Source organism: Oryctolagus cuniculus, chromosome 15, assembly GCF_051225735.1.
Source record: "Oryctolagus cuniculus isolate XC-2025 breed Fujian yellow rabbit chromosome 15, ASM5122573v1, whole genome shotgun sequence".
NCBI lineage: Eukaryota > Metazoa > Chordata > Mammalia > Lagomorpha > Leporidae > Oryctolagus > Oryctolagus cuniculus.
Window position 1 is genome coordinate 75,965,515 of NC_142881.1, and position 70,506 is coordinate 76,036,020.

Below are 70,506 nucleotides of genomic sequence, written 5' to 3' on the forward strand. Positions count from 1 at the left end.
TGCCCCTTAAGTAAGATGGCTTACTTACTAAGGAGTATGCACAGAGCAGGAAAATGCCCCTGACCTGTCCATATTCCACTCCACAAAGCCATTCGGTGTCACCAGGGAGTCCTAAGAGCGTGGAGACCAGACAAGAAAGTGACAAGATCTGCTTTAGGATTTAGGAGGAATCAAAGGGCTTCTTTGGCCTCAACCTTAGGCCAAAGATTGAACTCTAATTTACTGGTTCCCTACCCTTGGTTCTCGACCTTGTCCCTACTCATATGAAAGCAGTAATTTTCTATTTTTGTATTTTCTATTCTCATTGTCTGGGTCTACAGGATCCTTGGAGCTGGGTGAAACTTCTGCATCTCTAATTCCCTGCACATAGCATCATTTAACAGCTTCAAAACATCACCCCTATATATTTTTTAAAGATTTCTTTACTTACTTGTGAGGCATAATTAGAGACGGAGAGAGGGAGAGGGCAAGGGGGAGGAGGAGGAGGAGGAGGAGGATAGAGAGAGAGAGAGAGAGAGAGAATCTTCCATCTGCTGGTTCACTCCCCAAATGTCCACAACAGCTGGACTTGGGCCAGGCCAAAACCAGGAGCCGGGAACTTCATCTGGGTATCCCATGTGGGTGGCAGGGACCCAAGGACTGGGGCCATCTTCCACTGCTTTCTCAGGCACATTAGCAGGAGCTGGATGAGAAGTGAAGCAGCTGGGACTTGAACCAATGCCCAGATGGAATGCTGGCATCCCAGGTGACAGCTTAACCAGCTACACCACAATGCCAGCCCCCACCCTTATTTTTAATATTAAAAAATGGCAAGGTTTTCATGTTAAAGGAGTTATCTAGTCACATCAAGTCTACTTTCCGGGTTGGACTACAATAAGCTGTGGAGGTGGCAGCTCTTTGTCACCGTGGTGGCTTGGGCTGGGATGGAATGGAAATGACTTCTGATACTGCCACTTCCTGCGCAGATGACTGTGGGTAAACTGGCTGGCCTTGTGGCATCCCTGTTCCTTGTCTATAAACAGGGATGTTGGGATTAACTTCATAGAGTCTTGGCACTCAATGAGCCCAGGGCCAGCACAGGCACATGCCGTGGATTCCCTTCACAGTCTGCATCACCCCTGAGTTACTAAATACAGAGAGTACTTCCCACCTGGGAGCCCCCCGCAGAGGGCACCAACCTTGCTTAGTCAGGGGAGTCAGATGAATGCATGATCAGTCTCGCCCTGCACCTGTAAGAGTGCCTGTGGGAGTGGGTGTTGTGGTGCAGTGGTTAAGCCACTGTCTGGGGTGCCCACATCCCATCTTGGAGTGCTGGTTCTAGCTCCCTGCTAATGCATTCTGGGAGGCAGTGCTGGGGCCAAGTACCTGGGCCCCTCCCACCCCTGCAGAAGACCCTGAGGAAGCTCCTGGCTTCTGGCTTCAGCACCAGCTGTTGTGGGCATTTGGAGAAGTGAACCAGTGGACGGAAGATTGGTTTCTGTCTCTCTCCCCGCCACCACCCCATGTCTCTTTTGCTTTGTCTTTTGAATATATGAAAGTAAATAAATGAACATTTTTAAAAAGTGCCTGGTGGGTCGAGTTCTTCCTCCCCCTTTCCTTGCTTTGAAGCACCTTTCCCCTCTGTTATCTGCCCTGCCTCTTTTAGCTCTCCCTCTGTCTTCTTCTCTCTGCTCTGCTCCCTCCCTCTCCTTCTCCCCTCTGCTTCCTCCTCTCACATTGAACAGGAGGACCATATAATATGTGCTGATATGACTCTGGATATGTTTTCCTTTAAAAATTTATTATTTATTTTGTTCATTTGAGAGAGAAAGTGTGAGGGAGAGAGAGAAAGAGAAAGAGAGAGAGAATATCATAGAAAGATTCCCCCCATCCACTGGTTCACTCCACAAATGGCTGAACCAGGCCAATGCCAGGAGTCTGGAACTCCATCCAGGTCTCCCATCTGAGTGTCAGGATCCTGATTACTTGAGCCATCACACCTGGCATCTCCCAAGGTGTGCAGTAGCAGGAAGCTGGAAGGGACAGTGGAGCAACTGGATCCCAGACCTGGACCTTGCCAGATATGCAATGTGGACATCCCAAGTGGCAATGCAGTTGCACCACCAACCCCCTGCCCCCTCCTTGGTTTGTCTTTAAAGTGATGGTGCTCCAGGCCGGGAGCACCCAGCTCTGGGGTCTCGGTGGAATCTCTAAGATGTAACCTGACAGAGTTCTTCACTGCCATTCATTGTTAGAGACTCAGCAACCAACCGTGGCAGCCCCACAGTGCAGGGTATGCAGGAAGAACAATCAGACACAGAGCTGGGACATGGGTGGGGCTGCAAATGGCACGGTCTCAGAACAAGAAAGCTCCTGGACAGGGTTTCACCATGGGCCTCATGTGCTGCCCAGGGTGGGACAAAGGCAGACCTGGCGTGGTGACAGCTGGCCTTCCACACCGGTCCTTAGGCACACACTTTTCTTCCATCTGTCATCTTCCTCAGTCTGGTTAAGAACTCAGACAATGAAGTGTTGTAGGGGTACAGTGAGCCCCCTGCATATCTGTCTCCTGCATTCAACAACTGTGAATGTTTTGCCAAATTTGCCCATTTTTTTTCCTGCACCATTTCACAGAAATTTCCAGCATCATTAAACCTCAACTCTGGACACTTCTGCACGTATCTCCTAAAAATAAATTCCTTCTCCCACCTGGCCACAATACCCTGTTCACACCTGAGAAGACTGATAATACAACATCATTGAAACACAGTTCACTCAGGCACTCCCAATTGTTATCCAAACATCTTTTGTGGCTTTTATGTTTAGATCAGGATCCAGTTACATTTCATACACTGAAATGCTTAGTTTTTTTTAAGGAGGTGGAAACCAAAGTCTCCCCTCTGCGGGACACAAATAAACTTATGGATATGGCTCCACAACCAGTGGGCAGTGAACTTGGGGCTTTTGGCCGTGCCTGTGGGAATCCAAGTCCACAGTTCCTCATATATGATTTTATGGGCCAAGGTCACAGAACTTTAGATCCCAGCCTAAGGTTACTGGCCTTCTATTTAAAAACAAACAAACAAACAAAAACACAAAAAACCCACTATGATTTGACCATTCAACCTAAAATGTTTCAATGCCAAAACTGCAGGCCTAGCATCAGAACACAGGTCCAGGAATCTCAGGTCTCAGAGGAGGATTCTCTCTGCCACACTGCTGAGCTCATGGGCTGGGAACTGAGGACCCACAGAGCTGAACTGGGGGTGGTGGGGACACCGAAGAGGACCTGAGTCCTTAGGAGCTTTCAGGTGAGCTGCTGTGCCTCTGAGTTCCATCCTCTGCAGGCCCACATGTTCAAACGCACAGCAAGGATGAAATAATTTTACTGTAAGCATTCACAACAGGTTGAGCCCATGCCCAGCACTGGGCGTCTCCGTGTCTACTAGGGCCATGTAGTGTGTGTGGGGGGGGTACAGTGCGCCCCGCTACCCCTGACCTCCATTGTATCACCTCCATCTGAGTGGATGATGTGCTTGCACAATGGCCTCATCCATGTGGAACCTGATCGCAAGTTCCCATTGCATCCACACACTCATCTGGCTGTGAATTCTTTTCTTTTTTCTGACAGGCAGAGTGGACAGTGAGAGAGAGAGAGACAGAGAGAAAGGTCTTCCTTTACTGTTGGTTCACCCTCCAATGGCTGCTGCGGCCTGTGCACTGCGCTGATCCGATGCCAGGAGCCAGGCGCTTCTCCTGGTCTCCCATGGGGTGCAGGGCCCAAGGACTTGGGCCATCCTCCACTGCACTCCCTGGCCACAGCAGAGAGCTGGACTGGAAGAGGAGCAACCGGGACAGAATCCGGCTCCCTGACTGGGACTAGAACCTGGTGTGCTGGCACCGCAGACGGAGGATTAGCCTATTGAGCCGCAGTGCCAGCCCGGGCTGTGAATTCTATTGGGTTCTATTCACTCTTGATCTGTTGAGTGTGCAGGATAAATGCAGCCAGTTCAGCCCCAAGTCAGATCCTCCTTTACAGCCTGTCAATAGCCAGGTTCCCACAGTGGCAAGGGTCCTCGTTCTCAGCTCCATGGAACCAACCCTGGCCCAGGTGGGACACCTTTAGCACTTGGAGGCTTCTACTTGAAATAGTGAGTGATTAAATTTAGCTATCCGGGATGCACAGTATTTGGGAGAGAGAAAGACCAAAAGTGGAGCAGAGGCCTTGATTCTCCACCTGCCGGTCCCTCCCAGGTCATCTGGGACACACAGCAGCCATGGGAAGGCACTGCACCCAGCCCCATGCTCCCTCTTACCTTCTGACAAGCTCACCGGAGCTGTGCTGCCTTGGAGATGAGCCTGGGGTCCATCCACCTTTTTCACCAGGAGGTTGGGAACTCAGGGGCTTTAGGACCATGAGTTCTGCCTCTGTTTGTCTTCCTGTCCTCTTGCGGCTGCTGTCTTGCACAGTGGGTCACAGGTACTCAGAGAGACAAAGCATGGGATCGACAGGCTTGAGAGCCAAGAGCCATGGGCCTGGGGACCCAGCGTGAGGGAAGGTGGACCAGAAACCATAAGTGTCATGCAGGCTTCTTGCCTGGAGCTGGAGACTGAACGTGGGCATCTGTGTCTGAATACTGGGGCGTCCTCCTGCCCCAGCACAGTGGGAATGAAATTGGGCCGTGGGAGACTCCCTATCTGATCCTCAAGGTTTGGGGAGCCTCCCTCTTGGGGGTCTGTGTGGGGACTTGATCCAAGAGAAGACAGAGCTTCTCACGTGTCAGGATCTTCCCCCACATTGCCTGGGCACCACAGGGGCCTGGGCAGGTGCTTCTGTCCCCAGGTGGCCCCAGCTGTCCTCTGAACCCAGCACTCAGCATCCAGCCAGGGTGCATCGCCTGCCAGGAGGAGCAGGGGGAAGCCAGGCAGCCTCCAGGACACCTGCTTTCAGGCAGCTGGTTCCTCAGTGGGAAGATAGGGCCAGACGGCTTCTCTCCAAATGCACCCTCAAGTGTGGTTGGCCTCATTGCTTCCAGAGGCGAGAGCACACAGGGGGCAGGCTGCACACAGCCACACACATCACACAGCACACCCACATCAGACACACAGTACACCCACACCGGACACACAGCACACCCACACCAGACACACAGCATGTACGCACACCACACACACACACACACACATACAAATAAACAGTCAAAGAGGCTGGCGCTGTGGCACAGTGGGTTAAAGTCCTGACCTGAAGCGCCAGTATCCCATATGGGTGCCAATTCTAGTCCTGGCTGCTCCTCTTCTGAAATAACTCTCTTCTATGGTCTGGGAAAGCAGTAGAAGATGGCCCAAGTCCTTGGGCCCCCGCACCCATGTGGGAGACCCAGAAGAAGCTCCTGGCTCCTGGCTTAAGATTGGCACAGCTCTAGCCATTTCAGTCATTTAGGGAGTGAACCAGCAAATGGAAGATCTCTCTCTCTGTGTCTCTCTCCTCTCTGCCTCTCCCTCTCTGTAATTCTGCCTTTCAAATAAATAAATCTTAAGAAAGAAACGCAGCCAACAGGAAACTATTTTGCTGAGGCAGCTGCCAGAGAAAAACAACTTTCAAAGAGCGCCTCAGCCAGATTTTGTCACCGTGTCCCTGTGAGTCATCTTGGTCTTCAGCGAGTGTCACTAATGCTGCTGAGGAAGGCAGGGTGATGGAATGGGCAGACAGCCCCATGGTCACTCCCAGGTTACACGACACCCTGCACGTGGAAGCAATCTCCTCCTTGGACCCGAGACAAACATTCAATTTGTCTGAACAGAGAGTCAGGTTTCCTTTCTTCTGATGCTATGTCTACATGAACAATGTGTTGGCTTTGAGAGGCCCTATGGCAGAAGCCCACACAGAAGTCCATGCTGTCTTGGGGTCCTAGCAAGGCTGGTGACACTGACACTTGTTCAGCACCTCTCAGAAAGTCGGCCACTAATTGCTCAGTGCACCTCCCCCCACCCCACCCCTCCCCTGTCCTGGCTCTCAGTGGCTGACTGTTCCTCTGAGGCTCTGTGGTCCCAGGGTGGCAATCATCCTTGGTCACAGGAGAGGCCCTGGGCCCACCCTTCAGTGCAGTGGGGGTGGGGTGGGGGAGTGCAGGAGCTGGAAGAAGTCTCCTTGGGGTGCCCTGAGCTTCTGCAAGGAGGAGGTCATGGGTGGGACACACCCGAGGCTGGAGAAGAAGCTGGACTCCCAGCAGGGATTTTCTCTGAGCAGAATCTGAGGCCTCGATCTCTTTCCTGTTGCTGCTTTGTGACTGGCCTGGCAAAGCCACCTACCCACTGCAGCTGCTTCAGGACCAAAACGGGGTGCAGCACCGCCTCTCCTGGCTCCCCAGGGGGCACTCTGCAGTGGAGCTGCTTGGAGGGCACAAAACACTCAGTCCTTCTCCACTTCCTGACTGCTTCGGAGCAGCAAAGAAACAACGCAAAAGTCAGAATGACAAGGTTACGGGGCAGGGCACACAGTAAGGGAGGGGGGCAAGGAGACAGAGCAGTTTGACCCGAGGAGACCACAAGGAGCTGCCTGCTCACCCGAGGGCTGCACACACGCCCACAGCAGCCCCTTGAGGCACACTTTCACAGGACAAAGAGGCCACCTTCATGAAGCCACCTCTCCCCCACCTCTGCTGTCTCAGTAGCCCGTGCCTCCCGCCCCGTGCCTTCTCTTCTGCCCTGAGAAAAGTAGCTCAGAACTGCTCTGTAAAAGGCATCAGAGCATCTGTTAGAAAAGAGTGGGTGGAGGCCTGGGAGGTGGAGGGGATTTCTATGCTCTCCAGAGAACTGGTCTCATGGCTAATCCACCTGGAACCAGAGAGGCGAGAGAGCAGGACTTCCTCTTGCTTTAAAAGTGTTTGCTTATTTGAAGCTGAGGCAGGGGGATCTTTCATCCATTGGATCTACCCTCAAATGCTTGCAGTAGCTGGTCTCCCACATGCATAGCAGTGACCTCAACTACCTGGGCCATTACCAGCTGCCTCCTAGGGTCTGCACTAGCAGGATGCTGGAATCAGAAGCCAGAGGTGAGTATTGAACCAAGCGCTCACATAAAGGATTTGGATATCCTAATCCACGTCTGTTATGTTGGGCACCTGCCCCAGACAGCTGGACTTCTGTGGGGGTGTGTGGCAGAGTGCCAGTTCGAGTCCTGGCTTTGCATCTGATCCAGCTCCCCACTAATGTGCCTGGGAAGGCAGCAGGGGTTGAACCAAGTGCTGGGGTCCCTGCTACCCATATGGGAGACCCAGATGGAGATCCAGATGCCTGGCTTCAACATGGTTCAGCACTGGCCATTGTGGCTATTTGGGGAGTGAACCAGCAGATGCAAGATTCTCTCTCAATCTCTCTCTCTCTCTCTCTCTCTCTCTCTCTCTCTCTCATTCTGCCTTTCAAATACATAAATAGATAAATCTTTAGGGAAAGGAAAGCAGGACCTCTGTTAGAATAGGAAGGGGCTTTTCCAGCCCAGGGAAGAAGGACATTTATGTCTGAGGATGTGTTGACTCTCTGGGATGTGTCAAAAGGAGAAGATCTGTAGCAGCCCTGTGGTCTGCTCCATGAGTGGGGGCAGCCTCTTTTCCTGGCTGGCATGGAGTGGGTGGGAGATTGGGGCTGCAGTGAGCTTTTGCAGAGGGGAATGGGCTTCTCTGAGCACCCACCCTCTGGGCTGCATACAAACACCCTGTTCAACCAGCACAGGTGGGATGCAAGTTTGGGTCAGACGTAGCAGAGTTCCATCCTCCTGGGAAAGGCTACACTGCTTGTGCAGTCTGGCACCTGTTTCCAGAAGGTGCTGATGCTGAGCTGTGCCAGGGTCAAGCTTGGAGGAGCACCCTTCCTGTTCTCTTTACAGGGCCAACCAGTATACAGCTGTGCTGAAATCAGAAAATCCAGAACAGATCAAAATTCAGAGCTAAACTTTTTTTTTCAAATGGAAGACTTCAAAAACTGCAGAATGAAGTGACTGAACTTGGCAGACAAAGTGAGAATAAAGAGGTTTCTCATTGGAAGAGGAAATGGCTTCTGAGTGATGTGGGAGGAGCAAAGGGAGGAGCTGCACCTGTTCGGGGGTTTCTGCCATCTTTTTTCCGTCTCTGGCAGGGCTGCTGCTGGTGTTGACTTCAGCTTGCTGCCCACAGAGGTGGTGATGTGTAGGGATCCCCAGGCTTTGGAGGATCCCAGGTGGGGACTCAGCAGTGCCAGTTACCCAACTACCCTCTTGGTTGGGATAGGGGCCAAGGCAGTCCCTCAGTGACCAGAGCTGTCCATCCCCTCCTCATGCAGAAGAGGCCCTGCTGGTGTTTGCTTTCCCCGGCTGCCCCAACATCTGCTTGGGGATGGTGGCATTCCCCTGGTGAAGCTCACAGATACCTTGGGAGGGTATGTGAGGGGGCCTGGCTATGAGTGATGGAGTCTGGCTAATTGGCAGAGCAGCCCGTGTCACCTGTTGATGTTATGATCTAAACAGTCTTCACATACACCCAGCTTTCTGCAGTCTCACTACACTGACTTAGTTCAGGCTGGAAGTTGTGCAAAAACTTTAACATACCTTAGGATTTTTTGAGTGCAAGCAATGGAAACTGAGAGAGAGAGAGAGAGAGAGAGAGAGAGAGAGAATGAATCAATCAATCATGTTCTCCCTCCTCATGGAATGCAAACTTAAGGCTAGGGTTGGGCTTCAGGAGTGGAAGGAGAGCCTGGGGCAGTGCAGAGCCCCAGCCGGTCCTTGCTGGTGACCTCTCTGCTCTCTTTCTTCTGCACTGTTTGCCTCATTTCCTGCAGAATAGCTCCTCCATGCTCTAGTTAGTCTGGCAAATCAGACCTGTAGCTAGCAGGTCACAGTCCAGTGCCCCCAGGATATGGAAGTAACTTTCTCTGGTTCCTAGTGCCTGGTGCCAGGGCATGGGACCCACTGGTGGCTCAGGTCAGGTTCTCTGGAAGGGCTGGATGAGAGTTTCCATTTCTGCACCCAGACGGAATTAATAGATAACTAATGTCTGGGACAATGCCCCAGGGCACTTTCTGCCCTCACTCTCTCTTGCTCCCTACACGACTCTCCAAGGGTTCCTCTGCTTCTGCACCCAACTGGCCTCATTTGCAGAAAAGAGGTTTCCTACCCCCTCAGTACTAGCAGCAGAGGAGGCTAAGCATCTTACCTCCTCTGGCCAGGGACTCCCACTGCTCTCCTTTTGTGTTTGCTCTTTGGCTCAGGCTTTGCACAAAATGCTCTTTTCTCCCACCTACTCTGTGCTCAATTTGCAGACACTCAGCTCAGACACACCTGCTCATGTGCAGCCCACCCCAGGGACAGGAGCTGCCTCCACCCTCTGCCACCTGTTGTCCCACCCCACAAGGTCCAGATGGCTCCAGAGTTCAGCCTGGTGTCCAGGTGTCTCTCTCCTGCAGCGGAACTTGCCAGGCTCCCATGGGAGCTGATGGGCTGTGCCCCTTGGGAAACATCGACTGCCTTTGTAGGAAGACAAATGCAGGAGCTATGGTGTCACTTGTGGTCCTGGGTGACAGCAGGGGACAACAAGGAGAGAAAGGGACAGTACTGCTTTTCCCATGCTCTGGGTGCTCTGGGACCCCTGCAATCAGGCCAATAGGGGCTGTGGGGGGATTTTTGGTGCCTCCAGTGGGCTCCTTTCAGGCTGCCTGGCCATTCGGAGGCTGCACTGCTGAGTGCTGCAGACAGGCTGGGGAGGGGAGGCTCGGACTCAGGCTGCTGCGGTGCTGTGTCCTGGGGAATTCAGGTGAAAGGAGAGGGAAGAACAGCAGGGCAGGGACAGCAGACCCAGCCACCCACGCGGGTCGTTGGGTTTTTCCTGGCGCTCGCTCCTTCTGCTGCCAGGTGCCAGGCAGGCTCTGCAGAACGCGGCCACCCTGCAGCTCCACGCCCTTTGAAGTGCACAGGAAATGGGCAGCGGTGCGGGGTGCAAGCGGAAGCCGGGCTTTTGGTGTTTTTGCCCTTCTTTGCAAAGTGATGCATGGCTATTGTGGAAAATTGTGAGATACAGAAAAGTCAAAAGAAGAACAAAACAGGCAAGCAGGAGCCCATCGTCCAGAAATAACCACGGCTAGCAGTTGGTGACTTTCCTTTCTGGCTTTTTCTCCACTGACTCTTTTTTTTTCTCATTTCTGATAACGTGCTATGCATGCAAAACTCTGTCCTTTATTATTTGTTTTACACACATACATTTAGTTCTATGGCCATAAAATATGATTTTAAGGGCTCCATAATCTTTTATTTCCAAAGGAGCTACTTTTGGCTGAATGTTAACTGATTGGGATTTTTCAGTCAGTGCCGCCACCACGCTCAGGCCTTGAAGAATGGGGAGGTGGCCAGGACCCACTGGGTCAGGCACGGAGTGCAGTGGGGATGTGGAGAGAATGGCTGAGGTCCTACAGCCACAGGCCATGTCCTGGTGGTGACCCTGAATGAGACCAGCCAGGAGAGCTGACACAGAGGAAAGAGCGCAAGTCTGAGTTGCAGGCAGAGGTAGGTTTGCATTCTGTCTGTCACTGTTACTGGATGTTACCCACACCTTCTGGGCCTCAGTATTCTCATCTGAAATATGGGCTGATAAAGACATGCCTCCAAGCACTGCACTGAAAACATCAAGTAAGGCACCATGGAACATATAGCATAGACGGTGTAGAAGAGTAAATATATGGGGCCAGTGCTGTGGTGCAGCCCATATGGGAGCCAGTTCAAGTCCCGGCTGCTCCACTTCCAATCCAGCTCTCTGCTATGGCCTGGAAAAGCAATAGAAGATGGCTCAACTCCATCTAGGGGCAACATTTGGCCCACACCCCATATGGGAGTGCCTGAGTGCAATCCTCAGCTCCAGCTCCCAAGTCTGGCTTCCTGCTGATGAAGACCCTGGGAGGCAACAGGTGTTGGCTCAACCGATCGGATTCCTGCCATCTACAAAGGAGATCTGGATTGAGTTCGCGGCTCCCAGCTTCAGCCCCAGCCCCAGCCCCAGCCCAGCCCTGAGCATTGCAGGGAACATTTTGGGAATGAACTAGAAGATGAATGATCCTTCCCACTCTCCCTTCCTTCCTTCCTTCATGTCTTGGCCTCTCAAATAAAATAAGGGAAAAATATCAGTTCATTTTAGTGCAGTACATTTTGAAACCCATGCATCATCTTTCATAACAGACATTTTCTGTGAACTTTTGGAAGACTTGTCATATGCCTGGATTTCAATTTTTTTTTTTTTTTTTTGCATTCAAATTGCCTTTTAACTCCACTTCCATGAGCAGTTTGGAGACCCCTCCCACCTGAAGGACTCGGAACAGCACCTGGCACGGGAAATACTTGCTATTCCCTGCTAGGCCATGGGGGGCTCCTGCTGGACTTGGCGAATGTCTGGGGGCTGGGCTGGGGTGGCAGCAGCACCGTGCAGTGGAGCAGACGCAGAGAGGAGGAGAGTCAGAGAGCCCCGGCAGTGAGCGTGGCAGAGCCTCATGTGCAGAGCTCAGTCAAGCCCCCAGCAGCCTCCATGAGCAGGAAGGGGTCTGGGGGTTTCCTGGTGTCCTCACCCCTGCCTCCCAGTTCATCTCCCACTAGGCCCTCTACAGACTGGACCTGTGTTTTGCTATGGGCTCTCTGAAAGGCTGGGAAAGCACTGACACACGTATTTGCTTCTGTCTAATGGCAGAGGGCAGGGTTGCCCTGGTGCATGCTGGAGGGACCGTCCACACAAATAAACACCATCACCAGAGTTCTCCCTATGGAATGAGGGCACTCGGGGTCAGCGAGGCTCCAGCACAGAGCTGGGCTTCCAGGCTCCTCATTTGCCCAGTGCCAGCTTCCTGCAGTGGGGACTGTGCAGAAGATTGGCCTGAACCATGGCTGTGTCCGCCATTCCTGGTGTGTCCTCGGCCAGTTCACTTACCTTTCTGTCAAATGGGTGCAACCCCATGTAGGTGGCAAGGTTTTTGTGTGGACTAAATAAAAGTAAAGTATCTTGGACAATCATTTACTCTCCTGCTTCTTCCTCTCCTGTCCAAGAGATACGTTGTTGCCCCATAACCCTTAGGCTGTCACATAAGCACACATGTGCACAAAACACATGCATCTGTAAGCATGCCCCACACACGGTCACACATATCAAAGCCCATGTGCACACACACAGGCACGCAAGGCACTCAGTGCATGGATGCCCAGACATGCACACACATGGGTACTTCACAGAGTTGGTGGAAAAATTAAATCAAAAGACAAGTTTGCTTTGGTGTAAAAAGTTTTTGAAGTCCCTGCAGTGCTTTCTCAATATGCATTTTTCATGAACCTTTTGAAGACTTCTTGTATGCATGGGTCTCAATTTTTTTTTGCACCAAAATAAACTTATCTTTTAATTCAGTTTTCCATGAACTTTCTGAAGCCCCTTCTGCACATGGGTGCATGACTATAGGCATGTTCACAGACACACGTGCAAAGACGCAAGCATGCAAACACACATGCATGTATGCATGTGCACACCCACATAAAAACTCACACATGCATGCATGCACACATGTACACACATGCCCTGTAGTCTGCACTCATTGGCCTACTCAGCTCCCTAATCGTGTCATGCATTTTCTCACTTGTGAGCTTTGGAAGCTTCTCTCTCCCCCCTCCTTCACCCCATAAATCTGTTCTCCTGCAGGATACATGTCAAATGTCACATCATCCGTGGGGCATTTCCTGGCATCCAATGCAGACCTGCTGCTTCTCCTTGTCCCCAGGAAACAGCCAGTGGACTGGGGGGATTTGTATTACTCAGCTGTGATCTCTTTATCTCTCTCTCTCTTTTTTAAAATTTGTTTTATTTGGCCAGTGCCACAGCTCAATAGACTAATCCTCCACCTAGTGGCACCAGCACACCGGGTTCTAGTCCCGGTCTGGGTGCCGGATTCTTTCCCGTTTGCCCCTCTTCCAGGCCAGCTCTCTGCTGTGGCCTGGGAGTGCAGTGGAGGATGGCCCAAGTTCTTGGGCTCTGCACCCTATGGGAGACCAGGAGAAGCGCCTGGCTCCTGCCTTTGGATCAGCGCAGTGCGCCAGCCACAGTGCACCAGCCGTGGCAGCCATTGGAGGGTGAACCAATGGCAAAAGGAAGACCTTTCTCTCTGTCTCTCTCTCTCTCTCACTATGCACTCTGCCTGTCAAAAAATTGTTTTATTTATTTGAAAGACAGAGTTACAGAAAAGGAGAGGCAGAGAGAAAGGTATTCCATCTGCTGGTTCACTCCCCAGATGGCCGCAATGGCCAGAGCAGCACCAATCCAAAGCCAGGAGCCAGGATCTTCTTCCAGGTCTCCCACGTGGGTGCAGGGGCCCAAGGACTTGGGCCATCTTCTACTGCTTTCCCAGGTGCACTAGCAGAGAGCTGGATCAAAAGTGGAGCAGCTGGGACTAGAACCAGTGTTTATAGAGGATGATCCTGTTGCAGGAGGCGCCTTACGTGCTGCACCACAGCACTGACCCCTAAGGACCTCTTTATAGTCTTTTTTTTAAAAAAAAAAAACTTTATTAATTTGAGAGGTAGAATAACAGAGAGAGAGAGAGAGAGAGAGAGAGAGAGAGAGAGAGAGAGAGAAAGGTCTTCCAACCTCTGGTTCACTTCCCAGATGACTGCAATGGTCAGAGCTGGCCCAATTCAAAGCCAGAAGCCAGGAGCTTCTTCTGGGTCTCCCACAAGGGGGCAGGGGCCCAAGGACTTGGGCCATCTTCCACTCAATTCCCAGGACAATATCAGGGAGCTGGAATGGAAGTGGAGCAACTGGGACTCGAACCAGTGCCCATAGGGGATGCCAGCACCATATGCAGAGGCTTAACCTACTATACCACAGTGACGGCCCCTCTCTTTACACTCTTAAAATTTACTGGCGTCCACCAAAATTTTGTTCATGTGAGTTCTACCTGTTAATATTTTCCATGTTAGAAATTAGAGCAGAGGCATTTCCTGTGTATTTATTTATGAACTCATTAAAAATAAAATAAGCCCATTACTTCTATCTGCAAGCCTTTTTAATAACTATTTTCTCATGCAAAAATTTCATAAGCATGGCATTGCTTTAGGTTTTTGCTCCTTCCCCTAATGCCTGGCTGTCAGAGGACAGCAGGGCTCTCCCCTCTGCCTCTGCAATCATAGCAGTGGATTTGATAGGATAAAGCGTGCACCTGGCCTGTCAACCCTCAGCTCTATCCTGCACCAGGTCACTCCTGGAAAACTCACTGCATGCTCAAGTGACAGTGAGTGTGATGGAGCCAGGTTGTCCCTGAGCAATGTGATGGGAGAGTTATGAGTTCACAGGTCCCCTGAGAGGGTCATGGAGAACTTGTGGGTCCCCAGGTCAGTGTGAGAAGCAGTGGATGAAATCACATGGGAGTCTTGGTGTTGGATTGCTTCTCCTCCCAGTGGAGACTGACAGCCACCTTAGCTTGACCTTGACCCTCCAACGCTGTGGGCTCATTGGTCTCTGAGGGGTCGATGAAGCTGCAGGCCCTTGCTGTGCTGTGAGGCCCCTGAGGACTGTAGGGTGAATGTCCTCCCAGCCTTGTCTTGCTCACACTGTTTTGGTTACTTCCTCTTAAATACATCTGGATCATCTGATGCCCAGCAACCGAGCAAAGCTGGTATCTTTGGTCTGGCATTTGAGGCTCTCTGTCTTTCCAATAGCGTCCAGTTCTTGACTTCTCTGCCCCCCACTCTGGGCTCTCCCCAAACCAACCATGCACACCCTTCTCTTGTGCTGGAGGTCCCAGGCTAAGTCCTCCTCTCTGTACTGAGTCTGCTGTGCAAGGCCTGGGAATGTGGACTTGCACATTACCACCTTGCCTTTGGGACAACTCCCAACCATTCTTTGGATTTTGGACCCCACAGCACTTCTCATCCTTGGGCTGCAGGGCCCTGCCTCCTCTTTCCTGCCACAGCCATTAAACATGCCCAGAGTGGCACTTTGCCCATCTTGCACAGTAATTATGCAATGCTTGTTAATGCCCCCAGTATCACACCTGAGTATTAGCTGACTGGTGTGAGTCTGTGCTGGGAGCCACTGCCCCCAGCAGAGCTGGTTCTGCACTGCCCTGTGATGCTTGGGGCAGGTAGAATTGCAGACCACAAGATGTCAGTGTTGTCTCAGCTACAGAGGAGTGGCCAGGGCCGTGGCTCCCATGCCTTGCCTTGCCTGGTCCTAGCAGAGCTGAGTGCTGCTGGGAGCTGATGGGGTTAGACAAACATTCCTCCAGCCACTGTAGAGCTGAGTGCTGCTGGGAGCTGATGGGGTTAGACAAACATTCCTCCAGCTGCTGTCACTCAGGAGGGAAGAGAACCATAGGGTGAGGGTGGAACTCCATCAAGAGGGAGGCACCCGTAGGGGCTGAGCCGGTGCATGGTCTCAGGCTGCACTCCATGTGACAGATGGATTAACCAAGTTGGAACAGGTACAGAAAGGCCACTTATTATCCTGCCAGACGTCCAGCTGAAAGCACTGTGGGGTCAGCAAGGGCCATTCAGTGGGTTTGGCAGAGCCAAATTTAAACAAAATGTGTGTGTCCACATGTAATCTTTTGTCCGAGCTGTAAGCTAGCATCCAGCAGAGTAAGAGCCACTGACTACTTTCCTCTGTTGTCTCAGGTGCCTGTGGGAAACCGCAGGGGCTTGGACTGTCCAGGCTCTGCACCCCTGTGGTGGCAGGAAAGCTGAGGGGTGTCCCAGGCTTGTCCCAGCCTCCAAGCCTCACACTCTGCATTTCCCCTGGCTGAGCTGCCTCAAGGAACACTGAGCCACCTGCTTCCCAGGTGCAGCTTCTGCCCTGTGATCTGTGTCTGCTGCAAGGCTGCCTACAGGTGTTTCTTCTCACCCTACGCAGGAGACCCAGATGGAGCTCCTGGCTCCTGGCTTCTGCCTGCTCCAGCCTCGGCCTTTGTGGGCATCTGGGGAGTGAATCAGCAGATGGAAGATATCTCTCTGTCTCCACTTCTCTCTGTAACTAACTCTGCCTTTGAAATAAATGAATCTTTTTTTAAAAAGTTAAAATTGCTCAATTTGGGACATGCTCAAGCTGACTTGCCCCAAATGGTAGAGCTAGAAACATACCAGGGGATTCCAATTCAATTCCATCAAGGTGGCATGTACCAATGCCATCTCACTAGTCCCAGTGATCAATTTCTGTTCACAATTGATCAGAATGATATGACTAAGAACCAAAGGGATCACATAAACAAGAATAGTGTCTGCAAATACTAGCTGATAGAATAAAAAACGGAGAGAATGATCCAGTATGGGAAGTGAGATACACAGCAGACCCATAGAATGGCAGATGTCCTAAACAGCACTCTGGCCTCAGAATAAGCCCTTAAAGCATGTGGATCCAGTTGAAATGCCCATGAGAGTATTTCAGGCATGGAAAGCCAAGACACTCTGGGTAAAAAAAAAAAAAAAAAAAACCTAAATGAAAGATCTCTGCGAGTGAGATCCCAGCGGAAAGAACGGGTCATCAAAGAAGGAGGTACCTTTCTCTGAAGGGAGGAGAGAACTTTCACTTTGACCATGGACTTTTCTAAATATGATCAGAGTCAGTGAACTCAGGGGGCTTCCATAGCCTTGGCAGCTCATGACAAGAGCCTAGGGTGATTACTGATGCCATAAACACGAGTGTCAATTTGTTAAGTCAACAACAGGAGTCACTGTGCACTTACTCCTCATGTAGGATCTTTGTCCTTAGTGTGCTGTACATTGAGATTTAATGCTATAACTAGTACTCAAACAGTATTTTTCACTTTATGTTTCTGTGTGGGAGCAAACTGTTGAAATCTTTACTTAATGTATGCTAAACTGATCTTCTGTATATAAAGATAATTAAAAATGAATCTTGATGTGAATGGAAGGGGAGAGGGAGTGGGAAAGGAGAGGGTTGCGGGTGGGAGGGACGTTATGGGGGGAAGCCATTGTAATCCATAAGCTGTACTTTGGAAATTTATATTCATTAAATAAAAGTTTAAAAGAAATTTAAAAAAGTTAAAATTGCTTTGAAAGAGGTTTTAAATTTTGAATGCCAAACATCAATGCCCAATAAATCTAATTGTCCTCAAATTTGTTTTTTAGGCAAAACTTTTGCTGGCCTGGATGCCATCCGTGGACCTCTTCCATTCTATTCCAGATCCTAATGTGATATTTCCCAGAAGGCCCCTCACCTCAAGGTCTCACAGGTGCTGTGATTTTGTGCAGATCCTGTTGAAAACATCATTTCTGCAAAAAAGTCTGGGGTGATTGTATTATTTTTTTATTTATTTACTTATTTTTTATTTTTTTTCTTTTTTGACAGGCAGAGTGGACAGTGAGAGAGAGAGAGAGAAAGGTCTTCCTTTGCCGTTGGTTCAACCTCCAATGGCCGCCACGGCTGGAGCGCTGTGGCCGGGGAACCGCGATGATCCAAAGTCAGGAGCCAGGTGCTTCTCCTGGTCTCCCATGGGGTGCAGGACCCAAGTACTTGGGCCATCCTCCATTGCACTCCCTGGCCACAGCAGAGAACTGGCCTGGAAGAGGGGCAACCGGGACAGAATCCGGTGCCCCCACCGGGACTAGAACCCGGTGTGCCGGCGCCGCAAGGCGGAGGATTAGCCTAGTGAGCTATGGTGCCGGCAAAGTGACTACTGATTGTATTATTTAAGATCTTCTAAAGGCATCACAGATGAATTATTGATTTTTTTAAATTAAAATTAAGAAGAGAGATAAATCTCTACAATTATTTGTAATTCACCAGATGTGAGGACGCGGGGGCTGCTGAAGCAAGAGCCTCAGTGGGAGATGCTGGGGAAGGTTTTCAATGCAGAATCGATGAGACATAGGACAGTCATGAAAAGGTGAATCAGGATCTGAAACAGCCCTTTCCTCTGAGTCAGTTACACAGAGGCAGGGGAAGCATCCGAGATTTCACTGAACCGTGCGGCTAAGGCTGGGACTGGCAGTGAGGAGGGTGGGGACAGCAGAGGCAGAGGGACAGGGGTCCAGTGCTCATTGTCCTGGGGACTGGGCCAGGCACACCAGAGTCACAGCCATTCCCCTCTGCTTGAAATGTGAACACACGGACTTACCTCCATGGCTGTGGCCCTAACCTCTTCCCATCTAGCTGGGTAGACTCCCAGAGATGAGCCCAGGAGGCTCACGTGGTGTTGGAGTACAGCCCACAGCACCACAGTGGTACTTACTTGTCACCCCCTCGCCTGCCAGGGTTTCCTCAGAACCGGAGCGGTTGTCGTGCATCTGGTTCCTATAAAGGCCCACAGGGACGGGACAACCAGTGATGTCACACGTCACTTTATTGGGCAGAGCACGGCCACTCAGAGAGCTTAAGTCCCACAGGGTCACATGGCTGGTAGGCATCGCAGCAGAGCCAGGAGTTGAACCACAGGGTATGGCTCTGGAGGCTGTGCCACTGACTCTGTGTTATGCTGAGTGGTGACAGCGCCATCGTCTCTGTGGGTGTGCACCTGGATCCTGAGGAGTGGAGATTTTCCAAGGAAGAAACATCAGGGTTTCACTTTCTGCCGGGCATGCAGTGCCCAGGAGGAGCTGGGTTACGCCCTTCACAGCGGAAGGGCCAGGTGTTTGCCTGAGCCTCTGTACATGCCCATGGGGCCCACCCTCATCCATCCTTTATGGCTCTATTTCTGGTTGGGCCCACAAAACCTAGAGAGGACACTGTATGTTACAGAGATGTGTGGGCATGTGGGTGCGTGCATGCATGTGCATCTGTGTCTGGGTGTTGTCAGGAGAGGCTCCCTGATAGCTGACATTTAGCTTAGCAGACAGAGATGAGCAGGAGACAACCTCGAGCATAAATTCGGGGCCAGGTGGTGAGGTCAGAGGGTGGGGTTGGGAAATGACATGTTGTGCCATCAAATGGAGCAAATCTTTCAGAATTGCTAGACAGTGAAACAGTCACGTGTGAAGAGTTCAGGGTTATAGCCTCACATCCAGAGTCAAAGACTGGTGAAAAGCATGCAAGGAGGCAGCAGTGGAACCAGAGAGCTGGGGCAGAGGAGGGTCTGCCAGCCTAAGCGAGCTGGCAGTGATGCGCTGCTGGAGTGAGTGTGCAGATCCAGATTGGCGTCTGACCACACAGCCGAACCCTCCGTCCTCTTTTCATCAGGGATAAATTTTTCCTACCAGGTAAAAGTCATTTACAACGTGTCAATATGCTAAAGTTAACATCTACCTTGACAAAGCCCCACTCTTCCTCGGTCTTCAATGGTGAGTCCAGTGAAATAGCTTTTCCCTTGAAGGGAAAGAGGTCTTGAGGCAGGCTTGCTAGACAGTGAGCTAGCATGATACTGAGAGACACTAGAAGCTTTATTCCCAAGCTTGCCATACAAATACCACAAAATCCAGAAGGCTAGAAATAGGGGGAGGAGCAGAGTGGGTAATGAGACAGGCAAGGTAGCCAGGGCTGATATGGTGTTCATGCAATCATCTTTCCACCCATCTACCCATCCACCCACCCATCCATTTCTCCACCACCTGTTCAACCATCCAGTTATCCACCCCCAGTCTACCCATCCAGCCATCCAGCCATCCAGCCATCCACCCAACCATTCATACACCCATCCAATCTTCATTGAATGTGCCAAGTACTAGCCTTAGAGTTGGAAGCAAAGGGGTAAACAAGACAGGCATGATTTTGCTCCTCTGCAGCTTACATCTAGCAGAGGGAGAAACACATTAACTTTGTCACCTCCATGGGTGTGGTCCTCCTTAGTGTGGTCAGGGAAGGCTTCCACAGAGTGACAGCAGTGAGCAGAGGGATCAGCTATTCAGGGTCTGGGAAGTAGATTCCAGCATGAAGGAGCCAGTGCAAGGCTGGGAATGAATGGAGCAGGCAACAGAGAGAGGAAATAAATGGCCAGAAGGCAGGAGCAGGGACTGAGGTGGGGAGCATCCACACAGCCCCTGACCTGAATTCCCCTCTAAGAGAGGTGAAGCTGGGAGATGCTGTGACCTCACTGCAGTGAGCTGATCTCTGTGGCTGTTTGTGGAGCATGGAATATGAGATGCGGTGAAAGAAGAAGGAGACCAGGGCAGGTGGGCTTGGAGAAGGAGACACCAGTGCCTGCCCTGCAGTGTGATCTTGCCCAGGTTCTTGTTATTGAAGTGCTGCCTGGGTCGGTAAGGAGCACGTAACTGAGATGGAGAGACTGCTTACAGGTGGGGAGAACCGAGCCTCCCCAAGCTGTGATGGTGAGAATGGGGAGGAAGGAGTGGGTTGAAATGATGCACCTGGGGAAAATGATTCAAAAGCCGCCCCTAAGGAGGACCTGGGCTGCTCAGGGAGTCTCCCTTTCTGTTGCACAGCCCAGGTGGAGGCGGGGCTAGGCTCTTCCCGCAGCTGCCGTCACCCCTGTTCACCTGCCCAGTGCAGGGTGTGCTCCAGGAATGTGCGGCGAGACTGGGTCAGCTCCGTGTGACCGGCAGTGCTATGTGCTGCTCCAGGCCTCTCCTGCACCTGGCAGAGGTGAGAAAACTCCCCTTGCATGGGCTCCTGGGCATCTCCGGTGGTGGTGGTGGTGTCTGGGGGTGTTGAGGACCCTGTGGATGGTTTCAAAAGGAAGAAAGAAGCCAGCCATTTTCAAAGACACTCCTGTCCAGAGCAGGGCTCCCCCAGGCTTAAAGAGTGGGGCAGGCATCTTCATCCAAGTCTCTGTCTCCCTAGTCCCTGCTCTTCCAGTGCTTCAACCCCACTTAGGAGCTGGGGCCAAGCTTTTGATTCAGATTCGCAATACATAGGAAGCCTTGAGAATGGAGGGCAAAGCCCAGGGGGCTCCTTTACTCAGCTTCCTGGGTAACTCAAGGCTTCACACCCTGGCCTTCTGTCAGGAATATTTTCCCATCCCAGAGCATGTGGAGGGGAGCTTAGTGCCTTGGTATTTCCCCAGGAATGGAAATGCAAGGACATGGGAGCAGGAGGGACCCAGGTAAGGTCTAATATGTAACAAGGAAAATGTAACTGTGTTTCCATGTTCTAGTCTCTGAGTAATTACATACCATGTTATATTCTCCAAGGTTAAAGGGTGACTTCACATCTGTGTCCAAGATGAATTACTACACCTTGAAAGCTGTGTAGGCTGTTATGAGGGGAGCAGGTGCACAGGGAGCACTTGGCTTGGAAGGCACAGCAAACCCAACAAGGCAGGAGGCACAGCTTTAAAACCAATTTATGAAGAAAAGGAGGGTTTGAGGATGGGATATGGGACACAGTCCTGGAGCACAGAAATCCCAAGAAGGGAGATTTTTAGGAAAATTTAGGTTGGAAGCCCTTCTCCTATAGGTAGGACTGTCAACAGCCCTAATCCTCCACTCCTGTGTAGCAGCCAAGAGAAGGTGTTCTGTCTCAGATATCTGCAGAGTGCTTTGGAAGGAAGTTCCGGTAATTGCATGCATCTGTCTCTAACAAATGGAAAATGGAAATAGCTCAAGAAATAGACTCACACTTGCTGGAGTTAGCGCTTGCAAGGCTAAACTCGAAGCAATGTTAGACACGGAGGATGAAGACTCTCAGCAGGAAGCGTATCGACTGCTGGTGGAGGACAGCGACTCAGGAGAGACTGGTTAGAAGGGTGTGGGTTGCACTAGTGTGTTCAGCAAGATGTATTCTTGAGGTTCAGGCCTGATAGGTGGGTACAAATCCAGGCATCATCACACTCATTTGGCCAGTAAGGAATCCAATGTCCAGAGAAGCTAGTCACTCATCCTCAACCTAGAGAACTGAGCCAGTGTCTAGACAAGTCCACATCTCCCTGCCCATTGGTGAATGGTGGCCGGGGGAGAGGTAGACCAGACAGCTGAAGAAGAAGAGAGTGAGAACACGGCTGCAGTAGGCACACTTTTTGGCCTCCCTGGCACACTCTTCTGCCACTACCATGGCTTTCAGCCTTTCTCAAACCAGGTTCCTTAATTGATTATTGTATTTCCAGTATTCCATGAAACGTTAAGAAATGTTCTCCAAGGAGGACTTGGTGCTTAAAGAAATTTGGGATAAGAAAATGATCCTTTATGGAGGACATTGCCGCCTTTTAATAGGTGCGTTCATCTACATGGTAAAGAGGAGATAAGACTGCTGCTTCCCAAATTGATTTGGTCTTGCTACCCCTTCTCGGTGGATGGCCTCTGTTTCTGTAGCTATAGCTATATCCATGTATCAGCCTCCTTTATTTAGTGAACTGTATGAAGCTACTTCAGAAAGTTTGTGGAAGGAGCAGGTGATGTGGCTTAGCTGGAGACACCCACATCCCATGCTGCAGTGCTGGTTTGAGTCCCAGCGGCTCCACTTCTAATTCGACTCCATGTAATGCACCTGTGAAAGCAGCAAATGATAGCTCAAGTACTTGGGTCCTTTGCCACGGACATGGGAGACATGGATGGAGTTCTGAGATGCTGGCTTCGGCCTGGCTGTGGTGGCCACATCAGTGAAAAAAAGATGGAAGATCTGCCTGTCATTCTACTTCACAAATAAAGTTTGTGGAAAATGAAGTTAAATGGTAGGTCTGTTATGGCACAGAAAGTTGAAATTCATGCTTACATGGGATTTTCAAATATTTCATAGAAACCGTATTATGAAGAAAAACCACATGGATTTAAAAAATATCTTGGAGTCAGCACTGTGGCATAGCAGGTGGGGCAACCACCTGTTGCACTGGCATCCCATGTGGGAACCGGTTCAAGTCCCAGCTGCTCAATTTCCTTTTTTTTTTTTTTTTTTTTGACAGGCAGAGTGGACAGTGAGAGAGAGAGAGAGAAAGGTCTTCCTTTGCCGTTGGTTCACCCTCCAATGGCCGCCGCGGCTGGTGCGCTGCGGCCGGCGCACCACGCTGATCCGATGGCAGGAGCCAGGTACTTATCCTGGTCTCCCATGGGGTGCAGGGCCCAAGTACTTGGGCCGTCCTCCACTGCACTCCCTGGCCACAGCAGAGAGCTGGCCTGGAAGAGGGGCAACCGGGACAGAATCCGGCTCCCCGACTGGGACTAGAACCTGGTGTGCCAGCGCCGCAGGTGGAGGATTAGCCTAGTGAGCCATGCTCAACTTCCAATCCAGCTCTCTGCTATGGCCTGGGAAAACAGCAGAGGAAGATGGCCCAAGTGCTTGGGCCCCTGCACCCAAGTGGGAGACCTGGAAGAAGCTCCTGGCTCCTGGCTTTGGATTGGTGCAGCTCCAGCTGTTCTAGCCAACTGGGGTGTAAACCAGTGGATGGAAGACCTCTCTCTCTCTCTCTCTTCCTGACTCTCCTTCTCTCTGTGTGTTACTCTGCTTTTCAAATAAATAAATCTTTAAGAACAGTTTGTTTTAGTGCAAAGATTTATCTTTGAATTACATTTTCTTCAGTTTTAAAAAATCATTTGAAACACACACACACACACACACACACACACACATACATCTTCCATCCACTGTTTCACCTTCCCAAATGCCTGCAATGGCCAGGACTGGGTCAGGGTGAAGGGTGAAGCCAGGAGCATAGAACCCAATCCAGGTCTCTCCAGTGGGTGGCAGGGACCCAATTACTTGGGCTTTCACCTGTTGCCTCCCAGGGGGCAAATTAGCCAGAAACTGGATTGGAAGCTGATGTAGGACTTAGTCCCAGGCACTCCGATACAGGCACTCCAATACAGGATGTGGGCATCCCAAGTGGCGACTCAACCCCTGTGCCAAATGCACACCCCTTTCACAAACTTCTTGAAGTATCCTCATATATGTAGTTCATTCTATGCAGTAGTTTTCCTTCCTTTTACTTTTTTTGAAAATGCTCTTTATTACGAGAGCGTCGATGCAGCTGGCCATTCAGAACTTTGTTGTGGTGTATGCAAAGGGAGAGGGCAGGGGCAACACAGATTCAGCTCCATGAGCAGTAGGTGCACAGCTGGGAGAAAGAAATGACAAGGCTGGTAGCAGCCCAGACAAGGGGCATAGAACAAAGCAGACTAGGAGACAGGATGCTTGCAGTGATGCAGAGAAAAAGTAGGCAGGGCAAAGAGGGGAGAAGGTGGGTCCACGGCACTCAGCCCTTACTTCCTTGTCCAGGACCCCTGTGTGAGCTGCTTCTCCCTGCTGGAGCCATGCAGGCTGTTTCCCAGGAAGTGTGCTGACAGACAAGCAGGGTCTTTGCAGCTAGATTTCTGTTCAAATCATGCACTCCGATTCCTGGCTTGTGATGTGAGTAGATTGCTTCACCTCTCACCTCAATTGCCTGAGATGTTCAAGGAAGAATGCATCTAAGCACAGTGCCTGGGTCCTTACTGGAGAGACTCAGAGTGCTGCCCTTAGCTCGTTCCTTTGGGTGTAAGTTCAGAGTCCTTTTTGATGGTCATACACTCTGCCTCACTTGTCTCTCTGTCTTCCACCATCTGGGCTCATCTTCCCATCACTCGTTTGGGCTCTGGGCTGTTGGAGCCTGGAGGATTCTGGATAAGCACCTTCCTGGGTTCTGGTGCCCTGAGAGCTGATTGCTCCTGGCCTGGAGTTTGCACTTGAAGTTGGAAGCTGGGTGAAAGGATAGGCTGCCCATGCCTTAAGTGCCCTGTGGCTCCCTTGCAGGTTGGCAGAGGGCAGCCATGGTTCTGCTGAGGACTGAGGGCTGCTGGTCCTGGTTGATCTGTTTTGCTTTGCTATGTTATATTCTGCCAAACAGATTGAAAGAGAAATCTTATTATATATTTTTTAATTTTTATTTTTTACAAAAGATTTACTTATTTGAAAGGCAGTTACAGGGAGAGAGGGAGAGACAGAGAAAGATCATCCACCTACTGTTTCACTCCCCAAGTGATCACACAGCTGGTGCTGGGCCAGGCTGAAGCCAGGAGCCAGGAATTCCATCTGGGTCTCCCACATGGGTAGCAGAGACCCAAGCACTTTGGCCATCTTTTGCTGCTTTCCCAGGTGTGTTAGCAAGGAGCTGGATTGGAAAGGGAGCATCTTGGAGTCAACCAGCACTCATATGGGGTGCTGGCATTGCAGGCATTGCACTGGCTTAGTCCAGTGTGCTACATGGCAGACCCCTGAAGGAGAGCTTTTTATAAAAAGCTTTTATTTAATAAATATAAATTTAATAGGTACAACTTTCATAATACAGCAGTTCTTCCCCCATACCCACCTTCCCACCCCCACTCCCATCCCACCTCCTACTCCCTCTCCCAGACCATTTTTCATTAAGATTCATTTCTAATTGTCTTTATATATAGAAGATTAAATCTACAGTAAGTGAAGATTTTAACAGTTTGCACCCACAGACACACAAAGTATAAAGCATTGCTTGAAGACAAGTTTTATCATTAATTCTCATAGTACAACACATTAAGGACAGAAGTCCTACATGGGGAGCAAGTGCACAGTGACTCCTGATGTTGATTTAACCATTGACAATCTTATTTATGACGTCAGTGATCACTCAAGGCTCTTGTCATGAGCTGCCAAGGCTATGGAAGCTTTTGAGTCCACAAACTCCATCAGTATTTAGACAGGGCTATAAGCAAAGTGGAAGTTCTCTCCTTCCCTGAAGGAGAAATTTTAACTCCCATGTGATGGCTGCATTGGCAGCATGGCATCAGGGAATTTTTAAATGATGTGTTTTTTTCCCCAATTGAACCTATTTGTTACATATTGTCTTTTAAAACTGAGTCAAAACTTTATGGGCAGTTTTACAAGACTTGTAATATACTTGTGCAGGTTTAGCAAGAAGTGCTTGCTAGAATATAAATTCCCCATTGGCAGGTTAAAAGGAAACAACTTCATTGTATACGTTTTTCCCTGCCAGTGTGTTATATTATGTTCTGTGTCAGATCAGAGCCAAAAGGAGGTGGAAGGTCTGAAACTGTTGTGGTCAGCCATTGGAATTTTGGAATTTTGGACAGATGACCTGAGTTTATCTGAATGAATAATGGATTATTTGGGAGTGTTGCTAAGGTGCTAACTTTGGAGGCAAATGTGTTTTTTAAAAAAGATGTTGGAAGAGTAGATTTGAAAGATTTATTATTTTCCCTTGAATTTATAGATGTAATCCATGCTCACCGTAAAACCTGAAGTGCAGAAAAGGAACATAGAACAAAATTAAATTAAGATGTATTTTCTTATTTGCTAAGTCAGTCTGTTTCTCCTCTCATAAGCCAGCAGGTGAGTGGACTGCACACTGGGGCTGCCTTCACCTTCTCTAGCATGCCTTGGAGACTCACCCACTACATAATCTGCTGCCCGGTACTGTGTCGCTGTTTCACCCTGGAGTGAGCCACTGATGATTGCACCTGTCCCTTGCCGCACCATCTGTTGGTAGATATTTAGGTTGCTGCTACTGGTTCTGGTATTATGGATAATGCCTGTGATGGATGTGATTGACAAGCGTCTCATGCACTCCTCTAAGTAGTTTCTTACAATGCTTCCTGGAGCACATGGCCTGTTGAGACACCCAGGGTCCATGGCTCACAGCGGCTCCTGAAGAGGCAGCCCGGGTCTGCATCCTCCACCAAGACGGATGGCCCTTCTGCTGTGCCTCACTAACCTGGGTCCAAGGCCACTCAGAGCAAGGCAAAAACAAAAACATCCACGGTCCATCTACTGTGAAACCCACACCGCCTCATTGGTGTGCTGTGCTCCATTATTTTGATTTCGTAGGAGTTGAACTATTCCTTTATGTCGTGCTTACATTTCATTCATTTTCTTAAAAGTTGGCTTCTTGTGCCCTTTGCCAGGCTGTCTGCTGGAGAACCCACTACAATGCAAAGTGCCTGCTCATGTATGAGATAAGAGAATCCTTAGAAAGGTTGCGTGTGTGTGTGTGTGTGTGTGTGTGTAGCAGGTGTGATGCTGTGGAGCTGTGGTGTCATGGGTTAAGCTAGCTCCAGTGTCACCAGCATCCCATAGGAGTGCTGGTTCAGGTCCCGGCTTCTGATCCAGCTCCCTGCTAATGCACCTGGGAAAGCAGTGGAAGATGGCCCAAATGCTTGAGCCCCTGCCACCCACACAGGAGCCCCAGTTGGAATTCCTGGCTCCTGGCTTCAGCATGACCTGCCTCCTTGCCCTGTGGCCATTTGGGGAATGAAGCACCTGATGGCAGACCTATCTGTAACTCTGCCTTTCACATAAAAAATAAATCTTTTTTTTAAAGAGAAAGTTTGTAGAAAAATGGGATGAAAAGGTAAATTTATTTGGCTGCAAAATATGTTGAAATTTATGCAGTTTCTTTATACATATGCATTTTCCATGAACTTTTCAAAAGCTGCTTGTATACACAAATTTAAAAATTTCCTTGCACCAAAATAAACTTATCTTTTGATTCTATTTTCCACAAACTCTTTGAGTATCCTTGTATATTTCATTTGCTGTTTATTCTTCTATTTCACCAGTACTCTTAGTTTTGTTTAGGGTATTTTTAGATGTGCAGAAGCTTAAAAATCTGGGGTAATAAAACTAACCAGACTTCTCCTGATCCTTTGGTCCTTTATTCCTATGTTTACAATGATCTGCTCTACTCTGAGGTCACAGAGCTATTTGTTAGCAGGCCCTGGGCCTGGTCATCTGTGGGGCCTGGGAGTACTCAGCCTCCACAATTGCTGTTGAAGAAAAGCTTTGTTTCCTGGGGACAAGCAAAGGTGACTGTGGAAAAGTTTAGTTCCCTAAAGAAACTGCCTCCACCAAGAAGCAGTCTGCCTGGGCTCTTGTAGCAGGGGTTAGGGGAGTGTCCAGGACTTAGTGAGCAGTGCACAGGCCCTTTCTGTGCAAGCATTATCCATTGATTGTCATTCACAGCTCCAGGCTGGCTGGTGTTTCCCAGCTTTCTGTGCTTTTAGAAGTCTGGCTCCTGCTGAGTCCAAAGTTGCAAGATCAGCTTTCCTGGAACAGCCCCTGAAGAGCCAGCTCCCTGCAGGGAAACTGGGGCAGGTCCCCTGCTCCTGTCCCTGTGCCCCCAGCCCCTTGTCTAAACTCTACACTCTGGGCTATAGACTCACTCTGTCTTCTTAGATTTAGCTCATAAATGCTTTGCAATTTATTTTAGTGTGTGGTATTAGGTAGAGGTCTAATTTATTATTTTTAAGTGTTCAAGCAATTATCCCAGCATGATTTATTAAATAAAGCTCTTATGCACTGAACCCCAGTGCCTCTCTTACTATATAAGTAGTATTACAAATACATTGGTTATTTTCTGAGTTTCTCCATTTTTTGCCTTCCTTAATGCCTTTTAATTCTTCATTACTGCCACATTTATGTGATCAGAAATACATATTATTCTCTTCTTTTTAAAAGTAGAAATTTTTCTTCCTCAATTTTTATGAGGAAATACATTTGTTTTGGTGAGCTCCTCAAGTTTCATTGCTATTTTATTTTATTAATAGGCAAAATAGTTTTGTACTTAATTTTCCATGTATGGTTATGATATAGCTTTTTGTTTTTCAAGCTTTATTTTTTACAGAACATTAAGTAATTTTCTTCACATAATTTTGTCACATATTAATTGAATGTTAGGTGTTTTACATTATATTTGTTATGAATGATTTTCACCCATATTAAATTATCAATGTTTTTCTATTGTATAAAAATTGGATGGTTTATGCCTATTTATTTTGTAATTATCATCTTGTTGAGCTCTCTTGCTGTATTTTTGAAGATTTATTTATTTGAAAGGCAGAGTTACAGAGGGAGAAAAAGAGAGAGAGGAGAATCTTCCATCCACTGGTTCACTCCTCAAATTGCCAAAATGGCCATAGCTGGGATTGGGCCAGGCCAAAGCCAGGAGCTTCATCTTGGTATCCCACATAGATACAGGGACCCAAGCACTTGGGCCATCTTTGGCTGCTTTCCCAGGTGTATTAGCAGGGAATTGGATCAGAAGTGGAGCAGTGAGGACTTGAACCAGCTCCCATATGCTGGGGTTGTAGGTGGCAGCTTAACCCATTATGACCCCTCTTAGTGGTTTGGATAGCTATTTTGGTTGATCTTTGAACATAGTAAATATTGGAGCTAGTATTATGGTACAGCAGGTTAAGCCACTGATTATGATGCCAGCATCCCGTATTGGAGCACCAGTTAGAGTCCTAGCCACTCTGCTTCCGCTCCAGCTCCCTGCTAATGCACCTGGGAAAGCAGCAGAAGATGATCCCAGTGCTTGGGCCGCTGTATCCACATGGGAGACCTGATGGAGCTCCTGGCTCCTGACTTCAGCCTGGCCCAGCCCTGGCCATTGCAGACATTTGGGGAGTAAACTAGTGGATGGAAGGTCTCCCTCTCTGTAACTCTGCCTTCCAAATAAATAAATAAAATCTTTAAAAATACATATGCTTTAGTTTTACTGAGATGGTTTTTTTTCCCCTAGCTGTGAATAGGATGTTGATTTTATCAAACATTTTTCCTGCTCTGTTCAGGGAATAATATAGTTTTTCTTTTTATAACTTATTGATATGCCACAGTATTTTCATTGACTCACAAATAGTAAACATCCTTTTTGGGCATAGATCATTATTTACATAGCCCCCTTGTATCTTTGGTTGACTGTATAATATATTCAATTTTACAAATCATTTCATTTGTATTTCCAGCTATTTTATGGGGTTTCTTTGTTTTGTGCTCCTTTCTCAGCTTTGTAACTGACAAATTTTTAAAAAAAGATTTATTTGAAAGGCAGAGTTACAGAGACACTCAGAGAGAGAGAATCTTCCATCCACTGGTTCACTCCTCAAATGGCTACAACATCCAAGGCTGGGCCAGGCCACAGATAGGAAACAGGAGCTTCATCTAGGTCTCCCATATGGGTGCCAGGGGCCCAAGCACTTGGGGGCATCTTCTGCTGCCTTCCCCAGGCACATTAGCAGGAAGCTGGATCACAAGTGGAGCAGCCAGGATATAAACTAGAGCCCATAAGGATGCTAGTATCGCAGGCAGTGGCCTAATCCTCTATGCCACAACACCAGCCCAGAAGAATTTTTCTTAAGAGATTTGAAGGCAGGGTTTAGCCTGATGCAGCAGATTAAATGATGTTTCAGAGACCTGCATCCCACATTCTAGCACTGTTTCAAGCTCTGGCTACTCCTCTTTTATCCAGCTCCCTGCTAATACATCTGAAAAAGCAACAGAAGATGGCCCAAGTACTTGGGCCTCTGTACCCATGTGGGAGACCCTGATGGAGTTCCTGTCTCCTGGCTTTGGCCTGGCCCAGCCCTAGCTGTTATGGCCATTTGGGGAATAAGCCAGTAGATGGAAGATAGTCTGTCTCTCTCTCTTTCTCTGTCTTTCTGTGTGTATGTCCCTCTGCCCTTCAAAATACAATAAATGTTTAAAAAGAAGGGAGTTACTGGGAAAATGATTAATATCCAAGATCTTAAGTGAACTTAAATTTTTAGCAATATTTTCACATTTTTCCCTGTATGTTAATGTTGTCAAATTTTCTCACTTAATCTTGGATCAGTGTTGTTCATTTATGCCTTTATATTTCTAAGTACGTATATATGGACTTTTAAAAAATGTAATTCTCTATTAAAAAACCCTCTGCCTCTCATTCTCTGTCTTCTCTATTTTTAAAGTTGTGCAGGTGTGCTCGCTTTCTCTGCTTGTATTTCCTATCTTACATTTTCACTTCTGTGTGGAATTTTCCAGGCAGGAGGGTTGACACATCTTCACCCTGCCTTTATCAGCTTCTAGCCTGTTGTGATGCATCACGGTTTACCTGCTCCCGGCTAGGTTGATGTGAAGATAATGTTCTGGCTTTAACAAAACTCATTCCTCCCAAATGGAAAAGAGGATTATAAAGATTCTTGCAAAATGATCCGAGATAGAAGATGCTCCTAATGAGGTGAGCACTAGTACACAAAGCAAAGCAGGAGAGCGATGCTTCTCTCAGCCCCAGGTGGGTCTTCCCTACTCCGGCCTGGGAAGCAGAAGGTGCCGGGTGCACCTGCTGCCCTTGGAACGCTGCCTGCAGGCAGCAAAGCCTCAGGACAGTAGGGCCTCACAGGCCTGAGCCATCAGGCCCCCAAGATAAGTGTTTGTCACTTTCTAAGCCATGTCTAAGCCCCATGAGCTTTATCGCAAATCTATTAGACTACATAAACCATTCTGAGATTTTGTTTTGTATAGTGAAAAACCAAACACCACTCATCATAAGGGACATATTTATTTTTCCTTTCATGGCAAAAGTCTTTGAATTTATACAGAAAGACCTATCTTGACAGAGTAAAAGGGCATTTCTTTGTCAGTAAAACGTATTTGAAGGCAGGTAAGATCTGTCGTATATTTGAAGAAATGAGTTTCAGAACAAATTCTTTGATAGGGAAGGTTTGCTCCGTCGTTGGATGGAAGATGGGTGTTTCCGAGGTGTTTCCTTTTAGGCCAGGATAGACAGCAATTCACTGCCCAGTGCACTGTGTGTGTGTGAGTGCGTGCACACGTGCATGTGTGTGTGTGTGTTTGAGCACATACGCGTGCACATGAGTGTGCATATGTGTGCACACGTGTGTATATGCATATGCACGGGTGTGCGTGTGTGTACATGTGTGTGTATGTGCATGAAAGCTGAGCCACTCTAATGCACTAGAGAAGATGGTCTGTCAACAGCCCATCACTTCTTTAATAGTGATTTTTAAAACCCTGCTGTTTCATGGGGTGCAAGGCAGGAAACTGCATCAGTGCAGCCACAGAGGGAACAGGAGCTGCTAGGGGAGTAAAAGGGAGCAGGAGTAGTCAGGGGTTGTGCCAAGTGTGAAAGTCTTCCATTATCTCTTCTCAGGTTAGGACACACCCCAACTAAAGTGGGTCCTGAAGGGCCATTGGCAGCAGTTAGAAAGCCGATGGGATCTTCTGCCCCTGGTAGAGAGCAGGGGGTTGCCCCTCCTGGAAGACAGCCAGGTGTCTCCAGCAAGGGTTTCAAAGATTCCTCAGATTCAGAGAGATGCATTGTTTTCCCATACAGAAAGGTGGTCCAGGGCCAGCGAAGTGGTGTAACGGGCTAAGCCCCAGCCTGCAACACAGAGGCACAGGGTTGAATCCTGCCTGCTCCACTTCTGATCCACCTTCCAGCTAACATGCCTGGGAAAGCAGCAAAAATGTCCCAAGTGCTTGGGCCCCTATACCCATGTGGGAGGCCTGGATGGAGTTCCAGGCTCCTGACTTCAGCCTGGCCCAGCCCTGGCTGTTGTGCCATTTGGGTAGTGACCCAATGGCTGGAAGATCTCTTTATGTCTCTCCCTGTCTGTAGGTTGCCTTTCAAATAAATAAATTAGATAAATAAGTAAATAAATATATATATTTTTAAAGTAAGATAACCCAAAATCGATGACTTCCTTTCATCCAAGCAGGTATTTTTAAAGAAACAAACACATTTAATCTGTCTCTTTAAGGCAAAGATAATCATTTAACAAGTGAGAAACTGCTTTCTGACAAAAGGCTGTGCTAAGGAAAAGTGCATTTTGAAAACAGATGTCTGAAATGTTTTATTGTTACATGATTTTCCTACTGAAAACAATATATGCCTCTTAAAATATTTCTCGCATATGCCTACCCTCCCCCAAACCTTAGAAAAACAAAGTCTTAACTCATTTTAAAAACTGTTCCAAAGAACATTGTGGTTTTTGAGCTTCTTTAGCTTACAAAAAAATCAAAACACATTACCTTCCAATTACTTATCAATCGCTGATTGACAACTGGGATATGGAAATTTGCTAACAGAATTTCAGCACAAAAGCCTTTGCGTGGTGAGCTCAGAATGTGCACCCAGCCACACGTCTCTCCCCTGCGTGCGGGCTGCAGGGGTTGCTGGGATCTTGCTGTATACAAAGAGGCACTAAAGCTAAATTCTAACCTCTCCCGAGGTTGGACCTGGCTTTCAGAGTGGTGTCATGGGATTTGTAAACTGCAGCACAGAACTGGGCCTCACTGCTGTCTCATGGCTGTTCTCTCCAAAAGGCAAGGTCAGGGACAAGTGACCCAGGCAGGGAGGGGTCTGAGCTTGGCCTTCTGTTGTCTTTCCTTGGCCCTCCTCTTGGCTGTTCCTTGGACAGTTTGAAGACTAAGACTTGAAAGCTTCATTTCTTTAATTTTCCTATTTTGTCTTTTACAGACGTTAAGTGGTGCAGAATATAACAGAATGTAACGTCGCATTTTTGAAAGTCTCTTTTATTCCCAACAGATTTTGCTTCATTCTATTTGAGGCTATGTTATTTGGTGTATAAACTTTTTTCCTGAATATTAGCGTGTCCTGGTAGAATGTACTGCCACCAAAGGCAGGATAATCGTCTTCGTTCAGGTTAACCATTTGTGTTGCCTCAGAATGTACATTGATGGCAATCTAGCAGGTTGGGAATTTGTTTGGATTTATGTTGGTGTAGAAATAGAAGCATCACACCTCTGATCCTGCTGGCTAGGGGACCTTGGGCCAGTCCTAGCCTTTCTGTGTTACTTTGTTGTACAGTTTTGAAAACAGCTTGAAACTACACTTTCGAGGCAGAGAGCAAGTGGTCTTCTTGGTTTAGGATGGTAATTTAGTGATTTATACTTGTCAGGTTCATTCAACCTAATTTTTTTCATTTTGTTTTTGCTTTGCCAAAAGTCTTCCCACTCCTATTCCTTTGCTACATGTACTGTCTTATTTGATTCTCTCTTTCCCCTGTCATGATTTATAGATTCAAAACACTTTTTGAATTCTACAACTGAAAGGATTTAATTGAAAATGCCTCATTGGGAGGTAGGCCTTGTGGTGCGGCTGGTTTGGCTGCTCCCTGGGAGGCCTGCATTTCATATGGTAGTGCCTGGGATCCAATCTGACCTCCACTTTCCTTTTGGCTTCCTGCTAATATGAGTAGGGGAGCCACGGAGGATGGTCCAAATACTTGAGTCCTGGCTCCTGGCTTTGTCCTGGCCCAGCTCTGTTACAGGCATTTAGGGAGTGAGCCAATAAATGGAAATCAATCTCCCTCTCTCTTTCTTCTGCTCTCTCTGTCTCTTCTCTGTCACTTTAAGTAAATAAACAAAAACTTAAAAAAGTCTTTACTATAGTTTCCTTTAATCATCAGCATGAAAATTTAAATATAAGAAAAAACACACATTTACTTTCCCTTAAGTTTCATATTCAAAAGTTATTTTATGATATCATGTTTTATTCAGTTTTACCTCCTTTTTTTTCAAGATTTATTTATTTATTTGAAAGACAGAGTTACAGAGAAGCAGAGGCAGAGAGAGAGAGAGAGAGAGAGAGAGAGAGGAGGGTCTTCTATCCACTGATTCACTCCTGAATTGGCTGCAATGGCTGGAGCTTAGCTATCTGAAGCCAGGAGCCAGGAGCTTCTTCTAGATCTCCATGCAGGTGCAGGGGCCCAAGGACTTGGGCCATCTTCCACTACTTTCCCAGGCCATAGCAGAGGGATAGCTGAATCAGAAGAGGGGCAGCCAGGTCTCGAACCTGTGCCCATATGGGATGCTGGCACTGCAGGCAGCAGCTTTACCCTCTACACCATAGCACCACCCCCCATCCTGTTTAATAGATTTTGGTGTTTCTTGGAACCATATTTACAACAATTTTTTGAAGATTTACTTATTTGAAAGGGTGAGAGAGAGAGCGAGCTCCCTTCTGCAGGGTCATTCCCCAAATGGCTGCAAAGTCAGGAATGAGCCTGGCTGAAGCCAGGAGACAGGAGCACCATTGGGTCTCCCATGTGGTCTGCAGGGACCCAAACATTTAAGCCATCTTCTGCTGTCTTCTTAGGTGCCCTGACAGGGTGCTGGATCAGAAGCGGAGCAGCCAGAACTCAAAGCAGCACTCTGATATGGGATGCTGACATCACCAGTGGTGACTTGTCCCACAGCGCCACAACTCTGAGCTCTACAACAAATATTTAGACCAATCTGTACTTACAGAATCTCATTATTCACTACCAGATTTCCTGGTTTCCTTTGTCTCTGGATCAGCTCCAGTGCATTTAAGTCTGGTGTTCTGCCAGGGAGACACTGGTCATCCAGGGAAAATCTGAATCTCCCCCCACTCCCATCCCCATCCCATGACACTTGTCCCCCGGTTCATGCTTACGGGATTCTCTTTATTCTTGTTAACATTTAGACTTGCCAGAAGAGAGTCCCTTGTCACTCCTTTTCATGAATATTGTTTGCCTGTTGGAGAGCACTCTGTCTCTCTGATGACTGCTTATCTGCCCTGTGCCCCCACCCCTCAGGTGCAGTGCCCCCAACCCTGTGCCCTTCATTCCACAGCATCAGCAGTTGCTGTGTGTTTATAGCTTTGTTCTTCTCAGCATTGAGAGACAAGCTCTTGAGCTTTTCTTCCTCTTCACTGATTTTCTCCTCTGCAATTTGTTAACACTTTTCTTCTCTTAACCAGGTCCCTGTCCCTGTGTCTCTTGGTTTGCAGACCCTGTGTTTCTCTTTATTTCAATGAGAAGCTGAAGCCTGTAGTTAAAATATTTTTTTCTGCTATTCTTCAAGTAACACCTTGACAGTAGAGACTCTGTTTCTGAGCACCCGGGACTCCATCTTGAGAAAGCACCCCCCCCAGTGTGATATTCTGGTCTGAAACTATGATCTAAAACTGTGATCTAAAACTATGCTCTAAAATATGCTGTTCTAAAACTATGATATAAAACTAGACAATAACAGTACTCAGGCAATAACAGTTCACTGCATCCCACTTGGCAGAGCATAGAAACTCCCTAGTATGATTGCTTAAGCTTAAAACAGATAAGCTGCACCTGGATTACTGTTAACATTGTAATTTGTCTGCTGTCAAGGTTGTAATTGATACTTCCCAAAGGCCTTAGGTCAGCTTGACCCTAGTAACCATGTATTCCCCCTCCCCCGACCTTGTGGTTTTTGCCTTTATAAGCCCTGTTTCTTTGAGCTTTGGAGTCAAGAGTTCTTTAGGGCATAACCTTGGGCAATAAAGGACTCCAAAGTTTATCAGTGTGTGGTGCTCCTCTGTTTGCAATCGCTCAGGCGTGACAACCTGCACACCGCTGCTTCCTTCTCTTTGGGTGGCCGGGTTTCTTGCTTGCCTCTCTTCAGAAGCTGAGGCTCTAGGTGCTCCTTCCTTCCGCACCCCAGAAGCCATGCTCATATCTGCTGGATCCTTTAAGCCCACCCCATGTCTATTGCTGCCGTCTTGTAGCACAGGTGGACAGTTGAACACCAGATCCACTGAGACCTCTGGGTTACATGGCTGGGAATCAGCATTGCTGGATTCAGTTGCATGGGGAAAGGAAGCCTGCTGCTCCTTGTCTCAGTGTGACTGCCCCTCCAGCCAGCAAAGCCAACACAGGGTGCAGTGAGGTGTGCGGGAGAGGGCTTCGTCCTTTCTCTGGCTGGTGGACAGTCTCTGCCCATCAGGAAGATGGCCTGAGTTATCATCTCACTCCCTGCATCTTTAGGAATGGCTAGTAAACAGGTGGAGGAGAGCCTCAGACGTCTGGAGCTGCCTGTTGGCGTAATTCATTCAGCATTGCAGAGAGGAATGGTAAGCATTGCAAGAGCCTAATACAGCTGCCTCAGGGGAGAGCTTGCAAAGAGCCTCCTAGTGCCATGTGGAAGCTGTAGTTACTTAGGCACTGACTCAGGTAATAACCAGGAAAAAATAAAGTTGAATTTCTACCTCTCTCTTTAAACCAAAAAAAAAAAAAAATTCTCGATATATTGAGTACTAAAATCTTTCACAAATGAAAAAATAAAAGAACCAAAAGTAAACATGAAGACACCTTTTTAATCTTAACGTAGAAAAGGCATTTGAAAGGATCTCGCAGAATCCAGCAGTCTTAAAGAGAAAAGATGGAGAAATGTGACTGATAAAATAAAATGATTTTTTCATGGCTAAAAGGTACCATTAACAAGGTATCTTGGTCTATTTGTTGTTACTATTAAAAATTCCTGAAGCTGAGAAATGTATGAGAAGTTCTTTGGCTCGTCGTGTTGGAAGCTGAAAGGGCAGGATCAGGTGGCCCCATCTGTTCAGCCTCTGGTGTGGGGCTCACGGCAGATGGCATCAGAGTGGTGGCAGCAGGTGCAGAAGAGAGACCTGGCCAGCTGGGAAGACTGAGGGATTCAAGGCCCTGGCTTGCTCTCCATAACAAGTCACTCTCTGGGGAACTAACCAGGTGCCACCAGAACTACATTCCTCACTTCCACAGGTGAGGCCCCCAGTGATGTGATGACCTTGCACCTGGACTCCCATAGCATGAAATTTCTACTGCCTGGCAGTGCAATCCCACTGGAGAGGAACTTCTGGCATGTGAACGCTTTTTGTAAAACATTATTTATTTGAAAGAAGAATGACACAGAGGGAGAGATAGAGATGTTCTAACTGCTGTTTCATGCTCCAAACAGCTGTAAACAGCAGGGGCCCAGAACTCCATTTTGGTTTCCTATGTGGGTGGAAAGAGCCCAAGGATTTGGGCTATCTTACATTGCTTTCTCAGGCACGTTAACAGGAGCTGGATCTGAAGTAGAGTAGCCAGGACTTGAACCAGGCACTTGGCTAGGGGATATGTGTTTCCCAAGTGGTGACATAAGTACTGTGCCCAAAACCTGCTCCATTCACTCTACCTTAGAAGTTTCCTTTATGGGAATTTGTCCTAGGTGTATCCCCATGAAAAGCATAACATCATTTACTACAGCCCTGATTACTCTAGTAAAAGAATGCAAGCTATGTAAAAGTTCATCCATTGGGATCTTATCAAGTAAAATACAGTAAAGAAAATAATACACAGAAATACCAGAGTCACTTCTTTTATTTTTTAAAGATTTACTTACTTATTTGGAGGCAGAGTTATAGAGAGGGAGAGACAGAGAAAGAAAGGTCTTCCATCTGTTGGTTCACTGCATGGTCAAAACAGTTGGAACTGTGCTGATCCAAAGCCAGGAACCAGGAGCTTCTTCCCAGTCTCCCATGTGGGTGCAAGGGCCCAAGGTCTTGGGCCATCTTCTACTGCTTTCCCAGGCCATAGCAGAGAGCTGGATCAGAAGTGGAGTAGTCAGCACTTGAGCCATATGAGATGCCAGCTCCGCAGGTGGAAGCTTAGCCTACTGTGCCACAGTGCTGGCCCCCATGGAATCATTTCAAAATGAGAGGCAGTCTACCCACACAGAGAGAAAACACTCTCATGCTGTATTCAGTGGAAAAGCAAGGAGTGGTGCAGTGTACACAGAAGGAGGGCTGCACAACCAGGTCACTGTGCATCTACAGCCACCTCTGGAGGGAGCAGCAAGAAACTGGAGACTGTGGCTTCAAATTTTTATTTTTACTTTTTTTTAAAGTTATATTTATTTATTTGAAAGGCAGAGTTAGGGATAGAGAGATTTATCTGCTAGCTCACAGGTGGTGGCTTAAACTGCTATGCCATGTAGACCCCACATTTTTATTTTAAATTTTACTGAAATGCAGAGGGAGAGAGAGAGAGAGATCAATCTTATCCTATCCTCAATGCCCATAGCACCCAGGGATGGTCCTATCTGAAAACCAAGATCCTGGAACTCAAGCCAGGTCTCCCAACTAGTGGAGCCATTGCCTGCTGCCTTCCAAGAAGCTAGAATTGAGAATGGAGCTGGGACTCAGACCCAGATGTTTTGATCTGGAATGTGGGTATCCCAAGTGGCGTCCTAGCCATGGTGCCAGATGCCAACCCCAGTATCAGTGCTTTAAATGCACAGTGGGGGAGGGGAAGATTCACTTTTTTACCACCCGCCCCTCTATGCTCTGTTTTCTAAGACAGTCATATATATGTATCAGCTATTCAAAAAGAGAAAAACACAATACATATATGCGCTGAAAAGAATGTTACTCATTTAAGTTATTGTGGCTGGTAAGGGAAAAAAATCACATTTTTCTTTGAATGAAATAAAGTATTTAACTTGTTTTTAAAATAGAAGAGTCATAAACCTGTTGTCAAGAGATGGAATCATTTTATTTCCATCAGCTGAATTATCATGGCAATATTGGACACGGCATCTCATGGTGGAGACAAATGCGGAGTCAGCACTGATCTTTCCAGTTCCGTCTTGGTTTTTCCTGCAGAGACAGTGCTGTCTTGTCAGAGCTCCCGAATCACCAGCCTCAGTCTGCACTGCCGATGTCACCTCCATTGATCCACCAGCCCCCTTTTCTCGGGGAGCATGGTTGAAAATGAGGTTTTCCTTAAAATGCTCTAACCTCTTTCCTTGTTAATTCTCCACCCCCTGCCTGACACTCTGTTCCCTCTTCCCTGTACCCCAGGCAGCTGTCCCAGCCAGCTCTGCTGACCTTGTGGCCCATGTCCCTGGCCGCACCTGCTTCTGCTGTCCATCTCCTGCAATGCCACATGTATGGGTGGTTGGCTCAGCAACACTGACTGACACCTTGGTGGGGGGAGTGGCTGAGCTCTAGGTGGCATTTGAGAGCTTCACACGCTTGACCTCAGCTTTGTTTCACCCCTGCCCCCCTGCCCTATGCACCCACATCCTCTGGGTTTTGAGGGAAGAACCGGGCTGGAGCCTGCTTATGCAAGACAGGGCTGTATTGGAAGGATCCCTGGAGAGGCTTGGCTGTAGTGGCCTCAGGAACCCTTGGGCCCACCTCTGGTTCCTGTTCTTCCCTGGGCACCAGCTCCCTGCATTCCTTTCTTTGGCTCTGTTCTCCACGATGGACATGGACAGTGCCTGAGCTTTCTGCCTGCGATCTCAGCCACTAAAAGTGAATGGGCTTCTAAGACCCCAGTTCCAGGGAAGTGTCTCAATGGCCCAGAGTGGTCTAGGTAGGAGGGATCAGGCAAGAACATGGCAGCTCCCCCTACTGATGCCTGGATACAGGTGTGGACGTGCAGTTCCCAGCAGCTCCATGGACACTGTCCCCTGCAGTCCCCGTGTGCTGGGGACCATGTGCACTCCTGGTGGAGGGGATTTGGGGGCAGGAGGTGGACTGGGAGACATGAACAGAGAGGAATGAGGTTCTCGCAGGAAGAATCCAGTGCACCAGGGCCCTGGGGGCTTCTCCAGCATGTCCTCCACACGAGGTCATGGTTTCTGCTGGAGTCGCCCCTGGCTCCCGGAAGTTGGGCCGCTGCGGGAAGGAGTTCCTTCTCCGCCTTCATGGGAGAGACTGCATGCTGGAAATGCTGCCTGCTGCCAGTTTAGCTTTTGCCAGGCTGCCCTTCAGCCTCAGTTAATCGCCTGCCCAGGAGAGCATTGCCTGAGACTGTGTTTGTGTCTGTGCTGTCCAGGGGCTTCTGGGAATGGCTCAGTCCCTGCTGAGAAGCCACTGGGCAAGTAAAGTGACCACACTTTTGAGGGTAGAGGCCATTGCAGGGGTAGGATGCTGTCATACCTGGCTCTGGTCCAAAGCAGAGGTAGTGGATGGGTGGGGAGTGCTGAGGAACAGGCTGACATCAGCTTCAGAAGGGCTCTTCTGATTCCAGAGAGGGCTGGTTCTGAAGGGAGGTCCAGGGTTGTGGGGTAAGACCATTTTGATTCACGGTAGTCCTGACAGCTGGGGTCTGCAAAACTGGGGTGGGGCAGGGACACCTGAGGCCACCCTCAGGGGGTCTTAGCTCCTCTGGCCTCCAGGGGGCTCCCTGCTCTTCTGGCCTCTGGCCTCTGTGTTTTCCTATGAGGACGTAGTGCCTGGGAAAGAACTCTGAGAGCCTGCTGGGGTTCAGGCCATGGGCTGCAGCCCCCCTGTCTTGGCTGGAGACTGTGTGTCCCCAGGAACTAGTGCTCAGGGTAATTTGAGTCCCCAGTTTGCATAACCAATAGGGCCATTCTGGCACCCTGCACCCCCTTCCCTGTTGCAACCCCTCCCAGTGAGTGATGCCCGAGGCCCCAGACAGTCCCAGGAGCCACCCAGCTCACTTCCCTTCTGGATGCTTTGAAGCAGCCACTGAGCGATTGGTTCCATCTGACCTATAACGTGTGCCCAGAACCCACCCTGTTGCAGGTGCGCCTCTGATTCTCTCTTCTAGGGCAGTGCCAGATCCTCTGCTCACCCACCTTCAGCGTCCATTTCTCCCCATCCACCACTCTGCTGAGGGCCACAGAGTTCATCCTTGGGCCACACGGGACTTCCCTCCTAGGAATCCTCACACTGCCTCTGCACCGGGGTGGGGAGGGGTGGAGGCAATGGAGCACATCTCCCGGTGGCTGCAGGGGCTGCAGGCCTCTTGGGGCTTCCATGTGCCTGTGGAAGTCTGGGTATCACGTGACCTGGATCTGGACCTGACCATCTGTGGGTCTGAGGCTGGAGGTGGGGGTGGCCCCAGTGTGGATGCTGACCTGAGTCTGCATTGCCCAGGGATTTGTGTGCACTATGTATGTGTGTGTGTGAGTTTCCGTGCATGGTGCATGCTTTCCATCCCATGTGGCACCTCTGAGCCTGTCCTCTTGGGGGTGGGAGTGATGGCTGTGCATGGGGGATGTTCTGGTCTGGAACAGTGTGGAGGGAATTGTTCTGTATGCCCCACAGAGAGACCACGTGCTCTGTTGTTGGGAGCAGAACAGTTATTGAATTTCTGAGACTCAGGTCTGTCCTGCTCCTGTTAGGGCCACAGACTGGCTGTTGCTGATTGTTCACAACCTGAGCAAGTGCCCCTCCCTTCCTGAGCTCCAAGGAGGGGAGGAGGGGGAGAGGCTGGGGGAGAGCATGGAGCCAGGCAGGCCTCCATCTGTCTCCATGATTGACCACGTCTGGGAGAGGGCAGGTCAGCCTTGCCGGGAGAGCTGAGTGTGCCAGGCTCACTGTGCAGAGACTGGGTGCCCTGGAGGGCTGGGGGAGGCAGAAACTTCTCATTGCTGCACCCCTCTGGCTTTGGGGTCCTTTGTATCTGAGCAGAGTGAAAGCATTTGTTTGAGAAGAGCAGGTGGAGGGGTGGTGAGGCGTGGGGGAGTTTGAGTGAGGGGAGCCTGGGCTAGGAGGGATCCAAGAGTCAGGGGCACTGGGGGGCAGTGGGGAGTCAGAACCCCAGGCCCTGGTGGCCCTTCTGAGCCTCTCTGTGCTGGGCTCATCCTCATCCTGCTCCACATGCCTGGTTCACTCCCCCATGAGCCTCTGGCACCCAGGCCGCTGTGTCACCTGCTTGTCCCAAGGAGGAAAACCCTAAACCAAGAATGTCCTTGACACATAGGACAGAGATGGGGCCTGAGACTGAACTTCTCCATGCTGGCGTGGCCCTGGGCAAATGAGGAGGGGGCCCTGGCAAGACAGCCTGACCCCCACCCCAAACCAGACCAGAACAGGACAGCAGCAGCAGCTGTCAGCTGTCGCTCGAGTTTCCCTACACCCACCGAGGTCCTTTCCATCACACAAAGGTCATTCCAGATTACTTTGGGTGTCAGGAGACTTTCAGTTTATTTAAAACCAGAACAGGACTCCCACTTAGGGGCCCGTGCGAGGGAAGTGGAAACTCGTGTGGTGAGAGAGAGAGGAACAGAGCTTGCGACAGTGGCTCGGGGACTTTCATCTGGAAGGAAGCTTCTGCCTTTGAAGAGGCAGCTGGAGGGAGGTTTGATGTGGGCCAGAGGGGGAGAGTTCTGAGAACGAGCTGCACAGTGGCCAACTCCACCAGTCAGTTCAGTTCAGTGCCACTGACATTTGCTCCGGTGATGGCCCGGGGCTGGGAAGGGGCAGGGCCTGCAGAGAAGACCGACATGGCTCTGCCTTCAAGGTGCTCACAGGCTGGTGGGGAGCCAGGAAACCAAGACCGGCCACCGGTGCCACATGTGGAAGAGGAGAGGCAGTTCATCCAGCCCTCTGCTGGGGCTCTGGGTGGAGAGCAGGCAGGGTAGGTGGGTGCGGGAGGCTAAGGCATGTTCGCAGAATGGCTTACACCATGCTGTCAGAGTTTAGGTGAGGAGAGAAGACAGATCTCACTAGAGGGGTCACGGTCACACGTGTTTTTTTCTTGGGGATAACAGGATGGGAAGAACTTGCTGTTGGGAATACTTCAAAACATTCATGGGGAAATGGAATTAAAAGATGAGTTTAGAGTTTGATGTTTGGCTTGGCGGTGAAGTTGCCCACATCCCACTTTGAGAGCCTGGGTTTGATTCCCAACTCTGCATCCTGCCTCCAGCTTCCTGCCAACCCACGCCTTGGGAGGCAACAGTGGGGACTCAAGTGGTTGGGCCCCTGTCAGTCACATGGGAGATCTGGACTGAGCTCCAGGCTCCTGGCTCTGGCCTCGGTCAAGCCCTGGCCACTGTGGGCATTTGGGGAGTCAGTTAGTAGTCAGTAGCTCTCATCTGTCTGTCTTTCTCTGATGGTTTGCCTCTCAAATAAATTTGAAAAATTTCTAAAGGGGCCAGCATTGTGTGGGAACCTGTGTTTCTCTCCACCAGAGGCTGGGACAGAGAACCAATGGGAGGTGCAGGAGCAGGATGGAGCTGCATGTGGGAGAGTGACAGCAGGTGGCCAGCAAGCCCAGAGCCAGCCCGGCCACAGAAATGGCTGGGCAATAAGGGCAGAAAGGACATAGTCCCTACACCTCCGAGTGGATGTCTGTGATGATTTTTGTAACTTGTATGGAACTACCCTAGGTTTATCCCCAAAGCAATATTGTGGAGAAAGGGGCACAGTGTCATGCACAGCCCAATCTGCATTCTTTGCTTGTGTTTCTGCAAGCCCACGGAGGGGGCATGGTCTCTGGAGATGCTGTTCAAATTGGCCTTTTTTTTTTCCCTCCCTGCAGCTCCTGGAGAAAACCATACAGAGTCTGATATTCTCAACCTGAGAGCCAGCTGCCTTGGCTTGACTCATCACCGAACTCACCACTTCCTGCTTGTCGACTCCCTCCACCCTCACTGCAAGCCTTCACCTCCTCTTCCTCTGTTCACCTGGGAGCATCTGTTAACTTCCTCCGCTCCCATCTGGTGTCCACTCACAGCAGCCCAAGGATCCACTGCACAAAGCAGGCCTTTTGTTGATGGGGTGTGGGTGGAGAGGCAGAGATGGGAGTTGTTAGTGAACCCCGGAAGAGGCCAAGCTGGGCATGAGACAGGTTCCTCCTGGTTGTTTTGCCAAAGGAGCCCCAGTGAAGTGGCAGGGAAAGGACAGAGGAGGGACCCACAGGAGCGAACCAGCAGTGTCAAGGTCACTGAGGAGCCCAAGAAGATCTCCTCTGCAGTGATGACTGGACAGGAAGACAGCCTAGATGTCCCGAGGACTTACTCCACTGAGACATCTGAGAGTCCCACGGCAGTAGGGCTCAGCCTGCCCAGATTGCTGGGGCTTTGGCCTCCCCAACAAGCCATGGGGACAAGGATGAGCTGGAACAAGGCTTCCTTGGGACCTTCTTCAGTCTCACCTATTTGTTTCTTCCTTTCTTCCCACTCTGGGGGGAACTCCTCAACCCCTGGCCTGCCTTCCTCCTGCAGCTTCCTGATTCATGCCGAGGTCTGGCAGATGCTTCCAGAAACCTTGAGGACCCTAATAAGATCTGTAAACATGCACCTCCCATTGCATCCCTCTCGCCTGCCTGGGAAACGTCATGCTTCAGTGGAATCTAAACAGCCTTTAATTGTGCATCAGCTCTCAAGGACCATTTAGGAACCCAACCAGTATTTACAAATGGATTTGAAATTTTCTCAGTAAAGGGAATTAATTCTGTGACTTCTCAGTGCCTTGGAAAGCAAACAGAAGATAAGGCAGGCTCATTATTTGTTCAGTGATATGGGCGGGGGGTGGGGCATGGCCCAAATCAGGCACCCTCAGGATTTTATCTGGTTTGAAACAGGAGCTTTGGAATGCACCTGACTGCAGGGAGTGAGCATCACTCCAGAGGGGAGTCCTGCCTCCTGAGTAGAGCTCATCTGGTTCTCAGACACAGAGAGGCAGGCAGTGGGTGTGTCAATGGCTTTCCTCTAGAGCTGGCTGCTCTCCCCCCCCCTCCTTCTCTCTCCCCCTCTTTCTCTCTCTCTGCGTATCTTTGAGCTTGGAGCTGGGTCTTCTCAGTGGACTCACTGGAACTACACCACTGCCTCTGCTGGGTCCCCGGCTTGGGATTTCTTAGACTCTGCAGTCACGTGTGTTAATTCTGTGTAGTGTGTGTGTGTGTGTGTGTGTGTACACAGCCATGTGTATCCTATTTGCTCCATTTCTCTGTGGAACCCAGACGAATATGATATCATCTGTGGTCTTCATTCCAGGTTGGGCTAGATGCTGGTGTCTTTTAAATGCTCACAAGCATTTTCTCTCATCTTACTGGTTTTTTACCCCTTGTTTACAGGGGTGCCTCCTGCTTCAGATCATAAATTTCTTGGATTCATTTCCATAGTTTCAAGATGCAGCCAGGGTGGGCCTGAGAAAATGTATGCACCAGTGGTCAGTGCATGAGATGCCGAGCTGCTGTGAACTCTGTTGATTGGAACAGGGCCCAAACCTACCTCCTCAGAGCTCCTTGTCTAGTTCTGATTCTCCAACCATGGCTAAGTCAACATAGGCTGACACCTGTGCCTTGGGAAAGGTATTCATCAGTATGTGTGCAGAAAAAGGCCATGTGCTCAAAGGTGTTCCCTGGGGACATGGCCTCAGACAGAAAAGCAGAAGGAACAGTCAAATTACAGTGAATAAGTGAATTACAGCATGTCAGCGTGTGGGCACTTACACAGTTTTCAAACCTGTCATTCTGAAGACAGTGGGACAGTCTCCAAGTGGACAGACATCCCAAAGAGAAAATCCAACTCTGTCCAACAGTCTTCATTTGTTCATTCACTGATCAATGCTTACAATGCACAAGGCCTGCTCATTAGCAAGGAGTCTCGATTTTAATAAAGACTTTCAGGGGAAAAGCAGATGGGGCTACACCCTCAACACAGGACTTTGATTTGCGGGTATCTGCACCTGCATTTCTCTCCTCCCCCTGGGCCCTCTTCTTAATACCCTCAAAGCCTCCTCCCTTACCAGGATGGCCTCGCCTTTCTTCTTTCCATCCTGTTCCATCTCCTTTTCTCCTATGTGGTCTTAAGAAACCAGAATTATCTGGTTTCTGCAACCCTGGGTCCGCACATGCAATATCCTTCTCCGTTAACAGTAGAGTCTTTGGGAGTCTACTTTTCGCAGAAGGCAGTAGAAGGATTGTAACTAACAAAGTACATCTCCTGTCCAGACATGCTCTGGAGACTACACATCTCATCAGAGATGCCAGCCTCCCTGGGTCTCAGTCTACTCTAAGCTCCATGTGGTGCAGAGGGCACAATGCCCAGAAGCTCTGGGACAGGTGAAGCCCCTCATGGCTGTTCATGAGGAACTGAAGGTGGCATTGATGGTGCTTGTGGCACATCATGACCCAGCCATCTTTGCTGCACTGTTCTCTCCCTGGAACAGCGGGGAGGAAGCTTCTGGAAGAAATGAAAGGGAGTCTTTCAGTCTAGTTGTAGATATGGCCCTATGGTGCTTAAATAATTCATGTGTTTGTAAAATAGCAAAATAAATGTTTTACATTTGAATTTCAGCCATGAGGAACACCCTTGAAGCACACAGATTAAGAGCTAGACTCCAGACACGAACACCATTGCTCAGCAAGGTGTTGCTACCACTGGAGGCTCATAAGTTGGAGCCGATTGGACTCCATGCTCAGAGCCCCAGGATTCCAGCCTGGTGGCTGGGCCTGGCCCTCCTGGGACTCCAGGGAGGAGTTTGCCTCTTTCTTCTCTCTCTAAAACCTATTTCATTCATATGAAAAGCAGAGTGACAGAGAGAGAGAGGGAGAGACAGGAAGAGATCTTTCATCCATTGGTTCACTCCCCAAATGGCCAGCTGGGCCAGGCTGAAGCAGGAGATGGGAACTCCATTCAGGTCTCCCACATGGCAGCAGGGGCCCAAGCACTTGGGCCACATTTGCTGCCTTCTCAGGTTCATTAGCAGGGAGCTGGATTGGAAATGGAGCAGCTGGGACTCAGACCAACACTCATATGGGATGCTGGCATCCACAGGCTGAGGCTTAACCCACTGTGCTGCAATGCTGGTCCCATCCCACTTGTCTTTTTCTGGTGAGACACCAGAGGCCTGGATTTGGAAGGCTCATCAGCCAGGAGTTAGGGACAGAGCAACCATCCAGGAGTTTTAATCAGAAAGGAGTGGATTCAGGAAACTAGGAGGAAGAGCTGGGCAGGAGGCTGGGCTCAGGAGGTGCTGCTGACTTCTAGGGGCTCTGGGCAGGCTCAGAGAGCTGCTCTCCAGGAGATCGGAGACTGTCTCAGCAGCTGGCAGTGGGTACATGAGTGGTAGCAGGGACGAACCCCGGAAGCTGCTGGCATAGCCCCGTATCTGTCAATTGCTGACACCTGTGGCTGCCATGGGAAGGGATCGAAGCTCCTCCCCCACTTCTACCTTCCAGCTGTCATTGCAATCTTGCAATAGCTGCATCTCACACAAGTCCTGCAGGCAGGGGAGTCCTGGAAGTGTGGTTCCCAGGCTCTCAGCCCCACAGTCCTGGAAGGTGCTGAGAGGGCAGGGCTGTGCCGGGGACCACGGGTGTCCTTTTTAGCATTAGACTTGACAAGGGGCAGAGCCCACTCCAGTGTCTCTATTAATAGAATAAGCTTATGATTCTTCACTCTGCTATGATTCCCACCTGCTGCACATTTGGAAGGAAATAGGGAGGCTAAAGGAATGGATAAAATCTCCTGGTGCCATGACACAAACAAAACGACCCTTGCATTAAAATATATGAGAAACTGGCCGGTGCCGCAGCTCACTAGGCTAATCCTCCACCTTGTGGCACCGGCACACCGGGTTCTAGTCCCGGTTGGGATGCCAGATTCTGTCCCAGTTGCCCCTCTTCCAGGCCAGCTCTCTACTGTGGCCAGGGAAGTGCAGTGGAGGATGGCCCAAGTGCTTGGGCCCTGCACCCCATGGGAGACCAGGATAAGTTCCTGGCTCCTGCCATCGGATCAGCGCGGTGTGCCGGCCACAGCACGCCGGCCATGGCGGCCATTGGAGGGTGAACCAACGGCAAAGGAAGACCTTTCTCTCTGTCTCTTTCTCTCTCACTGTCCACTCTGCCTGTCAAAAAAAAAATATATATATATGAGAAACCAGGATGGAGATGCACCCATAGCTTTGAATACTACTCATTTATTTCATGTTATCTCCTGAGGTTCCCCCTAATATCCATTATTTCCAATGTTCAAGTGTTGCTTTCATCTTGAAAAATATGCTTAATAAACTTAAGAAAGTATTACTGCTGTGAAAAAAGTCCAGAAGCACGATATCCATTTTGTTATATATATATATAATATATAATATATATTTTTCAAAAACATTACTTTAATGGCTCTACATTATTTAGTCATGCAGATTTAACATTCATACATAAATCTTTGTCCTGACTTTAGTTAATTCCTTAGGATAGGTTTCTAGAAATGGGCTGCTCATCCAGAACCATGAGTTAATTGCTTTGCCAGTGTTGAGAGTGATTACCTACCACCAGCAGCACACAAGGCTGCCCGTCTCTGTCACTTTGTGAACATGAGCGCAGACTGTTTATCTTATAAAAACACACACACAAAAAGGACTTTGTCATTTCTATGTACAAATAGTTTATGACTCTATAGTTTTGTTTTTTTTTTTTTAAATTCTTTTTACTTATTTGAAAGACATAGCAAGCAAGAGTGAGTGAGTGAGAGAGAGAACTTCTATCCACTGGTTCACTTCCCCAGATGCCTGCAACAGCTAGGGCTGGGTTAGGACAAAGTCAAGAAGAGCCAAGAACTCTGGATCTCCCACATGGGTGGCAGGAACTCAAGTACTTGAGAAAGTCATCTGCTGCCTTCTAAGGGTGCACATTAGTGAGAAACTGGATCAGAAGCTGAGGTAGGACCTGATCCCAAGCATTCTGATGTGGGATGTGGGCATCCAAGTGGCAGTTTAACCTGCCCCATCATTTCTTTGATTTTCACCAGGGAGGTAGAATTATATAATTTTCATTATTTAGGTCCTGCATATGTCTTTTACAAAATACTTATTGTTGTATAGGTACTGTCAGCTTAAGGCACAACATTCAAAATGAACAGCATGATATATGGTGATGGTTAAGACTGCTTCCTGCCCTTCTACTGGGTCAGGGTGCCCTGCGGTCAGAGTATTTGCCTGTTTGTTAGAGTATACTCCAGAGTGTTGTACATACATATAAGCCACAACACACATGTGGACACATTTATAATGTACACACACTGTTTTTTAAATTTTTAAAAAGGGTAGAATATTATGTACATCATTTTGAAACTTTTTATATCAATGTAAATTACAGCATGTATTAGCACAAAAAAAAGCTATGTTGCATTCTTTTTAATGTCTGTAACACATTCTAATATACTATGATTTATTTAACTAGTCTACTACTGATAGTCATTTTAGGTTATTTTTCATTATTATAAACCATGCTGGAATCAATAACTTTGTATTAACTAATTTTTAAACATTTAGATTTATTGAATTGGAAGTGCTTAAGTGTAGATTATGTATATTTTAAATTATATATATATATTTTTTAAAGACTTATTTATTTGAAAGTCAGAGTTATGCAGAGAGAGGAGAGGCAGAGAGAGAGAGAGGTCTTCCATTCAATGGTTCACTCCCCAATCGGCCACAATGGCCTGAGCTGCGCCAACCTGAAGCCAGGAGTCAGGAGCCTCTTCTGGGCCTCCTACATGGGTGCAGGGGCCCAAGGACTTGGGCCATTTTCTACTGCTTTCCCAGGCCATAGCAGAGAGCTGGATTTGAAGTGGAGCAGTGAGACTAGAACCGGCACCCATATGGGATGCCAGCCCTTCAGACCAGGGTGTTAACCCACTGAGCCACAGCTCTGGCCCCTTAAATTTTAATACATATAGCATAGTGGGTATTTTTGGTAATCTTAATAAGAAAAATAAAAAATGCCTAATACTGAAAGCCTAGCATTTTATAGAATTTTTCTTCCATTTTTTTCTACACATAGTTATATTTAGTTTGATTACAAAGTGTTTGTGATTAGAAGAAACTAATTACTCTCTTCCTGAGTCATTCTGGGATTGCAACCTGGGTGTGTTCCAATAGTAACATCTGTGCTGAGGAGCTCTCACTGGGACATGGGGTACCCCGATAAACATGATGTCTAGGGGCTGGTGTTGTGGTATAGTGCATGAGGGCCACTGCCTGCTATGCTGACATCCCATGTGAGTGCCAATGTGCACTTCTTCTACTCCTGATCCAGCTCCCTGCTGATGGCCTGGAAAAGTGGCAGAAGATGGCCCAAGTACTTGGGGCCTTGCCACCCATGTGGGTGACCTGGAAGAAGCTCCTGGTTCCTGGCTTCAGCTTGGCCCAGGCCTGGATGGTTGCAGCCATTTGGGGAGTGAATCAGTGAATGGAAGATCTCTGTCTCTCTGTCTCTTCCTCTCTGTGTAACTCTGCCTTTCAAATAAACAAATAAATCTTAAAACAAAAACAAAATAAAACAAACTGCAATGTGTAGGTGTGTTACAAGAGTGTTTCTGGATGAGTTTGTGTGAGTCAAGGGACTCAGTGATGTAGAACCTCTCCCCAGGGTGAGTGGGCATCTCCTAACCCATTGATGGCCCAAACAGAGCAAAACGCTGAGAAAGGACTTTGCCCCCTTTCTTCTGCCTCATTGTTGAGTTGGGACATCTAACCTCTCTTTCCCCTGCCCTTGGCCTGGAATTAACACCACTGGCTGCTGTGCTTCACAGGCCTTGGACTCAGATTCAGTTACAGCAGCTGGCTTTCCTGTGACTTCAGCGTGCAGACTGCAGATGGAGGGACTTCTTAGCCTCACGTTTCTTGGGAACCAGTTCTTCATAATACCTCTCCTTTTATATACAAAGCTATTCAAAAAATTTGTGGAAATCAGAATTAACAGATGCCCCAACAGCCAGACCTGGGCTGATCCTGGGCTGATTCTAGGTCTGCCATGTGGGTGCAGGGACCCAAAGCACTTGGACCACCTTCTACTGCTTTCCCAGACCATAGTAGAGAGCTGGATGGGAAGTGGAGCAGCTGGGACTTGAACCGGAGCCCATATGGGATGCTGATGTTGCAGCCAATGGCTTTACCTGATATACCACACAGTACTGGCCTCTAGAAACAACTGTTGACTTCTTCTCATAACCATGTGTATTTGGTCTGGTTAGTAACACTTCCATTTGAGGGAACTGAGGCACGAGGCTTTAAATAACACACCCAGGGCCACGGGTGATGCTGAGGACTCTTCCAGGCTGCTGGCCCCAGAGGGGAGGGTGTGTGCATCCTGGGCCAGGGGAGCCCTGGGACAGCTCCAGCTCCTTATATACAGCCACACGGGTGGTTGGCCTTGCCCACCCCACCTCACTCTCTCATCTCTGGGGACCAAGGCACCAACTCAGGACCCTGCCACCTACCCCACCTGACCTCCTGGGTCCTAATAGTGCCTTGGCTGAGTTACCTGCATCTAAATTCCTCCTAAATGGCTGGAAAGGAACTGAGCCTAAGATGATGGGAGTGAGAGCTGGGGCTGTGGGGCAGACATGGGATCTGGTTCAGGCCCTTGGGGACAGGGAAGGTGGTTTCTAAAGAGGTGGCAGGGGTGCCCTGTGTCCTCTGACCCTGGGCCACTGTCCCTTTCCTGGTGAGTCTGGGCTGTCACTGCTTCTGTCCCATGAGCACTGAGGGGAGGCAGCACCTAGAAGCACAGTGGGGCCACCCCAGTGCCTGAACAGCTTTGCACCTGGGCCCCCACTGCCAGCCTATAGAGCTGAGACAAATCCATCTCTGCTCTGCATGGGGCCCCAAGCACTCAGGTCATTGATGGCAGCAGCAGCAGGGGACCCCTCCCCACCAGAGCCCACAGGCCAGCGATGCTCTGGGTTCCACTGACTTATGCTGGGCTAGGACTGCAGAGCTCACACTTAGCTGCACTTGGGTTCTGCCATGGGGGCCCCCAGCACCTGCCTCTGTGCCCACCCCTGCTCACAGGAGTGCACTCAGCCACCATAACTGGGCTCAGGGCACTTGGGCCTTCCAGGGGTCCTTAGATGGCTGAAAGGGCCCCAGTGTTGGCTGGCTTTGGCCTTCACTGTGCAGGGTCTCCCACAGACCCACCTCCCTCTAGCCCTGCCCACATGTAGGTGTTGCTGGAATCACTCCAGTTTTGGGGTGTTTGGTTTGTAGAAACCTGAGTAGTATCAGCCACACCCCCACGGTAGAGCCTCCTCCTAGGAAGGCTGGAGAACCAAAGGCTGGGGTGGGGTGTTTCTGAGCACTGAGGGTCAGGGGAGGCTCGACCAGGGGCAGGTGGGAATGAATGTGGCCAGGGCAGAGGACCTGCTTGGGAGGTGGGTGCAGGTGGGTGACTGTGTGCAGCCCAGGCCAGGCTGCCCCCTGGATACTGCTGGGGTGAGTGCTGTCAAACTGGGTGTCTCCTGACCATTCCAAGATTCAGGAGTGATGAGGGGGTGACCCTACAGGGGATGCTGCTTCTGCAAGTTCCCTGGGTGTGGCTCTGTGCTTGAGAGGCTGTGTAGAGATGTGTGAGGCAGAAGAGCCAGAAACAACCTGAGTTGTTCTCAAGGTTCCCACACCCAGGATGGCCATGGTGAAGCTGCAGAGCCTTTGGAAGGTGGTAAAAGAAGGGGGCTGGCTCAGTCTAGGATTCCTCTGCCAGCCCTGGCTTCTAGGGAGCCCCCCACAGGGACATTGTCCTGCACATTCAGGAGCCATTGAGGGCCTTGCATGGACTTGCATGCACTAGGCCCCACACACCATCCACCTACCATGCATCGTGTGCTTGCTATTTTCCATGAGCTGGACCAGGGCCCAGAAAAAGTCTTCCTCAGGCATGAACATGAGTAAGAGCGCCAGAACATGGCTCAGGCCCTGGCTGTAGCCCACCTCCTGCAAGATCCCAGAAAACCTTTAGGAGACCTCCCCTGGCAAGAATGATACCCTGGGATGGCCCACCTCTCAGGGAGATCAGGGTCACCCACTGAAGGGTCTAGGAAGATTGGGGAGGGAGCCCCTGTGCCTGAATCCTGCCATTTGGTGTCAGTAGCCCAAGAATTGGAGCCTATAGAAGTTCTCCAAGTTCCTTGAGGGAATCCTGCAGGGCCTGAGCTTAGGCAGCACAGGGGGGAGACCTGAAGTATGGACACCTGTTACCCCCAAGATGTCAGGATGGGCCAGGTTGCTGTGGGAATCCAGATCCATGCACATGGAAGCTTCTGGACCCCTGAGCTCTGCAGGTGACCTGGTGGCCCTTTCTCACATGAGGAAGAAGTAAGCCAGGAAGTGCTACCAGGACCAGAACAGGAGGTGTGCCTCTGTCATGGGTGCAGGCCTGGGCTTCCTGAGTGCCAGGCCCCCTGGGAACCAGGGCACCAGGCAGGGTTGGCCAGTGGCAGGTCAGGGGGATGGGGATGTCCATCCTTGCTGGGTCACCCATGGAGCCCTGCACCTGCTCCACTCATGGGAAAGGTCTGAGTGGGTGGTTGTGGCAGTGGTGCTGTGTGGAGTGGGATTCAGGCCCATGGGTCCAACCACATGTCTGGTGGGTGTAATGGCATCAGTGGGACCCAGACTCAACTTTGATGAGCAAAGTCCTACACCTTATCTGCCCTGCCTTCACCCCCCACCCCCGTGTGGAATGCTAGTCCTGGGAGGGGCAACCCAACACCGCCAAACTCCTGGGGTCTGGAGGCCAGCCCAGGAGAAGGCTGCCTTTCTCCTCCCAGAACTTGAGGTTGGGTCCAAGGAGGCCTGGAGCTTGGCCCCTACCCCTCTGTCTCGGAGTTGTGGATGAGAGAGGCCCCCTCAACCCAGGCTGGGATCTCTGTGACCAGGGGTGCCCTGCAGGGACTGCCAGGATACCACCTGTGATATGATCCCAGAATACTCATGGGATTGTATACGGAATACTCCATGAGCACTTGGAATAAGGTGTGTTGGCTGGAAGAGAGAGGACAGAGGCTGTGCGTCCTGTGCTACCAAGGCTCTCAGTGTGGCTCTGCCTAACAGAGCCTGACAGCCACACACAGAGCCTGTGACACTCTGCTCATGAGCAGTGACGTTGTCAGGGCACCTGCGTGTTGTCCACCGTGTGGGTGAGCACTGCCTGCAGGGACACGCACACCTCTCAGGGTGCAGTCAGGTGCAGTTTCGTTTCCCCAGGTGGGTGTTCATTGCACAGGTGAGCGTTCCACTGTGGGAGGTGCAGTCCCATGGATCTAAGCCATGGAGAGTCAGCCTCCCATGCACGTTCAGCCTGGTAGGGAGCAGCTCCTGTCGCCTATGTATTCCCCATGAGCCCTCTGTGGCCAAACTCTCCACCTCCCCCAGCCCATGGCCACCACTGCCCTGTTGTGTGTCCCAGGGTTTGGCCTCTTGCAGATGTCCTGTGAGTGGATCATAGCAGGTGTAGCCTTTGAGCGATGCTTCCTCTCTTAGCAGAATGCACCTGAGATGCATCCAGGTGAGTCCAGGGCCGAGCCTCGTCCTGCCTCTCACTGAATCCCGTTCTAGGATTCAGCTGTGACACGGGTTGCTTATCCATTTCCCCACTGAGCATCATGCAGGCTACTCCTGTGTCCCGTGACTGTGAACACAACCGTGAATCTTGTGTGTTTTCTGTGCACTCAGCTGTTCCGGTGGTTGTGTACATGTGCGTGTATGCTGGGGGTTCATGTGGAAGGTGTGTTTCTCATTGTGAGAAACGGCCCTGGGTGCTGCTGAGGGCCTGGGCACTGTGCTCTGTTCCTGGCAATGAACCAGAGTGGCACTCACCTCACATTGTCCCCAGCACCCAGCGTCCTCAGTGATTTTTTTTTCCACAGGCAGAGTGGACAGTGAGAGAGAGAGACAGAGAGAAAGGTCTTCCTTTGCCGTTGGTTCACCCTCCAATGGCCACCACGGCTGGTGCGCTGCGGCTGGTGCATTGCGCTGATCTGAAGGCAGGAGCCAGGTGCTTCTGGTCTCCCATGGAGTGCAGGGCCCAAGCACTTGGGCCATCCTCCAGTGCACTCCCGGGCCATAGCAGAGAGCTGGCCTGGAAGAGGGGCAACCGGGAAAGAATCCGGAGCCCCGACCAGGACTAGAACCTGGTGTGCCGGCGACACTAGGTGGAGGATTAGCCTATTGAGCCATGGCACCGGCCTCTCAGTGGTTTTAGTTCCCCCATTCTCACAACTGTGCACTGGTGCCCCATTGTGGTTTAGGTGCTAAGCATGTGTTCATCGTTGAGGAGGTGAATTGTGTGTGCCGTTATGAAGGGGCCCTCCTGAGTCTGTGTCCCTGGGGTACTGGGCGGCTGTCCTCTGCTTCCTTGTTACTGAGGTGAAGGGCTCCTTGAATATTCTGGAAATAATACCTTTATTAGGTAGATTGCTAATATTGTCTCCCCTTGTGTTTCTTTTCATTTCATTCTCTCTACAGTGTCTTTGGGAAAGTTTATATAATATAAAAAGTTTATGTAATATCTAAAAGGCAATTTTGTTTTCTGTGCTAAATGAACTATTTTAGGTTTGCACCCAAGTCTTCCCTAGGGACCCCATGTGCCCCAGGACCCTTGCTCCTCCCACCCCGGGTCCTTCCCAGCCCAGAGGCCTCACTTCATTCTGTAACATTCTTGGAAGATCAGGTGGTTTCTGAAAGTCCATGTGATGGCAGAGTCGATGTGATGGAAGTGACTTGCGCCCAGTCTGTCCTGCTCTTTCATCTCCTGCAGAGCAGGGACAAGGAGGGGGACAGCCTCAAGATCTGCAAAAGCCCCATTGCCATACAAGGACCTCAAGTCCACATCAGCACTTCTGGCTGACAGGGAGAGTTCCCTGCAGGGAGCTCATTCCTTTCTGGGTCCCATGTTGAAAGGAGGGTCATGGGCTCCCTACTTGCCTCAGCATCCACGTCACCCCCATGGCCAGCATCCCTGCTGAGGGGGCCACTGAGACCCTGATGGTCAGCATCAGCTAGGGGCTCTGAAAGGTCCCTGTGCACTACCCCTGCCTGCCCTCAGCTCTCAGCACAGACTCGGTCTGACCCCAGCCAGGTTTCCAATCCTCCTCGCTGGCATCTCAGGCCCTCCAGGAGTCAGCCACGTCCTGACCACTCCTCCATGCTGCCCCCTGCTGGAGGGGCCCATCTCCATCTAGATGTTGGAAGCCACCCTTGGCTTGGAGCTGAGTCTGGGCAATGACTGTTTCAGGCCCAGCTCCCAGGGCAGCCCCAAACTGCAGACTTGGGAGAGGCAGGGTGGGCCACACAGCTGGGCCCTTCTCCCTGATGGCATCCAGGGACATGAGAGCCAGCTGTAGTTGCCAGCCCTCTGCTCACACCAGTCCTTGCTCCCTCCTTTCCCAGAAGCATTGAGAGCTGTCTGACCATTGGACCAGCCACTGCAGGCAAGGGCAATGCCAGGGGTCCATGTGAAGGCAGGGCCAGTGAAGGGCAGGCCCTGTTAGCACAGAGCCTGTGGGGCTCCTGACCTCACACCATTGTGATCTCACACTGGGAAACCCCCACCATTCATGGACCAGCAATTCCTCTGTTCTGGCCTTATCCCAAGCTGCCCAAGTGAGCTCAGCAGAGAGCCGGTTAAAGCCTCTGGCACAAAACACACATGTCCAGTCCCAGATGGGTCTGAGGAGATGTGGAGGAAGCACTGACTAGGATCTAGGGAGAGGAAGGCAGGATGGGGAGGAGGCTCCCAAGGGCTCAGTGAGGGACAGTGCACCATGGAGACTCAGGCTCCTGACCAGGCCCGAGCATCTCGGGCCCCCTTGGGCTGAGTGCAGAGCCATACCACATATTTGCCCGGATTCTCGGCCTTCTTTTTGTCCACCTCCAGCATCATGGCCTACACCTTCCTGCGCACCTGGGCAGGGATGCCTTTGTAAATTCTCCGCTGAAACTATAGGAGAGAGGAGGCTCTGGTGAGTGGTGAACATGGCCACTCAGGGAGAGAGCATAGGGTGAGACAGCAGGAGGGAGAAGCCAGGGGAGGATCTGCCCAGATGGGGGCCTTATGACCCACAGTGACTGGAGGGCCAAGGGCTCAGGGGCACTGGCTCTGCTGTGCACTGACTGCCCCTTACAGGGCACCTGGAACCACACCTGCCCTGCATCCAGGATTGTCTTCAGCAGTGACTTCAGATTTTCTACCAGGACAGTGTCCTGTGTATATGGGGAAGGGGTGCAGATGACCTATGTCCCTAGGGGTTGGACAGTTGCCCCTGGGCATCTGAGAGGCAGGCAGTTCCTGGCACAGGAATGGGCACTGCTCAAACCCCAACTCAGCTCTCAGTGTTCCTGAGGGGCCCTCATTGCCACGGTACCTTCTTGCTGCAGCGGTATTTGCTGTGGTTCTTCATCATTTTTATCCATTTCTGGATTCTGCGCATCTCCTGTTTACACTGGAAAATGAGGCAGGATGACCTCAGCCCAGCTTTGGGCTCTGAGAATGGCCCTCGGATGCAGCTCAGGAGCTTTGTGGGTGCTCAAATGGAAGGAGCCAGAAAAGGCACAGACCGTGAGCCCCAGATCTTCTGTCTGGGGGAGTGTCAGTGGCCTGGCCTCTGACCTGAGCTGCCCCGTTGTAAAGACAGAGCCCCTGAGCTCCAGCCATGTCACTCCCAACCATGCCAATGAGTCAGCTGCGGCTCAGTTCTGGGACAGGTGAGTGTGTTAAGATGTCAGCAGGTGCCATGTAAGTACCTCATTGCAGGACCTTATGGTGTTCCCATTAATCACTGCTGAGCCCCATGTGCCCCCTCCACCCAGCTCTGCTTCTGATGACTGGCCCATGGCCAAGGACTTGTCCTTACCTTTGCCCCTAGGGTGCTGTCTTGGGGAAATTTCTGCTCACTGGAAAGCAAGGGAGGTGGAGAGGTGAGGACCGGACCACAACAGGCACCTCTACCTCCCTAGTGGGCCAGGGAAGGACCAGCTTCATCCTCTCATTCCAGGGGACTGAGACAGGAAGGGAGGGGCTGGTGACCATGAGCAAAGGGAGCCCAAGGCCAGGCAGGGGCCCTTGCTGCCAGTGGGGGGCTCCAGGCCTGTCAGAGGTCACCTTCCTGGGTGTGTGGCAGCACCCCCACAGCGGCTGGGGGGTTGCTGTCCTGAGCAGGGCCAGGCTGCCCAGGGGTGAGGCAGTTATATCCCCACATCAGCTCTCCCAGGAGGCCACCTTGAAACTGACTGAGTCCAGGTGGCCTGCCTGAGAGATGCTCAGTGTTGTGAATGTGCACCTGGGGCTCAAGGCACTTGGGACCACCACACTCCTCAGGGTCCCCCACCCCATACCCTCCCCCACTGTGCACTGGCCACCTGAGGTGCATGAACCCCACCTCACCCCTCCTCTGTCAGCCCAGACTGTGGCCATCTATCCATCACTTGGCTCTTGCTTTTTCTCCAGGTTCTGGCACAACATGGAGGCAGAAGACCCCTATCCCCATGCTAAGGTGGGCTGCTGAATCATGCCACAGATGGCCTGAGATGGCTCCATCCCTCTAGGTCACCAGAGTCCACCCTCCAACCATGGGGCCTCTCTCCCTGACATTTGTGGGAACAGCCTCCAAGTCTGACTCCTGCCCCCAGGCCCCAATATCCCAGCACAGACCCGGGGGCAGGGCCCTCAGCTGCAGCCTCCCTGCAGTCTGTACTGCAGGAGCCCACAAAGGTTCAGAGCCAGAGAGACCACATCCCTGGCCATCCTTCAGACTAGGTCTTCATAAGCCTTGAGCCTGGCCCCTAGACCCAGGCACCTCCTGGACAACTGCCAGCTGCTAGGCTTGTGCCCCAACCCCGTGGACACAGCTCTGGAATGTTGATGGCTCTGGGGAGCAACTGAGACTAGACTAAGTTACTGGAATTAAGACTTATTCTATGCATCTGCTCTCCCACAATATGGCACTGAGAGAGAGAGACCAAACAACCTCTACACAGCTGCCTCATCAGTTTGATAAGCTGCAGGAGCTGATCCTGCTCCTGATTGGAGGAGAGCAGCGTGCTCGACGTGTGGGCAGCAGAGTTGGGATTGGTGGAAGAGGACTATAAAGGAGGAGAGAGAACATGCACCAGGAACATCTGAAGGAACACCTGAGCAGCCCCCGAGAGAGCCGGCCGGCAGTGTGCCGCTCCTCCATGGAAGTGGGGAAAGTGGCAGGGGGTGCCGCCCCTCCACAGAGGTGGAGGGGTCAGCAGCCAACCCGGGAAGGACCAGCAGCAAACCTGGGAAGGGCCGAGCAGACAAAAGAACAGTGCAGGGTCCGGTGTCGTTCCTCCGCGATTGGGGGAGCGACATAATGGTGCCGTGACTCGGATATGAAGCCTAGGAGGGATAATGGTGCCATGACTCGGATATGAAACCTAGGAGGGAAGAAGCGGGAAGAAGCGGGAAAATACCGGAGAGAGAGACTAGGAAAGAGCCTAGGGAAAAGCCGGACGGAAAAAGTGCTGGAAGAAGTTAGGATTGAAAGTGAAAGTGAAAGTTAGAAGAAACAGACTCGGATACAGACTGTGGGGAGAAGCCAGGACAAATGAGAAATATTGTTGGAAGAAAGTTAGGAAATATACCGGGTAGAGAAAAATATAAGCTAGGGAAAATGAAGCCGCGGGTGTAGGCCGAAGCGGAGATGTAAGCTAGGTTGGGATTTGTCAAGTCAGCCCGGGGAGCAAAAGACGGGAAGCCAAACCGGAAGCGGAGACATAAGCTAGGTTGGTGTTCGTCAGATTAGCCCGGGGAGCAAAAGATGGGAAGCCAAACTGAAAAGTGGAGACATAAGCTAGGTTGGAATTCGTCAGGTTAGCCTGGGGAACTTAGACTGAAAACTAAACCGGTAATGGAAACGTGAGCTAGGCGTGATTCGCAGAAGCCGCCACACGCAGAGAGAGCGCGCGGGGCACAAGCGGAGAGAGCGGGCACCTGATGGCTGCATCCCAGGAGGATGACTCATCCAGAGCACAGGAACTAAGAATAGTTGGGGAAGGACAGCCCCCACCTTGCCTCTCCTACCCTTGGAAAGGATAATCCTCCCCAAGCCTGGCACCCATGTGTCCTCCAGGGAGACCAAGTCTAAGGGTCTCCCTGGATGCTCCCAGCTCCTGCATCTCTGGGGCTCTCAGAGTCAGCCTCCCTGCCCCACCTGATACCAGCTGACCCAACATCTAGTCTTGAACCCGTGTCCAGACACATACTCACACCAAGGCCCATTTGACACTGATGCCCAGCAGAGAGGGAGGAATGAGATGACTGTATACACACTCTGCACACAGGGGCCCACTGAGAGCTTAGCCACATCATTCATGGAACCTGGCGTGGGAGACAAGTGCCATCCACCTGGGCATGACCTTCCCCACATCACAGCTCATGCAGAGAGCAAGTCCCACTCACCTCTGTCGAAAATCCATTTGATTCTGTCAAATGTGTCTCCTGCCTACGCTACCAACACCTGGTCAGTTGGGCAGTAGACACACTACTGGCCACTGGTCGCCTCACAGCCCAGAGTGTGCATCCTTAGTGACTGTGACATCACAGAAGCCTGCCTGCCAATCCCAAGTGGCTCTGCTATGGCAGGGGTCAGGGTCCTCAGCCCTGGCTTCATTAAAGGTCACCAGAAGTGGGGCCTGTGTTCTCCACAGGGCCCAGGTGAAAAGGGCAGGACTCTGGCAGTACTGCCCCAGAACCATGGGGTCAGGGCTCTCTGCCACCTGCTGTAACGTTCCCAAGTCCCAGGCAATCTGCACCCCCTGCCCCTCCCTTCTTCTTCTGCAATTTTATTATAGCACCACTGTGAAGTCCTCTTTATTTGAACACAAGATGGCATAGGGAGCCCCACATAGTCCTTTCCCCACACTCCCAGGCTGCCCCTGCAAAGACCTGAACTGACACTCCCAGGTGTGAAGCTTCCTGTCCTACCACGGGCACCACCCCAGCACTGCCAACCTCTGCTGTCCCCTCCAATCAACCTCAAGAGACATCGCAGGGCCTCATCTGAGTCCTGGGACATGGGGCTAGGCAGGTGCTGGGAAACACTGAGTGTGCGAATTAGCCGCCACTTCTTCTTCTTTTTTTTTTTTTTTTTTTTTGACAGGCAGAGTGGACAGTGAGAGAGAGAGACAGAGAGAAAGGTCTTCCTTTTGCCGTTGGTTCACTCTCCAATGGCCACCACGGCTGGCATGCTGTGGCCAGCACACCGTGCTGATCCGAAGAGGCAGGAGCCTGGTGCTTCTCCTGGTCTCCCATGGGGTGCAGGGCCCAAGCACTCGGGCCATCCTCCACTGCACTCCCTGGCCATAGCAGAGAGCTGGCCTGGAAGAGGGGCAACCGGGACAGAATCCTGCGCCCTGACCGGGACTAGAACCCGGTGTGCCAGCGCCACTAGGTGGAGGATTAGCCTAGTGAGCCATGGTGCCGGCCAGCCGCCACTTCTTACAGGGCACTCTGGAGCTGCCCCTGCGTTTCAAGTGAGCCATGGGCCTGCGTGCATGGCTGAGAGCTGCGGCTACACAGCTGCAGAGATCACCTCTGACAGTGGTGCTTAGGGAGTGCAAGGTGATGCTAGGGCCCTGCCTGCCCACAGCATGAAACCTCAGCACACAGACAAGACCCCTCCAGCACACTGCTCCAGCCCTTCCTTGAAACTGCTCTGAGTCCCAGGGCCAAGGGCTCTGTTCCTGTGGTGTTCACACACATGCACAGCCACTTCACCCATGGAACCCAGCGTGAGAGACCAGTGCCACCCACCTGGGCATGACCTTCCCCAAGCCAAGAGCAAGTCCCACTCACCTCCATCGAGAATTCATTTGATTCTATCAAATGTGCCTTCTGCCTATGCTACCAACACCTGGTCAATTGGGCAGTAGACGCACTACTGGCCACTGGTAACCTCACAGCCCAGAGTGCACATCCTCAGTGACTGTGATGTCACAGAAGCCCGCCAGCCAATCCCTAGTGGCTCTGCTGTGACAAGAGGTCAGGGTCCTCAGCCCTGGCTTTATCAAAAGTCACCAGAAGTGGGGTCTGTGTTTTCCCCAGGGCCCAGGTGAAGAGCGCAGGGCTCTGGCAAGGGTGCCATGGAACCACTGGTGCAATCCAGAGCACCTGCCCCTTTGTGTCGGGCCCCCTCTGGGTTTCTGTGGAGCTGTTTGGTGGGACAACCCAAGGGACTGACCTTGAACTCTGCAGTCCTGATTTTTTTCATGTTTTCCTGTGGTGGTGGCCAGTGCTCCATAGTATGAAGGAGAAGTTCAAATAGGGAAATCATCTAGAAACTTTGAATGCAGAGAGGGAAGATAATTCAAATCTCTAAGTGCCATGTATGTGATATAAATTTATAAGGTATTATCACACATTTCAGAAATATATCGCCACACTGTATATTCTAAATGTCACATAATGGGCTCAGCTTTCTGATTCCTCAAATATGTCTTCTGTGCTGTCAAATATATTTTAAAAGTAAGTATCTTTTTAATGGCCCATAGTGGGTCACCTCGACAGAACAGGAGAAAAATCACAATTTCTCCTGGTGCTAAGTGCTTTGTACATGCAGAGGTGGCCAGAGAGAGGGGAAAAAGTACACTGTTCTTTTCCAGGTTGTGGTGTAGGAGGGGTGAGGTTGGCAAGCCACATGGGTCCCAATGCTGCCTGCAATTCTGGCTCCATGGCACCTTCAGGAGGAAAGGGAAAGGGGTGTGGTCTCTGCTGTCAGGGTGGGAGGGAACAGAGGGAAGGGCACCACGTGTAGCATGGACCCTGTTTGGGCTATCTCATTTACTCCTCCCTTCTCTACCCTGATACAGAAGGGTACTGAGGTCAAGGCCTGGACCAAGGCTCTGTTAAGGTGATGCTGCCTGAGCAGGAGGCTGCTGCTCAACCTCATCCCAGATGGACTGTGGGGCATCCATCCTGGCCAGAAGTTGCCAGCTCTGCAGCCTGGAAGGTGGAACCCACAGAGGCACTGAGGCATCTCCAGCCCTATGATCTTAATGGGGAGACTGGCAAGGCTGGGGGATAGGGAAGCCTCCAGGGTCCTGCCCTTAGGGGAAACAGATCTAAGTCAGATAGGTGGGGCCAGATGAATAGCAGAGTTACAGAGCAGAGGGAGGGAGGGGGAAGGGCAGAGGGGAGCAGATGAGGTCAGTCCTGAAGCTGCCATGTTGAAGCCCCTGCCCTTGTCACTACCCACAGCAGTTGTGTTCTGGGAAGCCCAGAGATCAGTCACATGGAAAAGGAAGGGAAACACAATGGGGGCTTGGGGGTTCTGGCTAAGCTGGGTCATTGGGTTCCTACCTGCTGAGGGTGCACAGGCCCAGGTGGCATCTCTGAGGAGGAGCTCCACATCCCAGGCACCTAGTTCCATGGTGTCCTTCCAGCCCGACGTCCATGGGTCTCCAGAAGTCTAGCACCAAGCCCTGGCTCCGAGTGCAGGCAGATGGCTCCCAAGATAACCTGACCTGAGCCAGGCAGGCAGAGGATCCCCCAGGCCTTGGACCTCCTCCTGGGATCCTGTTCGCTTTGTTTTCTGGCTGTGTTCCTGATGCTTAGATAGATCATTTTAACTTCATGAGCTGGAAGGCGTACCTCCTTCACTGTGTTGCCCTGTTCACCTGCTTGTCAATCAGGGGACCCCTCACCAGGAAGTACTGCCTCTTACCCAGGACATGGGGGTGGTACCATGTAAACACTTCCATTTTTTCAAAAGCTCATAAAAAGCGAGGAAGGACAGAAGCGCTCTCTCCTCGTAGACTCAGGACAAGCAGAGCAGGGTATGATGATTCCCTTCCCTTAGCCCTTTCTCCATTAATAAAGCCCTAATGGGCCTGTGTATTTTTCTCACTTTGTAACTAAAGTTTACCACACTGCAGGCTGTGTTTGGGCCTGTATTTAGAATTCTTCTCTAAGTAAAAGGCAAGAGTCTGGAAAATTAATTTAGGCTCAGACCAAGCCCATAACATTCCCAGTCCCAGACTGACCCACTCAGGAGTCGGGTCAGGTCCGTGGATCCCACCTTTTTGGGAGATGCCCATGCTTTCACTGGAAGGGTCTCTGCCAGGACAGCTTCCCTGCAAGCCTGGGGCCCTGGTCCCATGCTCCCCTCACTGTCCACAGGAGCTGTTGGGAAGCTGCTTTCTCAACCCCTCTGGCCAGGGCTGCCCTCCAGCTGTTGTCTCCAACCCCCAGGCCAGGCCCACATAGCTGGAGGTCAGGTTGGTTCTGACCTGCTGACTGTTAGCAGTGCAGTTTGTTCAGAACCAGTACTGCACAGGCTGCAGGCGGGAGCCACAGCGGCACTTGGAAAGTTCCTGGAAAGTGGAATTGAAAGATAGGTTGCTTTTGTGTGTGGGGGGGAAATCTTTGTAATCAGTGCATACAAGGGGTCTACAGAACATTCTTGGAAATGTACATTATGAAAAAATAGTGCATGGATTTCAGTGGGTTTTTTTTTTTTAACCAAAATGAACTTGTCATTGAATTCCGTTTTTCGTGAACTTGAATTACCCTTGTATTTTTGGTATCACTCACATGCACACTGTGGCTCCACAATGATTCATTTGTTGCTGCTGTTGCTGTGTTCAGCTGTGTCCTGTGATAAGATGCTATCCACCTGCCCCTGAGGAACAGGCTGGAACCTTGTCTATGAGCATCACAGTCATTATCAGGGCCTGCTGCATGCCCTGTGCTCATTAGAGGCACTGCCTGCTATGGAACTGATTTAAGCATCATGCCTGTGATGATCCCCTTTTGCAGAGGAGAGAATGGTTCAAGGCCATTAAGCTGAGTTTTGAAAGGTGAAGGATTCAAACCCTGGCTGTCTTACTCCAAGGCCAGGACTTCTAAGTGCCTTATCACCTTGCACATCAGCACTGCTCTCTCTCTCTCCTGGAGCTTGCATGGAGACTCCGATCCAGAGCAGCCTCTCAAAGGCTGAGAGGTGGAGTGACACAGACATGCTTTGAAACCGTCAGCCTTGTGGCTGTGGGCCTCACTTCACCCATCTATAAAATGGGTATAATGATTGCTCCTCTCTGGCATTACTTGGGAAATAACAAATACTGAGTGTGGAGCCTGGATAAGTCTGTTGTGAATGCCCCATAGCTGAAAACTGCTCTCACTGGGGAAGCACAGGGCCTGTGGCCTTGGGACCCAGTCCCGAGCAAATGCCACAGAAATGCCTCTCCCTCATAATCATTGTCCCACGGCTGTGATGGATAGCTCAGAAAAGCAGTATTGCTGACAGCCTTTTCTGTATGGCCCCTCGTGAGAATCTCTGGCTTCCTACATTGGCTTCTGCCTGTGCTCAGCCAGCTGGACCACAGCCAGGTGTTGGGGAGTCAGGAGGGATTAGCCACAGGCCTGTTTCAGATGCAGAAGGTTATTACATGCATGGTCTCCAATGAGTCACATCTGCCCATGTCGACTCTGGGCCAGGCCCATGATTTTGCTTTGGCCAAGGGCACACCAATCAATGTGATGTGGGTAGAGGCTGGATGGGTATGCATGCATTACAGTGTGAGGCCAGCCAAGACCATGTGGAGGAGCCACTGAAGCACCCAACTGTCCAGCCATGATCACCAGATACTTGAGTGAGGCCATCAAGGTGCGCACCAGTCCTCAGTTGATTTCCCATGACCACAGGTGCAGGGCACTTTCTGCCTTGGCAATGGAGCAGTGCTGGGGTTGCTTCCACATGTGCTGGAGGGCCTGGCTGTCAGGGTGCTTCCTCACCACTCACCTCCTAAGGAGAGGGATGCTTCTGGTCTGCAGTGTTTGTTTTTTTGGGGGAAGTGCAGCATCTCTGCCATGAATGCTCTCTCTGCACATGGTGGATGGTGGTTTGGGTACTGGCCACGCCTATGCCTCAGTTTGCTGTGTAGAATCTGCTACTCTTGGAGTATGTCAGCAGGGTAACCCCACATGACCTCAGCTGCCTCTGTTTGCATGCAGAAGTCACAGCTGCCCAGTCACCCCTGCTCCCTCCCACAGAACAGTTGTATGCCTGTGCCTGCGTTTTACATGTGCACACCCCAGGTCCTGCCCAGCTTTGTGGCAGATCATCTTCTGTGCACATCAAAGATGGCACTTGCTCTTGAAGTGAGCTTCCCCATTCACTTCCAGGCTCAGGAGGCAGGCCAATAAGAATGCATGGGCACCTGGCACTCCTGGCTGAAAAGGGTGTTAAATACTCAGGTACCTCAGTTCCGCCAAGGAGCAGGGATAAATATGGCAGGTAAGAAATGGGCCTAAATTGCTCTTGATGACTCTATTCAATAATGTTGGTCTTTTCCTTCCAGTCCCACATAACAATAGTCATTTTCAAAATGGGGTGCTGCAGTTGTTTTTAAGGAGGAATTGACAATAGTGACCTATAGAGCAGTAATTTGCCAAATGTTCTTTCTTTAAGCTGTTCACTGGGAGATGCAGGAAGCCCATGAGTGCAGAACTTGAGGTGAAAAATGGCTGTACCTGATGATAGCACCAAGTGTGGAGGCAGTGCACAATCTTGGCGGTGATGTTCAGAGGCAGAGCTGAGGCCAGCGAGAGGCAGAAACAGGAGCTTGCACCCCAGACAACTGGGCTCAGAAGGTGCTGAATAAACCTTATTTCACTTTGCAAGTACATTTTACCTCACTGTGAGCCCCACAATAGGATTCTAACCCGGGGAGTCACTGGTTATTGTCATTGGACAGGAGGGGTGGTGACTCCAAGAACCACTCATCAGAGTACCTGACAAATGCTCTGACTGCACCCAAACAATGCTGAGCCCTTAGATTCCTTATGTAAATTCACACGCAGCAGCCCAGTCCAGCCTCTGTCCTTTGAGATCACAGGTGCATGTGATTCATTCTTTACGCTCTCGTGCTGCTGGATGTCGGGTGCCCAAGGTGAGAGTGTGTGTGGGTGTTTTGCGTGTGCTCATCTGAGACTCTGAGTCTGCTCTGCTCGGGGGGGGGTTGGCATTTGTTCTGGAGTTTTCCCTGCAGTCCTCCTCCCTTGCTTGCCAGTTCATGAAGGCAGAGCATCACATGCCAGACTTCCTGGCCGGGGTGAGGGGTGGGAGAGAGTGCATCACAGGGTCCAGGGTGCAGTGGCTTCCAAGGTATTGCCCCTCCTGCCTTTGAATTTCCTGAAGCCCAGAGCACTCAAGACCTTTTGTTAAAGGCCTTTCAGGGCAACAAGAGGAGGGAGAGGGTGTAGATTTTCCATAGTCTGAGAGAGGTGATGGGAAGAAGGGTGTCCATACTACTTAATGGGAGGATAATGCCAAACTAATACTTAATGCCATACTACTTTTAGAGGGAGCAAGGCCTCAGGGGAAATAGTTCCCAATGTGGGCCAGGGGAGAATGGCTTGCAATTCTCAGCCTTTACAAAACTCCTGCACCTTGTAATGTGCACTACAAGGGGGTACTGCTGGGTCCCCTGAGCCTCCTTTGGCCTTAAGCCATGGAGTTGTCAGCAGCAACCCTGTTGTGGCTGGAGGCCTCCCTGTGGTTTACGGACTTTTTCTATGGGCCCATCTGTTGCAAACCTGGAGGAGAAGGTGGCCCCAGTGATGAATGAGATTTTGTTTTAAAAAAGTTTTATTGATTTGCAAGGCAATCACAGAGTATGAGAGAGAGAGAGAGAGAGAGAGAGAGAGAGAGAGAAAGAGAGAGAATATCTTCTCTCTGCTGATTCACTCCCCAAATTGTTGAAACAGCCAAGATGGACAGACAGAAGCCAGGAACTAGGAACCCCAACTGGGTTTCTCACATGAGTGGCAGGGGCACAAGCACTTGGGCCATCTTCCACTGCCTTCCCAAGTGCATTAGTAGGGAGCTGGATCAGAAGTATAGCAGGTGGGACTGAGACCAGACTCCAATATGGAGTACCAGGGTTGCAAGCAGTGGCCTAACCTGCTGTGCCATAATGCTGGTCTCACAATGGAGATTCAATTCCTTTTATTCTGCCAGTATTTTATTATATCAATGGCACTACATTTAAATGGCCATGAAGGCCAATTCAATGTAGTTCCATTGGAATAAAATTCAAGGATTTGAAATGCAAGGGTTCATGGGAGAATGTAATTAAAAACTGTCTATTTGGGTGCAAACCTTTTTGAAATCCATGCATAGTTTGTTAATCATATGTACAATTTCCATGAACTGTTTTTTTTTTTTTTTGACAGGCAGAGTGGACAGTGAGAGAGAGAGAGAGAGAGAGAAAGGTCTTCCTTTTGCCGTTGGTTCACCCTCCAATGGCCGCCACGGCTGGCACACTGCGTCTGGCACACCGCGCTGATCCGATGGCAGGAGCCAGGTACTTATCCTGGTCTCCCATGGGGTGCAGGACCCAAGTACTTGGGCCATCCTCCGCTGCACTCCCTGGCCACAGCAGAGAGCTGGCCTGGAAGAGGGGCAACCGGGACAGAATCTGGTGCCCCAACCAGGACTAGAACCTGGTGTGCCGGTGCTGCAAGGCGGAGGATTAGCCTAGTGAGCCGCAGCACCGGCCCCATGAACTGTTTGAAGACCTGTCATCCACAGCAGCAAGCTGGGTGAGGAAGGGCAAGGCTCCTCCCACAAATGGAGGCCTCCTAGAGGGAATGAGCTGTGGGTCATCGGTCAGTCTCTGTGTCCTGGGACTGTCATGGAAAGACCTCTTGGGGAGTCAGCAGGGGAGGCTCAGGAGGCTGCTGGGACAGAGGGCAGGGCTGCAGCATGATGGAGAAGCTGACATGGGCAGCAGTGTGCTTAGATGGAGGGACAGCTTCCTGCTTCTCAGTTCCCACACCTGATGTCCATCCTCCAGGGGATGACTTCAGTGGAGGGTACAATTCCTGTCTTATGAAACAGCTCCCTCCCCTTGTGGTCCTGTCAAAAGAGGAACCCAAATAGGAATCTGGGCTGGGACAACCCAAACACTCTCTATGATGAGATTCTTAATAGTTGCCAACAGCAGGAGGCATGTTGATGCTGACCCCTCCCCACACGTCCTCCTGTTGCATCACCCCATTGCCACCTGTTTGGTGCCAGTGCACAGCCATCATCCTCTGCCTCACTCAGGGTGAGCTCAGTTGCTGCAGCAACAATACCCTGGGATCTCAGGGGCGTAAACAAGCACATCCATTTCTCTCTCAGCTTGCAGGCTGGTGGGGGGCTCTGCTCTCCCTCACTCAGGTTGGGAGGGAGGCTCTCCTCTTTGCTTTCCTGTCCTGGCCTTTCTGCTTCAGAGGCCCCAGTGGTTGGGAGGGCCTTCCTGGAAAATTGTCTGTGTCCCACCCTGTGGGCTGTGACCAGTCAGGGATATCAGGGCAGCCTGCATCCACATCTGGTTCCAGGTGGGTTCCAGTTGCTGGAAAAGGATCCCTCAAGATTTTCTATGTCTCTATCTAGAGCCTGGGACCAGCAGGATGAGGAGTGGCAGCCATTTTGGTGGGATGTGCAGCACACCAGTGGAATATGTGGTGGCCTCTGTTCTTGTTTCTCTTTTTGGGGTACTTACCAAGATTCTATCAAGTATGTGGGCTCAGCCAGAAGCGCTGGAGACACTTACCTCTACATTGTGGGGAGCATCCGGACTGGACTAAGTTACTGGAATTAAGACTTATTCTATGCATCTGCTCTCCCACAATATGGCGCTGGGAGAGAAGTAAACAGCTTCCGCACAGCTGCCTCCAGTTCAACTAATAAACTGTAGGACTTGCTCCTGATTGGAGGAGAGCAGCGTACTCGGCGTGTGGGCAGCCGAGTTAGGATTGGCGGAGGAGGACTATAAAGGAGGAGAGAGACGGCATGCACCGGGAACATCTATGGGGAACATCTAAGGGAACCCGTGCAGCCCCCGAGAAAGCCGGCCGGCGGTGTGCCGCTCCCCTGCAGAAGTGGGGAATGCGGCCAGGGGGAACTGCCCTTCCACGGAGGTGGAAGGGATAGTAGCCAACCCGGGAAGAACCAGCAGCAAACCCGGGGAGGGCCGAGCAGACGAAAGAACAGCGCAGGGTCCTGTGTTGCTCCTCCACGAAGAGGGGGAGCGACACTACATGGCATGTATGGCATCATCCTGAACCCACTGACCAGCACTGAATTCCAGAGGCAAAGAGTCACTCTGGGTGGCTAGCATGGTGCTTGTTTTTGTGACCTTGGGACACCAAAATGGTGCAAATATGTTGATTTGGGGTGATTCTCCCACATGTTAGATATAAAATATATTCAGAATTCTGGATACTGACAGCTCACTGCTGACTGTGGTGTTTGCCCTGTGTGTGGGTAGATCTGTGTGTCATCACACACTCCCCAACTGCAGTGCTGTCTCTGGTCCACAGCACCAAAAGGTAGCAAAGGTGGTGATCAGGTTCCTTTATCCTATGCTTCCCCCAACCTCCTTATCTCTGGTTACCAGGTGATCTCCCCAGCCCCTCTGCAGACTCTGTGCCAAGTATATGGTGGCCCCTGCCTGTATTGCTCTACAGTGCAATGAGCTCTGACAGAAGCCATCTCTTGCTGTTGATTCAGTGGTGATGTAGTGCTCTCATGTGCTGGTCTTTTTCTTTTTTTTTTTTTTTTTTAAGATTTTATTAATTTT

General features: G+C 50.4%; 1 protein-coding gene and 1 long non-coding RNA gene across 8 annotated transcripts; one reads left to right on the plus strand and one right to left on the minus strand.

Annotated features, from left to right (window-relative positions):
• Positions 1-18,913: 18,913 nt before the first annotated feature.
• LOC149122079 (uncharacterized) lies at positions 18,914-20,169 on the minus strand. The gene is made up of 3 exons (XR_016221358.1): positions 19,957-20,169; positions 19,737-19,861; positions 18,914-19,167 (listed from the first exon to the last, which is right to left on the minus strand). It is a non-coding gene; the product is annotated as an uncharacterized LOC149122079 (long non-coding RNA).
• Positions 20,170-20,209: 40 nt separating this feature from the next.
• On the plus strand, positions 20,210-44,604 carry LOC149122080 (uncharacterized). Of its 7 annotated transcripts, none has more exons than XM_089314127.1 (3): positions 20,245-20,513; positions 20,935-20,973; positions 43,670-44,599. In XM_089314127.1, exons 1-3 carry the CDS (start codon positions 20,435-20,437, stop codon positions 44,524-44,526), a joined length of 975 nt encoding a protein of 324 aa, XP_089170253.1. In that variant the 5' UTR covers positions 20,245-20,434; the 3' UTR covers positions 44,527-44,599. The 7 variants fall into 7 exon arrangements, 2 of the variants coding, with proteins under 2 accessions (XP_089170253.1, XP_089170254.1); XR_016221735.1 differs by lacking the exon at positions 20,935-20,973 and adding an exon at positions 36,395-36,480 and having other exon boundaries at positions 20,260-20,513; positions 43,670-44,604; XR_016221733.1 differs by lacking the exon at positions 43,670-44,599 and adding an exon at positions 26,153-26,383 and having other exon boundaries at positions 20,264-20,513.
• Positions 44,605-70,506: the final 25,902 nt, after the last annotated feature.

Coding starts and splice junctions, on each gene's coding strand:
- LOC149122080 (XM_089314127.1), top strand. CDS start 20,435: ATGTGCGGCGAGACTGGGTCAGCTCCGTGTGACCGGCAGTGCTATGTG. Junction 20,514..20,934: donor CTCTCCTGCACCTGGCAGAG/GTGAGAAAACTC, acceptor GTATTTCCCCAG/GAATGGAAATGCAAGGACAT. Junction 20,974..43,669: donor TGGGAGCAGGAGGGACCCAG/GTAAGGTCTAAT, acceptor CCCTCCCTGCAG/CTCCTGGAGAAAACCATACA.